Below are 72089 nucleotides of genomic sequence, written 5' to 3'. Positions count from 1 at the left end.
AAGGATGAAGCATGTCACATGTGTGTCCCTGATCTCAGTATTCTCAGGAGTGTTGTGTTAGGAGACCAATCTTATCATATGGGAGCCATTGTAGCTCGCAGGTTGCATCAGAATATACATAGCGGAGATTTCTTTGGAGCAATTTATGCAACCCGCTTAGCTAATTTTCTTGAGATAGACATTCGTGAGAGTGATATGGAGTTACCCCCTTCTTATTTAGATTTTGATTCTATGGTTTCCCACCAGTTTGTTGAGAGGACTGAACCACCTCTCCAGTATCGACTAATCTTTAACAAACGTCATGTAGTCCATATTGCTCTTCATGCTCCTGCCTTCTTTGATTTTCAGACAAAAACAAGACATATTATTACCAGAGAGGAGGCAGATGAGTATGAGAGGAGAGCGGAGGCTGCTCAACGCCATGCTACAGTTCAGGCGGCGATAGCCGCTACGTCACAGTATGACCCCAGCTTCACCTACGGGTATCCGCCAGGCTATCCCAGGCAATAGACCAACTTAGGCCAAAAGCTTAAGCTTGGGGGAGTACGTATTTCTCACCGACATTACATTCATGTTCACACACAGTCATTGCTAGATGTTGGTGCTCATACTCTTTCACTGTAATATCCATGCTAGTTTATTTTCTTTTTCCTGCTTTCTTCTAGTGTGTTTAGTAAGCCTTAAGAAAAAAACCCAAAAATTATTAGTAGTAGTTTATTTCCTTGCTGTAGTAATTAAAAAGAAAACCCAAAAATATTTCCCGTTCTTCTTTTGCTTGTTGGGAGCTTTCCCGTGTAAATAGTTTTTATTTCTTTTCCTTTCTTTGGGGGTCGAGAAGACCATATTGAAAATGCTTAGTGGCTCTTATATGCATGATTGTTTATTTAACTTAGAGCCCATATTACTTGTCTTCTCTCTTGAGTTGAATGCTTGCAGATTCCAGCTTAGTCCAATGCACGTGCACTCTTATTACTATACACACCGTTTGGTCGTGCAAGTGAAAGGCAATAATGATGATATATGATGGACTTATTGGGATGATAAAATCTGGTATGAACTCGACCTCTCTTGTTTTTGTAAATATGATGATTCATCGTTCCTGAGTCAGCTATTATGAAGTGAACATATTTGCAATGACATTTAGAGATTATAGTTGCTTGTGCCATGCTTGATTAGCTATGAGTTATAATGGTTTACCTTGCGTGCCAACATGCTATTAGAATGATTATGATGTGGTATGATGGGATGGTATCCTCCTTTAAATGAATCGAGTGACTCGACTTGGCACATGTTCACGCATGTAGTTGAATCAAATCAACATAGCCTTCATGATATTTATGTTCATGGTGGATTATATCCTACTCATGCTTGTATTCGGTGTAAATTAATTTTAATGCATGTTTACGACTGTTGTCTCTCTCTCTCTCAGTTGGTCGCTTCCCAGTCTTTTGCTATCCTTCACCTATACTAAGCGGGAATATTGCTTGTTCATCCAACTCCTTAAACCCCAAAGTTGTTCTATATGAGTCCACTATACCTACCTATATGCGGTATTTACCTGCCGTTCCAAGTAAATTTGTATGTGCCAAACTCTAAACCTTCAAATAAACATTCTATTTTGCATGCTCGAATAGCTCATATGTCAACTAGAGCTGCCCTTATCTTCCATGTTAGGCGGGTTATTCTCAAGAGGAGTGGACTCCGCTCCTCATTCACGAAAATGGCTGGTAACCGGGATGCCCAGTCCCATGCTTTATGCAAACTAAATCAAAATAACTGTAAACAAAACTCCCCTTGGGACCCGTTGAATGTTGGAGGCACTCGTTGTTTCGAGCAAGCCATGGATTACTGCTTGTGGAGGAAGGGGAGTATAAACTTTACCATTCTGTTTGGGAACCGCCTATAATCTGTTTAGAATGGAAGATATCATCGTCTTTTAGTTGTTATGTTGACAATGAAAGTATGCCGCTCAAAATATAATTTATCTCTATTTCAAAACCGAGCTCTGGCACCTCTACAAATCCCTGCTTCCCTCTGTGAAGGGCCTATCCATTTACTTTTATGTTGAGTCATCGCCCTTCTTATTAAAAGCACCCACTAGAGAGCACACTGTCGTTTGCATTCATTATTATTGGTTTATATTGGGTATGACTTGACTGGATCTCTTTTACCATGAATTACAATGTTTAGTCAGTCCTTGATCTTTAAAGGTGCCCTTCATTTATGTTTTGCGGTCTTAGAAAGGGCTAGCGAGATATCATTTTGTTATATCATGTTATGATTATTTTGAGAAAGTGTTCTCATCCGAGTTTTATTATTATGGCTCGCTAGCTGATTATGCTATTGATATGAGTAATTGTGAGACCTACGTGTTATTGTGAGTATGGTTAGTTCATAATATTTGTTGAAACTTGAATGCTGGCTTTTCATGTTTACAACAACAAGAGCAAATAGAGTTTGTAAAAGTTTTTCTTTTTCTCTTTCAGTTTGTCAACTGAATTGCTTGAGGACAAGCAAGGGTTTAAGCTTGGGGGAGTTGATATGTCTCCATTGTATCTACTTTTCCAAACACTTTTGCCCTTGTTTTGGACTCTAACGTGTATGATTTGAATGGAACTAACCCGGACTGACACTGTTTTCAGCAGAATTGCCATGGTGTTGTTTTATGTGCAGAAAATAAAAGTTCTCGGAATGACCTGAAACTCCACGGAACACCTTAGAAAAAACAATAAAAAATCCTAGCTGAAGATGAAGACCAGGGGGGGCCACACCCTATTCACGAGGGTGGGGGATGCTGGTGGCCCTCCGACGCCAACTCCAACTCCATATATTGGCTTTCGGGGAGAAAAAAAATCAGAGAGAAGAAATCATCACATTTTATGATACGGAGCCGCTGCCAAGCCCTAATCTCTCTCGGGAGGGCTGATCTGGAGTCCGTTCGGGGTTCTGGAGAGGGGGATTCGTCGCCGTCGTCATCATCAACCATCCTCCATCACCAATTTCATGATGTTCACCGCCGTGCGTGAGTAATTCCATCGTAGGCTTGCTGGACGGTGATGGGTTGGATGATATTTATCATGTAATCGAGTTAGTTTTGTTAGGGTTTGATCCCTAGTATCCATTATGTTCTGAGATTGATGTTGCTATAACTTTGCTATGCTTAATGCTTGTCACTAGGGCCCGAGTGCCATGATTTCAGATCTGAACCTATTATGTTTTCATGAATATATGTGTGTTCTTGATCCTATCTTGCAAGTCTATAGTCACCTACTATGTGTTATGATCCGGCAACCCCGAAGTGACAATAATCGGGACCACTCCCGGTGATGACCGTAGTTTGAAGAGTTCATGTATTCACTATGTGCTAATGTTTGTTCCGGTTCTCTATTAAAAGGAGGCCTTAATATCCCTTAGTTTCCAATAGGACCCCGCTGCCACGGGAGGGTAGGACAAAATATGTCATGCAAGTTCTTTTCCATAAGCACGTATGACTATATACGGAATACATGCCTACGTTACATTGATGAACTGGAGCTAGTTCTGTGTCACCCTATGTTATAACTATTACATGACGAACCGCATCCGGCATAATTATCCATCACTAATCCGGTGCCTATGAGTTTTCCATATACTGGTTCTCGCTTATTTACTTTTCCGTTGCTACTGTTACAATCACTACAAAATACCAAAAACATTACTTCTGCTGTCTTTACTTTTGTTACCGTTACCACCACTATCATATTACTTTGCTACTAAACACTTTGCTGCAGATACTAAGTTTCTAGGTGTGGTTGAATTGACAACTCAGCTGCTAATACTTGAGAATATTCTTTGGCTCCCCTTGTGTCGAATCAATAAATTTGGGTTGAATACTCTACCCTCGAAAACTGTTGCGATCCCCTATACTTGTGGGTTATCAGGTTCCTTCTCCGAATACTTCATAGAAGTTTTTGAACACGAGAATTGTGTCCGGCTCTGCAAAACAAATTCCACATACCACCGTAGAGGGTACAATATTCCACAAATCTAATCTGCTGACAGCTTTTCATAGCATGACATCACGCCATGGTCTGGTCATTATTTGAACCGTTTTTCACAACCAGCTACTACATGTAATGCGAGGCAGTTTCCTTGACACGTCTTGTCAAAGTAGAGATCGTGTCCCCTTATCACGGGATTCTCATTAATACGGGTATATGTAACCCAACCACGCCATCAACCGTGGCGCTTGGGAAATAAGTGATTTTAACGGGCAAGTGGGGAGGCGCACAGTTTCTATCGCCTTTATAAAGAGATAGGGATTCTCCTCTTTCACCCACAACTTCTTCCTTCTTCGCTCATCCATTCTCGCACACTCGAGCTCCAGTGCCCCAATTCTCACCTTCTCCATACAGCCAAACATGTCCGGAGCGGGAGGCAAGTGGATGGCCTCCTCCGTCATGGAGGAGGACATTACGAAGCTCCGGGCGGCCGGATACTTGGCCACAGACATCACGCACCGGCTCCCAGACGCAAGGCAGATCATTCCGACTCCGGGCCCCCACGAGAGGGTTGTGTTCCTCACCCACTTCGTTCGCGGACTGGGAATCCCCCTCCACCCATATAACGGACTGGATTTTCATGAACCGGCCCCTAATTTCATCCTCAACATCTCAGTGTTTATCGTCGTGTGCGAGGCTTTTCACCGCATCAGGCCCCACTTCGGCCTGTGGCTAAAGATCTTCAACGTGAAGCCGAAGATAGTGGTCGGCCAGCAGGCGGAGTGTGGAGGCGCCATGGTGGGCAAGATGCCCAGCATCACCTGGCTCAAAGGCTCCTTTGTGGAGACCGTGAAGGGGTGGCAATCGGGGTGGTTCTACACCACTGAGCTGCGTGACGCCAACTGGGTGGCGGCCCCCGAATACCGATCCAGCATCCCCATGCGGCTCACCTCCTGGAAGAAGAAGGGTTTAGCCTGGGGCGCGCCCGCGGAGCTGGCCGGACTCCATAACTGCGTTAAAAATATGATAAGAAGAAGATCAAGCTTGTCAACATGGTCCAGGTCATGATCTTTCATCGGATCCTCCCGTGTCAAAGAGGGGCATTCAACCTGTGGGAGTTCGATGCGGCCCAACACCAGATGCTGCGAGAGCTCTTCGACACGATGCACAAAGACGTCTGGAAGGTGTTGTTCAAGGCCAGTTTCCTCCTCCCACCACCGAGGACCGCGGACTCAGCGCCAAGCGCCATGCCAATTCGGTAAGCATTCTATATTTCGCAAGATGTGCCTTTCCTCAGTATATTCGTGGGAGGAACCTAAGCCATCGTACTGATTTAAGAGGACTATGTGGCGATGGCGGAGCGGATCAACTGTCTGGCTCCATTGCCTAAAGATCCAGCACCTGATATCCTGACGGAGATGCTATTTCCGGCGCCCTATGTGGTGCCGGAGAAGAAGACCAAGAAGAAAGCCATGGGGACCAGGAAAAGTCTCCGGCGCAAAGTGGTGTCGGACTCATCGTTCGAAGACACCCAGGCGCACTCTCCAATGACAACGAGGAGGAGGAAGAGGAAAACCCTCTCCCCCAAACCGAGGGGGAGAAGAAAACCGCCCCTTCCGGGGAGGCTGAAGGGTCCAAGAAAGGAAGGACCCTCCCTCCGGACAACTACACCACAGCCGCCTACAGCGACGAGGAGTGGCTACCCAGGGCCAAGCCCCTGGCGAAGTCATAAGTATCCGGATACCATAATACTTCTGGCATGTTTAGCTTTATGGCTTCTTTATCATGTCAAAATATATTTGTGCAGTCCATCCAAATCCCACATCGACTTATCCTCCTCGGATGGGTCCTTGAGTTCGTCGAAGATGAACAGTTATTCGCTCCCAACGGCTCCACTCCCCGGCCCGCGAATGACATCGAGGTGTTATCTCAGAGGACACCAAGCCAGGGAGAGATAGTTCTGGAGGCACCTCAAGGCGAAACCCCCAATGCCGAGCTCATGGGGGGGGGGGGGAAGATCCCCATGGATTTTGATGAGGGGGGGTTGCAGCAAGCTTGGCCCCCAGACGAATACTGCGCCGAAACCTCCAGTGGTTCCGGATTCGGGCAGGCAGCCCCTCGCCAAGGGGGGCGAGCCTCCTATGCCGATGACCTCTGTCCATCCAGAGGCATCGGATAACTTGGTGGAAGCGCTTTAGAGTGCTTCCCTTGATGAAGGACACCATACTCTTATGAGTACGGTGATTGCGAAGGTTCAGTCTGCCAAAAGCGGATTGACCGAAGCCTGCACCAGTCTCCTGACAGGCTTTGAGGTAAGTAATTCAAATTATGAGAAAGTATCATAGTATAGACAGTAGCCCCTAATGCTCTATTTGGTGTTCGGAAAGAAAGGCCGAACAGAGGATCAAATATTATTCCCAGGAGTCTTATCATATTATGTCTATGTGAATGAGCAGGCGTCGCTGCTGGCCGCCGCTGCCGCCACTGCGGAGGTCTCCGGACTGAGGCAGAACCTGGGGCAGGCCGAGAAGAGCTCGGCCTTGTGAAGAGGCAGCTCGAGGAGAGCAAAGGTAAGTGATACCCCGTCTAAATGTATTATAAAGGAAAAAAATCATTGATGCTAATATAAGCATGATGAATTTTAATAGGGGCCACGGCCAAAGTGGCGGCCCTTAAGAAGGCGTTGTCCGAGGCCGAAGGCAAAGCGGCCAGGGAGCGCACTGAGCGCGAAAAATAAGCAGCTCGAGTTGAGGAGGTCCAGCAAGAGCTCCAGGACTTCGTCAAAAAATTCGAGTCCTTGGAGCGTGACTCCAAGACGCAAGAGTCGGAGCTTGCGAAGGCCCGTCTGGGCGTGCTAGACACCAAGGCCGAAGCCCAGAAGGCCCTCCAGGAAATTGAGGCGGCCAAGAAGATAGCTGCGGGTAAGGCTTTCATTATGCAAAGCAAGCATGTGAAGGAGACTTTCCTTTTACTTACCTGAGTTCGGAGCTCTCCAGGAGCATTCGCAGATCTGTCGTGCAGCATCTCTGATGCCGTAGAGTTCTACCGGGCTGAGGAGGGGAGCTCGACGGATAAGCTGTTTTGGTCCCAGTATATTGGGGCTGAACATCCGATGCCCTTGAGTGACCAGCTGAAGCAACTGGTCAAACTTCACAAGGCGGCCGAACTGGCCATGAAGGACTTCATAGTCCGACTGTGGCCTAGCGAGCCCCTGCCCAGTAGCTACTTCGGCCTTGTCAAGCGGATGGTAAATGCCTGTCCGCGGCTTGAAGTCGTTAAGCGGTCTGTCTGCATTGAGGATGCACGCAGGGCTTTGGCCCGTGCGGAAGTGCACTGGGGGAAGATGGACGCCGAGAAGCTGGTGATAGAGGGGCCGCCGAAGGGCAAGGAGCATCGCCACCCCGAACAGTATTATGGCAATGTCATTAAGGGTGCCTACCTTGTAGCGGATGAATGTACTAAGGATGTAATATTCGAATAAATGTACTCGTGTCATCCTGTAATATGAAAACCAGTTCATGTGCGCTATATGGCGCTTGTTAATTTAAAATATTACCTTCTGTGCGGCCGTTTATAAAATCTTGAGAGTTGGCCAGTCATCGGCTTCTGCCCCCATGCAACTAGTACTGGGGTGTTCGGGATAAATATAAACACTCTTTATCCAAAAAAATTGTCCTTTTAAGGATGTGTTTAGTGCCGCAAACGAGGCAATCGAACTATACGGCTTTATCGCTCTCACTTAGCCATAGAAGTCTACAATTTTAAATTTTGGCGAAGCCCCTAGTATCCGGAAGGCCGGACTCGGGGCGCTATACACGCCTAAATCGGACAAGGCCGATTCCTCGCCTGAAGCGGTAAAAATCTTTAAGGATTTGAGACCTCTCAAACAGCGACCGGCTCTCGCCTTATCATGACAGTCAGTTTTCAGCTTTCTCTACTGAGGTGCTCGTCTGGAAGAACCGGGACACAATCGCAGTAGTTCTCCCTGCGCTACCTTAACCGATATAGCGGAACGTAAGGTACCAAAACATAGGAGCCGGGCAAACCCAACTATTGACCCAAGACATGATTCGGAGCTGATGCATATAGTGTTATAAGTTTGGGGTGCCGCACTATCAAAAGTATTCGGACTTTTTCTTGCCAGGTTATGGGGTACACTGAAGCCCCTGGCAAACTGGTCGTGCCAAAATGCACGGGTATAATAAATAAGCAGTAAAGGGAAGGGGTAAATAAACATAATAGCAAGCTGACGTTGTACACTATTTTCCCTTGTTATTCAAATGATACATCAGAGCGTACATATACAAGTAGTGCGATAAGCAAGATGGGTTTGACATATCATGACCAGGAGTGAGCTATATGTGGGTATGTAAAACAGGTATAACGATCATTATCAGAGACCACCTAAGGATTCCCTTGTACGCCGAAGCTTCTTGTACTCCTGGTGTGTCCGTCCCGCTGTATTTCTGATAGTCTGTCTATCGGAGGAGCCTCCCGAAGATGAGGACCTGAAAGGAAAAAGGAAAGGGGTGCAAAGATGTGTGGGTCCTGGGGCGGTCGAACCGCATTGTGGACCGTGTCATGGCCATGCCTCTTCCTATGCCCAGGGTATTTTAAGTGCGTAGTTGTGTACACGCGGCACAAATTTCACCGCTTGACTGGGACTAGGACGGAGGCCGGATTGCTAGTCGAGCCCTGGACGTGCCGGATAATCCTGTTGTGGAGTACTCCGAACTCGCTTGACGGTGTCCGGGTTCTTTATCGCCGAATTGGTTGTTTGCCTAAGAAGGTTGTTTTGTACTTCTGCCGCGAGGGCCGCAGTGCGCTCCTCCGTGCGGAGCGAGCGCTCTGTGTTTCAGTTAACTATAATAACCCCGCGAGGTCCTGGCATTTTGAGCTTGAGGTATGCATAATGCGGTACCGCATTGAATTTGGCGAATGCGGTTCATCCGAGCAGTGCATGATAGCCACTGCGGAAGGGGACGGTGTCGAAGATTAACTCCTCGCTTCGGAAATTGACTGGAGATCCGAAGACCACTTCCAGTGTGATTGAGCCCGTACAACAAGCCTCCACACCGGGTATGACACCCTTGAACGTGGTTTTTGTGGGCTTGATCCTTGAGGGGTCGATGCCCATTTTGCACACTGTATCCTGATAGAGCAGGTTCAGGCTGCTGCCACCGTCCATGAGGACTCGTGTGAGATGGAATCCGTCGATGATGGGGTCAAGGACCAATGCGGCCGAACCTCCATGATGAAAACTGGTAGGATGGTCCCTGCGATCAAAAGTGATCGGACAAGAGGACCATGGGTTGAACTTTGGGGCGACTGGCTCCATCGCATAGACGTCCCTTAGTGCACGCTTCCGTTCCCTCTTGGGAATATGGGTTGCGTATATCATATTCACTATTTTCACCTAGGGAGGGAATTTCTTCTGTCCTCCTATGTTTGGTGGCCGGGGCTCCTCGTCGTCATCGCTATGCAGCCCCTTTTCCTTGTTTTCGGCATTCAACTTGTCAGCCTGTTTAAACACCCAGCATTCCCTGTTTGTGTGGTTGGCTGGTTTATTGGGGGTGCCGTGAATTTGACATGAGCGATCGAGTATGCGGTTCAAACTGGACAAGCCCGGACTGTTTCTTTTGAATGACTTTTTCTGCTGTCCGGATTTAAAGCCTCTGAATCCGGTGTTGACTGCCGTGTCTTCAGCGTTGTCGCCATTGTTGCGACGCTTGTGTCTATTTCGTCGTGGATTGCCGTTGCTATCCCTGGCGTCTGAATCGCCTGAGTTTTTGGGTGTGATGCCGCTACGATCCAGCTAGCTGTCCTCGCCTGCGCAGAAGCGAGTCATGAGTGTCGTGAGGGCTGCCATGGACTTTGGCTTCTCTTGGCCAAGGTGTCGGGCAAGCCATTCGTCGCAGATGTTATGCTTGAAGGCTGCTAAGGCTTTGGCATCCGGACAGTCGACAATTTGGTTCTTCTTAGTTAGGAACCGAGTCTAGAATTTCCTGGCTGATTCTATGGGCTGTTGGGTTATGTGACTTAAGTCATCAGCGTTCGGTGGTCGCACATAAGTGCCCTGGAAGTTGTCAAGGAATGCGTCTTCCAGGTCCTCCCAACTGCCAATGGAGCTTGCTGGGAAACTATTCAGCCAATGACGGGCTGTTCCTTTGAACTTAAGTGGTAGGTACTTGATGGCATGTAGGTCGAAGCCGCGGGCCATGTGAATGTGTAGGAGAAAATCCTCAATACATACCGCGGGGTCTGTTGTGCCATCATATGATTCAATGTTTACGGGTTTAAACCCTTCTGGGAATTCATGATTCATAACTTCATCAGTGAAGCATAGGAGGTGTGCGGCGCCTCTATGCCGGGCTACACCCCGACGTAGTTCAAATGAATCTAGTCTGTTATATTTGGCCCGGTTGGACTTTGGTTTATTGTATCCGGCATGACAATCATCGTCACGTCTTGTGGCGCGCCCCCATGATCCGTAGATCGATCTTGACTGTCCTGCTTTGTTTTCCAATACATCTCGGAGGTCCTTCGTGTTGCCCCGGGCTTTAGTATTATCGTTTGATTGGCGACGGGGTGCGGTCTGGACTTCGGGATGGTACACCGCTTTGTCACGGCCACGGGGTGGCCGGTGAACCGCATCATGCGCTGGTAGCGTGGGCTTTAAAGCCTCCTCCTCGAGTTGAGGTAGCAACCTGCGCTTTGGGTAACTTTTGCTAGGGCGCTCGAGTCCGTATTCCTCGACAGCCAGGACCTCGGTCCATCTATCAGTTAGCAGATCTTGATCAGCTTGACGCTGTTGCTGCTTTTTCTTCAGGCTTTTTGCAGTGGCTACAAGCCGGCTCTTGAAGCTCCCCTGCTCAACGGGATCCTCAGGCACGATGAATTCTTCATCGCCAAGGCTCACTTCATCTTCGGAGAGAGGCATGTAATTATCGTCCTCTGATTCTCCATCTGTCACCTGTTCCTTAGGGCTAGCTTGCCCATCCTCTTGCTCGGCTTGCTCGAAGCCTGGCTGGGCAGGATTGTTTTCGTCTTCGGCACCATCCGGATTGTTATCTCTTGTGCCGGTATCGCTATTTTTGCTATGGCGGGGCTTGGAGCGGCGCCTATGACGCCGGTGTTTAGATTGCTTCTCCAAGGGGTTATCGTCTGTTCCCTCATTGCCATTGCTTTCTTTGGGGGTGTCCACCATATATATATATATATATATATATATATATATATATATATATATATATATATATATATATATATATATATATATATATATATATATATATCATATGATGAAGTGGTTGTCCAGCGCCCTATAGGCGGTGGTTCCTGTTCTTCTTCTGCATCGTCGTCCATACCGTCGATGTCTTCGGAGTTGAAGTCAAGCACATCGGTTAAGTCATCGACAGTGGCTATTAAGTGGGTGGTGGTTAGGGAACGAATTTCTTCGCCATCCGCTTCCCACTCGAGCTGGACATGCTTCAGCCAAGAATATCTCGACAAGGAAAGAGACCTTAATGAGTTTAGCACATCACCCAAGGGCGAGTGCTGAAAAATATCAGCGGCGGTGAACTCCATGTACGGTGCCCAATCAGATTCGATAGGCATGGACGTACGCGGTTTGGATCCTGTAGCCGGAGACGAGTCCGAGGCTCCGATGACACCACCTTCATAGGAGGTCGGATCAATGTTCGGCTCCAACGCTGATGAATGTGCGGCCTCCGTGGCGGGGTCCACCCACCCGTCCTCGGAAGGCATGATCTGCTCTGGATTGATTCCCGGCGTCGCCGCAGGTGCGATCTCCCGAACACTGTCCAATGGCATATCTAAGTCATGCTCGTCGTGACCGTTCGGCGCGCCTGACATGGGCTTGAATCCATCGAAGATCAAGTCTCCACGGATGTCGGCAGTATAGTTCAAGCTTCCAAACCTGACCTGATGGCCAGGGGCATAGCTATTGATTTGCTCCAGATGGCCAAGCGAGTTGGCCCGCAGTACGAAGCCGCCAAATACGAAGACCTGTCCGGGAAGGAAAACCTCCCCCTGGACCGTGTCGCTGAAGATGATTGAAGGAGCCATCAAGCCTTATCGCGACGGCACAATGGAACTCTCAATGAGAGCACCAATGTCAGTGTCAAAACCGGCGGATCTCGGGTAGGGGGTCCCGAACTGTGCATCTAAGGCTATTGGTAACAGGAGGCAGGGGACACGATGTTTTACCCAGGTTCGGGCCCTCTCGATGGAGGTAATATCCTACTTCCTGCTTGATTGATCTTGATGATATGATTATTACAAGAGTTGATCTACCACGAGATCGTAGAGGCTAAACCCTAGAAGCTAGCCTATGATTATGATTGTTGTTGTCCTACAGACTAAACCCTCCGTTTATATAGACACCGGAGGGGGCTAGGGTTACACAGAGTCGGTTACAGAGAAGGAGATCTACATATCCGAATTGCCAAGCTTGCCTTCCACGCAAAGGAGAGTCCCATCCGGACACAGGACGAAGTCTTCAATCTTGTATCTTCATAGTCCAACAGTCCGGCTAAAGTATATAGTCCGGCTGTCCGAGGATCCCTTAATCCAGGACTCCCTCAATACCCATAGGATTTTTATATGTCGTTTTGTAAGCCCAAAGTGCATCATCTAGTTTCTTAGACCAATTCTTTCGGGACATATTGACAATTTTTTGTAAGATTATTTTTATTTCCCTATTGCTAAGTCCAACTTGACCACTAGACTGTGGATGATAAGGTGACGCAATACTATGGTTAACATCATCCTTAGCAAGCATTTTACGAAAAGCACCATGAATAAAGTGTGAACCACCATCAGTCATTAAATATATAAGGACTCCAAACCTTGGGAAAATAACTTCCTTAAGCATTTTAATAGAGGTGTTGTGATCAGCACTACTGGTTGGAATAGATTCTACCCACTTAGTAACATAATCAACAACAACCAAAATATGTGTATACCCATTAGAGGAAGGAAAAGATCCCATAAAATCAAATCCCCAAACATCAAATGGTTCAACGGCAAGTGAATAATTCATAGTCATTTCTTGATGCTTACTGATATTACCTATTCTTTGACATTCATCACAAGATAAGACAAACTTACGGGCATTCTTGAAGAGAGTAGGCCAATAAAAACCAGATTGCAATACCTTATGAGTGGTTCTGTCTCCCGCGTGATGTCCTCCATAAGACTCGGAGTGAAATTTCCGTAGGATTTATTCCTGTTTATGCACAGGTACACAACGTCTACTAATACCATCTACTCCTTTATAAAGATGTGGGTCATCCCAAAAGAAATGTCTTAAATCATAGAATTTTTTTTCTTTTGTTGGTATGTGAAGCTAGGTGCTATGTATTTAGCAACAATAAAATTAGCATAGTTAGCATACCAAGGTGTACTATTAGAAACATTTATTGCGGCTAACTGTTCACCAGGAAAGCTATCATTAATAGGTTGTGGGTCATCAAGAATAATTCTCAAGCCTAGACAAGTTATCAGCTATGGGGTTATGTGCTCCTTTCCTATTAGTGATATGCAAATCAAATTCTTGTAGAAGAAGAACCCACCTAATGAGTCTAGGTTTAGCATGTTTCTTTTCCATAAGATATTTTATAGCAGCATGATCGGTGTGAACAATCACTTTAGAATCAACAATGTAAGATCTAAATTTATCACAAGCAAACACTACTGCTAAGAATTCTTTTTCAGTAGTAGCATAATTTTGTTGATCACTGTCTAGAGTTTTACTAGCATAATGAATAACATTTAATTTCTTATCAACTCTTTGTCTTTGAACAACACCAACAACATAATCACTAGCATCACACATAATCTCAAAAGGCAAGTTCCAATCAGGTGGTTGAACAACAGGTGCAGTGATTAAGGCTTTCTTTAGTGTTTCGAAGGCTTCCAAACAATCATCATCAAACACAAAGGGAATATCCTTTTGCAAAAGATTTGTAAGAGGCCTAGAATTTTTTAGAAAAGTCTTTGATAAACCTCCTATAGAAACCAGCATGACCAAGGAAACTACGAATACCTTTGACATCTTTAGGACATGGCATTTTCTCAATTGCATCAACCTTGGCTTTGTCCACCTCAATGCCTCTTTCAGAAATTTTATGGCCCAAAACAATACCTTCGTTAACCATAAAGTTGCACTTCTCCAATTCAAGACAAGATTTGTTTGTTCACATCTTTGCAAAACTCGATCAAGATGGCTTAAACAATCATCAAAAGACTTCCCATAAACAGAAAAGTCATCTATGAAAACCCCAACAATCTTTTCACAAAAAACAGAAAATATAGCAGTCATATATCTTTGAAAGGTAGCAGGTGCATTACATAAACCATAAGGCATATGTATATAAGCATAAGTTCCAAAAGGATAAGTAAAAGTGGTCTTTTCTTGATCAGGTTGTGAAATATGTATTTGTGAAAAACCATAATATCCATCAAGGAAGCAAAAATGTGTGTGCTTAGATAATCTTTCTAACATTTGATCAATAAAAGGCAAAGGGTAATGATCTTTTATGGTGGCTTTGTTTAATTTTTTATAATCAATTACCATCCTATAGGTTGTGACAATTCTTTTTGGAATAAGCTCATTCTTATCATTAGGAGCAATAGTAATACCTCCCTTCTTAGGGACACAATGAACATGACTTACCCATCTACTATCAGCTATAGGATAGATTATACCTACTTCTAGAAGTTTAAATATTTCCGTTCTTACCACTTCTTTCATCTTCAGATTTAACCGGCGTTGATGATCAACAACGGGTTTAGCATCAGGTCCCATATTAATCTTGTGCTGACATAGAGTGGGAGTAATTCCCTTAAGATCATCAAGAGTATATCCAGTAGCAGCTCTATGCTTCATTAGAGCTTTCAATAATCTTTCTTCTTCATGATCTGAAAGGTTAGCACTAATAATAACAGGATATATCTTTTTCTCATCAAGGTAAGCATATTGCAAAGTGTCATGTAATTATTTTAATTCAAACACAGGATCACCTTTAGGTGGAGGAGCACCTCCTAGAGTTTCAATAGGCAAATTGTGTTTAAGCAGAGGTTGTTGTTCTAAAAAGATTCTATCTATTTCATTTCTTTCGTTCATATGCAAATCATTTTCATGGTCTAGAAAATATTGTTCTAAAGGATCAGTAGGAGGTACGGCAATATAAGCAAGACCAATAATTTCATCCTTACTAGGCAAATATTCTTTATGAGGTTGTCTACTAAACTTGGAAAAATTAAATTCATGAGATTCATCACCAAAGCCAACACGGACATTTTGTTTCTTACAATCTATTCTGGCATTGACGGTGTTCAGGAAATGTCTACCAAAGATAATGGGACCATATTGTGGGGAGCCAAGAACAAGAAAATTAGTAGGGTATTTTATTTTCCCACACAAGACTTCAACATCTCTAAGAATCCCAATTGGTGATATAGTATCTTTATTGGCAAGTTTAATAGTAACATCTATGTCTTCTATTTCAGCAGGTGCTATTTCATTCTTAATTTCTTCATATAAGGAAAAAGGAATAGCACTCACACTAGCACCTATATCACATAAACCATGATAACAGTGATCTCCTATTTTGACTGAGACAACAAGCATGCCAACAACTGGTCTATGTTTATCCTTTTTATCGGGTTTGGCGATTCTAGAAGCTTCATCACAGAAGTAAATAACATGTCCATCAATATTATCGACCAAGAGATCTTTAATCATAGCAACACTAGGTTCAACTCTAATTTGTTCAGCTGGTTTGGGTGTTCTAATATAAATTTTGTTAACCACAGTTGAAACTTTAGCATGTTCCTTTATCCTAACAGGGAAAGGTGGTTTTTCAATATAAGCAGTGGGAACAACTGGATCAACATTGTAAATGATAGTTTCTTCTTTAGCTTTTACCGGTTCTTTAAATTCTTCTTTAATAGGTGGGAGATATTTAAACCACTTCTCCTTAGGGAGATCAACATGAGTAGCAGAAACTACTAGATACTTGCATCAACACTACACCACGACACTCAAAGCGGCATCAAAAAATGTGTCGGCATAGGTCACCTAAGGCGACAGATTTAGTGTCGGTAAAGAGCTTTCCTGACAGAAAGGAGCTGTCGCCTATAGTCCTGCCGGGGAATGTCTTTTCCGACAGATAAATATATCTCGACAAACATTATGACAACGTTTGTGAGATCTACGCCGACAGACATTTCTATACCGACAGACACCGCAACACCGACAGATCATCTGACAACATGCTATCCCGACAGATATAGCGATGGCCATTGTTAGGCCGACAGTTTCTTTGTCAGTGTGATATGCCAACAGAAAATGCGATGCCCAATACTTCTGCCGACACATTTGCTGCCAGGGTTCTACATTTCAACACAATTGTGAATACACCATATTTTAATATTAGATCACGTTCATAATATTTAATTCATGTTCAGTACACAATGCATATACAAACAATGGCAGTCTTCTATTCATCACAACATGTCATTCAACATATATAAAGATTCATTTGTTTTCTTCACTCATGTTAGCTAACAACCATGAAGGAAATACATAAGTTGACATACAAGACAAGTTGTTGCAAAATTTGATGGCTAAGAACCTAAGAGACCAATTGTTTGATCACTTGACTACTACAAAATATTATGGAAGAGACCAAGTCTTCAATCACCAAGCCAACATCAACTTTCGTATGATCAAAAGGTGTCAACCATGTTATGAACAAAAGCGATCGCGGAACATCTTAGATCAACTTGTGGACTTGTTATTTTCTGCCATTTGTCCCTGCAAAAGAACATACTGCCTTGTTGGGTAAAAGCACCAAATAGTCATAAAAGGAAAAAAAAACTTTACGCACTCACTCTACAGAGTAATAAATGAATCAGGCATGTCGCCTAAAGAAACCAATGGAGCTCTATCGCCAGGTATAATAACACTAGGAAGATAACTAATGTCTAAAGCAATACTGGACATACTTGGTCAAGCTTGATGCAAGTATCCAGTAGTTTCTGCATAAGGCAAAACAAATCTGGGTGTAAGCAGGCACATATACCGGCATAAAACATTAACATGACAAATTAGTTTATAATCTAAATAAGTAGCGTAGGATCCTAAATATATACCAGGATATGTTAGCAATGCAAATTCAACTGTCAGAATTACCATCGGCCAGCAGTTCAACACTGGAGACGAACATTTCCTAGCAAGCAGCAAAATGTCCATACCAACGGATACAAACAGATGTTGCATCCTAATCCACCCACTATGGCCACAATGTTGTAGAGGCCTAAACAAACTCGTACTGGTGTACTTATGTTCTTAGTGTAACTGGAGAATATAGGACTGACACAAACAGGGTGTGGTCTAGCTGAAACAAATACTTTTAAACTGTCAGAATATTTTATTTAGTTAACTAGAAAAATTTCAAGTTGCTAACCCTGAGCATTATCCTGTCAGCAAGTTTAGTAGCTCAACTGAACAATTTTGTTGCAGTTGAGAATATTTGCATATATAGAAGTTCCCTTTGTACCACTGAACATATAAGGTGTAGTAGATTAGAAACAAATTACCTTATCTTTGCGGCTAGATCTTTATCTGTACTAGCTCAAAAAAGCATGGCATATAAAAAGGAGATTCCAAAATGTTAGGCAGGAAAATAAAGTTCCATCCTCTTCCTCAGGCGGCTACATTGCTAGCATTAGTTCCATACATATGTGATAGTTGTTCCAGAATTGCACAATGATGCTTTACTAGCCTGAAAAGAAACAACACTTTCTTTCTTCACTCACATGTACTGAATGCAGAATCAAATTGGCAGCAGAGCATGCAGCATCAACATCAAAGTAACATGTAGACTATTAGCATAAGCAGAACTTAGCTGCTATTGGTTTTGCATACTAACAATTAATAAAGTTATATATATTTCACATTTGGCTCTGTTGGTTAATACACTTTGCTACAAAAGGTGTGGTTGCTTTGAGAAGTAACAGGGGAGCCTTAACAATACCAACTATCGTTTAAACATTTTGTCTGAAAACTATGAATGAACACTTATTGTTTTTTTTCTATTACTGATCGAGCTGTTGAAAATTTAGGTATGGAACGTGCAGGTTTGGTGAAAATTGCGTAACACAGTTTTTGAATATTTTCACTGAGTATTGGATTGCATTTGCAGAGTAGAACCCTTTTTTTTAGCAAAATACAGAGTATGGTTTTCTTTTTAAGCAATATACAGAGTACACTACATGATACAGCCTGAACATGGATGAGTACCGAACTAGCAAATGTAACGTTCACACTGGTGGTTTATTCAAAACCATACAAGTGGTGGGATCACATGCAAAACAGAGATAAAAATATGGGGTTTTGTGTAGAACGGACAGACTTTCAACCTTAACACATCAGATGGTCCAGGTGGCTGGATAGCATGATCTCATGTGAAGCACAAATATCACGCTGGTCTCCCCCAGGAAGTTTGAGACTAAAAAAAAGGCTTCTAGCCACTATGAACCAATTGCCGACACACTTCATGATTGCAATTTGTTTCTTTAGCTGAGCAAATCCATCCAGTACATACCTCAAGCATTAGCACCCAGCATGGTTGGGGATCCTTCCAGCCTGCAAAGGGAAATAGGAAGATTGAGATCTAATCATTACAAAGGTAGTAGTAATTAGTAAATACTGAAACCTGAGAATTAATGCTGGATATAAATGTGATAAGAGAAGGGAGTGGCCTGGCAGGTTGAGCGCAGCTACAAGCATACAGTCCACGAGCTTCAGAACATCCCCAACAATAGTCAAACCTCATTAAAGTTGATATCAAGCAAAGTTCTACTTATGAGAAGGAAGCTAGCCTGAACTAAAATCAGTAGCATGTTTCTAGATAGGCATGACACCCATGGAAGAGCAAGAGAAATATAATGCATCTCACTGAATTCACGAAACACCCAGGCCAAGGCATGGCGCACAAATCTAGTAATCGTCATGCACAATCTTATAGAAACCATTCTCTGAAACAACACGTGTCGCAGAACACATCCCAAATCAACAACAACAAAAACAACATTACAATAACATGATGGTGCTAATCAAGAACGAAAATTTGCACTCTGAAATGAGAGATGGATGGTTAGCACTCTGAAATCTTCAATCTCCAACGAACTGATATGATCTTGTTTAGTTCGTCGTTGAGCCAACAAGATTACATGGGAAATCACATTCATGGACAAGAGCCAACAAGATTACATGGGAAATCACATTCATGGACAAACGAGAAATAACATATGAAGCAGAAAAGATAGAAGGAATCTATTTTCAAGCTTACCTGCACGGGCTGAATTTGGGGGCGAGGCAAGACGAGCAGGGGAGGGGAGAGCCGTCGCCGGTGGTGGAAGAGGGATGGCGGGGCAGAACCTCTGGATGCAGAGGGCAAGGTGGCTCCTCGGTTGCGGACAGCATCACCCTGTGTTGGATCGAAGCTTTAGGTGGCACTGTTGGTAGTCAGATAAGCAGAGGCGTGAGCACATCAGCCTGAATCGTACCTACAGCGGCCTGGATCTTGAGGAAGTACAGCGGTATTGCTCGGCGGCGATCGACTCCACACTGGCGGTTGGCGGCGCGGCTCCTCGGCCGCGGTCGACTCGACCCCTTGGCTGCATGCGGCGGACGGGCTCCTCTTTTGTGGACGATGAGGCGGCACCTTGGGCTTCGACCGTGGGGAAGGACCACATTGTAGCAGGAAGCTGCGGGAGGTGCCGCCGTTGATGGGAGAGGAGGCAACGCGACCAAATCGGCACGCAGGTCAAGCAACGGCGGCGGCGGTGGCGGCGGCGGCAGGTGACCTAGGTTTAGGTGGGAGTGTGGCGTGGGAGAAAGAGATAAGATTTTTCATTTAGGGGCTGGGAGAAAGGGATAAGATGGGGTGGAGGATTGAGGGGCCGGGAGGCAAGCCAAAGTTTTGCAGTTTGGATCTCGCGCGTAACTTGTCCCGCGTAGCCCGAAATAAGTGGGCCAGGCCCAAACCTACGCCGACACTCTTTCTATCGGAAAGCAACAGCGATAGATAATCGAACACCAAAAAAACTTATGCTGACACATAGTATGTCCACAAACCGGTCATACATTGCCAACAGACAGATCATCAAAAGACCAGAGCAACCTCGACCATTAGTGTGTCGGTAATGTACACTTATACCAACAGATGCATGTCGTCATTGTGGTGTCGTGGTGTAGTGATAGGATAAATTTTTTGATGAAATTCCAATTTCAACCGATTCCAGTTCCAAGATCCAATATCATCGCATAGCATATACCATGTCAATGCTTTCACCTTCAAAGATAAAGGTAAAACCTTCTTCTTAGCTTCATCTCCTGGAAAACCTGCAATATTAAACAATCCACAAATTTCATTCACATATATCAAGTGCATATCAGGATGTTCGGTTCCATCTCCTGCATAAGGATTAGCTAGCAGTTGCTCTACCATACCCGAAGGAATTTCATATTCAATATTTTCCGTGCGTGCAGTAGGTTGAGGGGCAACTAATTGTGGTTCCGGTCGAGGTGAAGAAACCCCGAACAAACCCCTCAAAGGATTGTTTTCCATAGTAGCAAGTGACAATAAATTTCAGCATGTAGTAATAATGTTTTCTTACCAATTTCCACTTACCAAAAGTGCTTCAGAACGGCGCCAGCAAATAGCCTTGATGACCCACAAGTAGGGGGTCAGTTGTAGCCTTTTCAATAAGTAAGAGTGTCGAACCCAACGAGGAGCAGAAGGAAATGACAAGTGGTTTTCAGCAAGGTAATGTCTGCAATTGCTAAAATTGTAAGTGGTAGAGTAGTTTGATAGCAAGATAATTTGTAACGAGAAAGTAACAATAGTAGTAACAAAATGGAAGCAAGGTAGCCCAACCCGTTTTAGGCAAGGGACAGGCCAAAACAGTCTCTTATGATAAGCAAAGCGTTCTTGAGGGTGCACGGGAATTTTATCTAGTCACTTTCATCATGTTGGCTTACTTTGTGTTCCCTACTTTGATTTGACTGGTGCTTAGGTGTTGTTTTTAATTGAACAAACTTCCTACTTATGATTAACCCCCTCGCAAGCATCCAAAACTATGAGAAAATTATTAAGAATAAATTCTAACCATAGCATTAAACTTTTGGATCCAATCGGTCCCTAATGGAATAGCGCATAAACTAGGGTTTAAGCTTCTATCACTCTCGCAACCCATCATCTAATAACTACTCCACAATGCATTCCCTTAGGCCCAAATGTGGTGAAGTGTCATGTTGTTGACGTTCACATGACACCACTAAGGAAATCACATCATACATATCATCAAAATATCGAACACATATCAAGTCACATGATTACTTGCAACATCATTTCTCCCATGACCTCAAGATCAAAAGTAACTACTCACAAATGATAATCATGCTCAAGATCAGAGGGGTATTAAATAGCATAATGGATCTGAACATATAATCTTCCACCAAATAAACCATATAATAATCAACTACAAGATGTAATCAACACTTCTAGTCACCCACAAGCACCAATCTATAGTTCCGGTACAAAGATTGAACACAAGAGATGAAGTAGGGTTTGAGAGGAGTTGGTGCTATTGAAGATGTTGATGAAGATAGCCCTCCCCAAGATGGGATAGTTGTTGGTGATGATGATGGCAATGATTTCCCCCTCTGGGAGGGAAGTTCCCCCAGGGGAATCGCTTTACCGCAGTGCAAAAGTGCTCCTGCCCAGGTTCCGCCTCGATACGGCGGCGCTTCGTCCCGAAAGTCCACTCCTATTTTTTCTAGGTCAAAATGACTTATATACCAGAAGAGGGCACCAGAGGTGGGTCTGGGTGAGCACAACCCACCAGGGCGCGCGTGGGCTCCCTGGCGCGCCCAGGTGGGTTGTGCCCACCTGGTGGGCCCCCTATGGTACTTATTTGCTCCAATATTCCTCAAATATTTCATAAATATTCCTCGTGAAGTTTCAGCTCATTTGGAGTTGTGCAGAATAGGTAGCCTAACGTAGCTTTTTTAGGTCCAAATTTTCAGCTGCTAGACTTCTCCCCCTTTGTGTATACCTTGCATATTATGAGAGAAAAGGCATTAGAATTACTCTAAGAAGCTTTATTATGCAATAAAACGACATAAATAACAATAGGTAAACATGATGCAAAATTGACGTATCAGCATCGAGGATCGTCTCTAGACGGTGTTGGTGACCCGCTGGTTCATGGCCATCGTCGACGCCAGCTACGACTCTCAGTTGGACCAAATGATCGTTGCCACCATCAACAAGTTCACCATCGACAAGTAGCTCACGGACGACATCGCCGTACTCCTCCAACCTGCGCGCCCGGATCCTCATTGCCTACCACTCTAATTGGCCTCCATGGCGAGAACCTCTTTCAAGCACTGGTGTCCCATGCGACTACCCTCTGACGCAACGAAGAATGTCCACCTGGAGGTCGCGCTCACCGCGAGGCGCCTCGCCCTGCAAGAATTCGTCGAGCTACACATCCACGTGTACGAGGAAGTCATGTACATAGGTATCGATAAAGCCAGTGAGGATGCTGTGACGTTGGCCTTCGTCAACCAACTGGAAGCATTGGACGCCTTTGTTGAGAAGTGTGACAGCCTGGTTTTTGCCTTCTCTCTTTTTCTGGATTTCTTTGCCATTGGTTTTCAAGTTGGAGTTTTTGAATCAACTCACTTGGACTTAAACACTTGGACATGTCCTTGAGTTTCACCCAAGTGACCCATCCGTCTCATAATCATTATTTTCTCTCTGAAAAATCCCAAAATGGCTGAAGGAATATTTTTCATAAATGAAAAGTATTCTTTTTCTTCTCTGAAAATCATTTCACCAACATATGCTCCAAAGCAACCCTCATTTTTCTTGCTCCTAAAAATCTGAGAAAATTCCCAAATATTGTTTGAACCTTGGCACACATCCCTGTGATAAAATATTTCATACTTATTTGGAATATTTTTGCTACAGAAAATCATTTCTGTTCTGGCCTCAAAATGCAGTTTCTATAGAAAGTATATTATTCCTTGATCTAATGAGGCTGATTTTTCTTGAGCTTCGTTAACTTCCTAAGAAAACCTTAACCCAAGGAGATTAACCCTAAACCTCTTCTAGAACCTATCCAAACACAGTGTCAAAGTTTCTGACCAGAAACTTGCTCCATAGCTCTTGTTAAATCCGGTCGGCCTGACAGTGTGTCATCTCGTCACTTAGACCAAACACTGCACAGACAATATGTTGGACATGGTTTGGCATCTCCTGGGCGTCATTTTTGACGAAGCTAGCATGGTGACCGCGTGAGAACATGGGCCCTGGCACGCGTTCAACGCGCTCTGTACTGCGCCCATGCTTTTGTGCATCGCATGCCCAACACTCGCCGCCGACTGCCGCACCACGCCACCAGCCTCAACTCTTCAAGCTTGACCCCTCCCTAGCGCTCGCCGATGCCGGACCAGCCGTAGCGGGCACGGGCACGATGCGGCCAAAGCCACAGTGCGCCCCGTGCCACTGTCTTTGTCTGTGCCTGCGTTCCTGTGCTCGTCCGCAAGCTCCACAGTCCCCGCGTGATCGCCGAGCCCTCTCCACCCCTCCCTGACACTTCTCGTCATCGTGCGCCATCTTCTAGAGAGCTCCGGCAGAGCCAAGACCCCCCCCCCCCCCCCCCCCCCCCCCCCCCCTCTGCCTATAAATACCGAGCCCCTGGACTCTCCGAGCTCACTCACCCACTCTGCCATCCACCACAAGTAGTAGAGGAGCCACAGCCAGGTTGGGCGGGCCTCTGGCCGTCGTTCACAGCCGGAGCTCACCGGAGATACCCTTTGCTGCTCCCCACCCATCCAGCCCCACTACAACAAAAAACCCCGTGTAGCAACGCATGTTTAGCAATGAAGATAGCATTGATGTGTTGTTTGGTTGAATATCCCACATTCCCCACTTAGCGCTAACCTCCCCGTACCCTCTTCTGTCTCGTCGCTCGCGCACGAAGTCTATTATCCCTTCGTTTTGGCCTTTATCTTTAAAAAAAATCCTAAACGAGAGACACACTGCATCGGCCTCCACCCCCTTCCCTCACCGCCGCCGTCCCCTTGCCCCGCCTCCCCCTGTTCCTTCGCCGAGCCCCCCTCCCTTGCCACTTTCTCCACGCGTTGGGGCTGCACACTGCGTCTTCGCCATCATCCTCGCGTCGGGGACGCGCATGGCGTCGTTGCCATCCTCCTCGCGTTGGGGAAGGTGCCGCCGCCGCCGTTCCTCCGCGCGACCTGAGATGCCGAGGCCGCCGTTCTTCCTCTGCACAGCCAGGGACGACGCAAGCACCGACGCCCCCGTCCTCAACTGCATCAGTTCAGTAGTACGCCCCCTGCCCTCGCTCATCCTTGTTTGTTCCTCGCCGACGGTGCCAACCGGCACATAGCAGCCGACTGGTCGCAGCCCGAGGCACCGACCGACGCAGCCCGCAGCGGCCAACCAGCGCCTCAGCCCCAAAGGAAACGAGCAACTTCTCTCAACCTCTCCAAAATCGCGAGTCCCTGCCAGTGTTTGATTTGCGAGTTGCGCTGCTGATTTGTCTCGAGTGCTCATATGTCTTGATAAAATTGTCCTTTTTCATGGACATTATTTTCAATTGATGCGAGTCTTGCTTTTTTACAGGAGAGATTTCCAGGTGTAGTGATATGAGTACTGCTACATGAGGGGAAAAGACCCTGCAAGACAATGCAGGTAATTTCCTTTGATTCTTTCATCTCCCTAAATTTCACTTACAACATCGTTGATTCATCTAATTACTGATTTCTACAGCTTAATTTGTATCCAGTGAATAATTATTGTTAGCACTGGTTAGCATGACATCAATCTGAGTGTAAACTGCATCGAGTGAAGCATTGTTAACATGAGAACAATCTGACTGCGTCAAATTTCCAATTTATATCCATAGTGCCTCAAAAGAAATTGTATCTAGTGAAACATTGTTGTTAGGATGAGTGCATAACAGCTTTCCTTCAGCCTCGCCTGCTCAGCTATTTGTTTGTAGCTCTGCCACAGAAACACTCTAAAGTATTTAAAACTATACTATTTTTAGAAACCACGGTATTTTCCAAATACTAAGAAAAAACTTAGCTGCCAAACAGGCCCTTAGATTTCCTGTTTCACGCGCATCATTGAAGGGGAGAGTTTAATTGACACACAATTTTCTCAGTGAAATAAATGCAGGATTCTTCTACTCAAACACTGAACAAGGAGAAAATTAAAGATGGTTTCTTCCGAGAGACGTCAAGTTGATGAACATGTCAGTAAGATCATTGAAATGAAAAATAATGTATTTTGCTTAGTGTGTCCCTTGCTCTCTCTCTCTCTCTCTCTCTCTCTCTCTCTCTCTCTCTCTGAAAAGATTGTGCTTGCGCGTTTCAATGACATGCAGTTTCTCTCAGGAAGTTACAATATTTTTGTGGTGATCAACCAGAAAACCATTGGTCCTCCATCCATCGATCTCCTAGCTAAACTAGGGGTAACAAAATCTGACTTGTTACTACATGAATGTTCTATTTCACTTACATTTAACCCTGTGAGCTGTTTGGGGTTCCAGTTTAGTTCAGAATGTGGGTCATGATGTCACCAGCTGAACTTGGAACATGAAAGTTGTTTGACCTTATACATAATGCTACTCTATAAGTCATGAAACAGCCAGAGTTTAAGACAAAACCCATGTAGAAACCAGACTTCCTATGGTGGTTCAGTCTGGCAGGCTCATCTTTCCCAGCTGCCAATGAATTATTATTTTTATATATAATTAGGGTACACTTGTCTATACTACTTAGATCCTGCATCCCTTCAAGGTCAAGTCGGGGCTCCGGGTTGGCGTCATGATGAGCAGAAGTGGATTAGATAGTTCGTAGTTTTCTTGCACTCCCCCCTCCCCCTGTTTCTTAGTTCATTATGCATGTATTCTTCATCCAGCTGTCCCAAATCTGGTGATGGTTTTTTTTTTCTCGTGTTGTTGCTTCTGCAGGTTCTGAGAACTTTATTCATGGATCAAGAAATTCTAATCTGGACTTGGTAAATCTCAGTAATTACGATCTCTTGTGTGACGTAGAATATTTGAAGATTTTCAAGTTGTTGCACTGAGATTTCTCCTAATACAACAAAACACGCATGACTAATAGATCATCCCAAGCAAGAGTAGTACGGGAGCAATCTAACGCAAAGCTAGCTAGTGTAGAGACCTCTCGAAAATGGAAATGTTCAATTCAGTATATTCAGAATTATTAGTTAGCTACTTGTCATTTAGTTGCTAAATTCATCTCATTTTTCATATAATATAATTTTTAGTAGTATATGCAAGCTGATGGTTGTTCACAACGAACAGCCACATCTGATTGGTCAAAGGTGCTCTGTGTATTAATATGCAGCTTCTAATGAGACATCGATATTCAGAACATGTGCAAGGCAATTAAGATAAATAGAATGCCCTCAGTTTACAAAGAATGGCTGAAGACTTGAAGTCTATGTATTTGTACTCCATATAACATAGTGATGCCCCTTTTGCTAGCGTGTATTATTATTATTATTATTTTACAGAGGATGATACTGACATTGCAAGTATATGCAGTTTCCACATCTGAATTTTGGTATTCTTTTCCAGAAAATAGACTGGAACACTAAAAACACTAGTAGACTGCCCGTGCGTTGCCACGGGCTCTTGAAATAGTTTGCAAAAGTTACATGTTAACTTTCTAAGGCCTCGCCCCGCCGTAGATCCAGACCCCCGCCACTGATTCCACCCCTCCTAGGCCGCCGCGCTGCCCCATGGCGTTCGCCTCTGCTCCGGCCACCCCGACCCCGCCCGCCTCCTCTCCGGCCGCCTCCGCCTCCGGTCCATCCTCCGCCCGGCCCCGCTCCGTCTGCTTCCTCTCCGGCCCTGCTCCGTCCGCCTGTCTCTCCGGTCCGCCCGCCGTCCCGCTCCGTCCGCTTCCGCCCCGCGCCGCACGCCACCACCCCGCTCCGTCCGCCTCCACCCCGCGCCGCACGTCGCCGCCCCGCTCCCCGCTCGGCCGCCGCCCGCTCCCCGATGGCGCCGAAGAAGACGCTGAAGGGAAAGTCCGGTTTCTTCGGCATGAGGGCGAAGCCCTCCGGGAACTTCGGACTGGAGTTCTCCGACGCCGGGCAGCGTTGGTGGCTCGGCACGTATCCCACCGCCGATGAGGCTGCTCGTTCCTATGTTGGCGGTGTGGCGTGCCGGACGGCCGAAGACGGACCTAAACTTCCCGGAGGTCGAGTCCCAGCCGGTGGTGGAGTGGCTCGTGCCGCAGGGCATCCGGATGGAGGAGGTGCCGGCTAAGAATGCGAAGAAGAGACAGGCGGTGTCGCTTCCGACGAGGCGGCGATGGCTTGGTTTGCGCGATTTGCAATTTGCTGCAAAGCCATCTCTAATGAAATGCTATTTGCTACATTTTTAAATAGGAAAATTATTCCGATCAGCCAGCCGTAACTCAACAGACCAATCTATAATGAAATGCTATTTGCTATATTTTTTAAATAGAAAAATTATTCCGATCAGCCAGCCATAACTCAACAGACCAATCCGAACCCACATTTTCTAAAGTAAAGAAATTATTTCTCTTGATAGATCAAGATGCCAAAGTGTCATTTGCCCGACTGCTATGTTCCTACACACGCAGAGCAAATTATTTTTCAAATCAAGGAATTAAGAAAAGGAAGAATATCATGATGTTCGTGGCACTTGCCAGGTCTGCCATGCTACCATGGCATCGTCTTTTTAGTCTCTACCCACATGCCGAGTTGAGAAATAATCTTCAGATATACCCACTGCTAACACACTCACGTACATAATGGCCCTTGACTGATTGATTTGGCTGGCTGTTAACCCAAGCACACAACATACAAAATCAGTTTATGGCCACAGGTATGCATTGTTTACTTTATTTCAATTGTGATGCAATCGTGACACCTACTCGCCCCGTCCGCTCGCCGATCACGGTAATTGCCTACTCGCCGCTGGTGCCAACCGCTCGACCTCGCCACCGCCGCTCGCCACTCAGTCTCCACCGGCTGCCCATTGCCTCTTGCGCCACCCACGCGCTCGCTCGGCCCAATGTTGTTGATTGAAATGTGGGACTGAAGGTAATCAATGGACAGGTTTTAGTTCTGCTTGCATCAAACTTTGGTACTTGTCAATCCATCTAACGCACAAAAAAATCGACTCTCAGACAGAAAAGTGATCTAACTTTATTGATGAGCACAACAGTACATACCATCCCATCATGATGTTGCCATCTCTCACACTTGATGATTACATCTTATTATTTCTAACATGTACACCATCGGGCGATTGCTTTATTAGAAATATATTTACACAATATGATCAGAGCAACATCAAGGAGTCGGACGCTGGTGCACATATTCTCCTCAGATTCCACATGGAACCCTTGTAGAGAAGAACGACATATTTTTCTTAGGTGATTTTTGACCGAGCTCCTACAGAAAAATTCAAAGAAATCATGAGGAGCATGGAGCCAAGCAAACTAATCAGAGTAAATCATGAGAGGAGAAGCCTCTCAACCTACTACAGGGAATCAAGTCAACAATAATTCGTGTAAGAATTAAACCGTAATGTAGATCAACAACCCAGTAGTTGATAAAATAACCCTGACACAACCCATTAATACAATATATGGTCACAGGAAGTAGATTGAGATTGTGCAGATATCATGATCTACGAATATTGATTGCAAAGTCACAAACAGAACCTCCTCACATCACAAAACAAATGTTTCATCAACAGAAACTCTAGCGAATGCCAATTGGATTATATAAGTAAGATAGAGACGTCGAAAAAAAAGATAATTCAAAGAGTATATATTCTATTTTCTTACTTGACATCACAGAGAATGCAAGTCAAAGATATTGTGATACATCTTACCCTTCTATAAATTGACTGCAAGGCACAATCCCCTGCACAATATACAGAATGAATTGCTCCTATGGTCCAAGTATTGCATAAATAGTTATATACAGACTATTCAACAGTGAGCATAAACATGCATGTACTACCAAAATCCCTTTGCTACATTCCAGGCAGTGTATTTAGAGCTACATTCCAGGCAGTGTATTATACATAAAAGATTTATTGATAGTTAGCCTACTGCATTTAGGAATCAAGATTTTCCTCCGCTAATATGACAATAACCTAAGTTTAACTATATCTCGCCAATTTGAAATCAACAGCAGAAACCACATCGTACATTTGAGAAATGGTAGGTATGCAGCAATCAGTAAGCTAACATATTGAATTGAATTGAACACTGAAGTCTGGAAATGAGAACATATATATCTCACTGAATTACATTCGATGGATTGAGGTTGCAGTATGGTATCCTGGACTGCAATCATGTTCCTGGTGTCCTGACGGAGTCACCTGCACGTTAAGTTGAGGCGCAGCTAAATAAAAATTCATTCTTTACCGAAGAGAACGGGGCAGTGATTTTTGATTATGTGATTTCTCAATACATTATACAATGCCATGAAGCAAGTTTTTACCGAAGAGGGTAGTCCATCAGGTTCCCTACTGGATTTTTCTGGTGTCCTATTTTATTCTGTTGTTCTTTTCTGGAAATAACCATACATCTAGTTAGCTACTCTATGTGTCCCGGTGTCTTGGTATATCTTAATTTTGGTTTCAGTTCAAAGGTCTTGATCTTCCAAGCTCTCATTTTGACACCTCAAACTGAAAACAACTTAACAAATCAATTATTTGAATTGAAGAGAAGAATTGCTTATTTCTTCTCCATTAGAAGCTTGCTTGATATATGCCTCAGAGAACAAGCATCTGGATTATTTGTACATGAAAGTATAGTGTGTGCACAATAAAAGACCAGATTACCTGTAGTAGATGAAGCAAATCATGCCAAATATTGTCTTCTTTCTCCAGGCAGAGTGGTTCTGGGTGGCTGGTTTTAAGCTTTCCAATACTTAATTTATCTCCTCTTTGTCCTATACACACACGAATCAAGAAATGAAAATCAATTGAAATTGGAGGAAGCAATGATATTGGTATGTAAAATAACGACAGTGAAGTTTCACGTGCCTTAGATTGATAAACAACATAAAGCCTCGAGTAGCCCATATGTTCGCATATTGTGAAAAGAGGCACCCTCATGCTTGCATTACCTCATAGCATTGTTTTTATATTCATTCAGACAGATGGTTGCAATAACTGTCCAAAAAGATCCAAATTTCTCCTAAAACATAATAGAAACGTTGTCGGCTTTCTGATCTTTACTTGGAAAACAAATCTGAAACATCATTTTAAATAGGGTCACCTCCATCATTTTCTAATGAACATATGGGCGGCTCGTCCGCTTAAAATTTAAAGAAATCGTAGAGAAAAAACCAAGCATCTGTACCTGAAGGTGTGTACGAATCTTAGAAAGTTTTCAAGTTTGTGTACTTGGAGATGGTTGTTGGTATGGTAGACTGTCAGGCCATCCAAGTTCATCAGCTTCAGAACCCCCTTTTGAGTCACATCTGCAAGTGTTGGATGCCATGATAAAAGCAATGACATTCAATGGGACATGCCAGCGGAAAATTGCGTCGGAAGGTTCTTCGACGACGAAGCTGCCACGCCGCCAAAATACTACATTACTATGCCATTTCAGTGCAAACACTCCAGAACAAAACACCACACAGACTGTTTTAGAAACAAAATTCCATAATACCCCAGGCAGTAAAATAATTTGGCTAAGTAAAAAGAGAGCAATTTGCGACATACCTGACATTGACAACGCTATGAAATATCACGTCATTGTCAGTATTGTCAATTCTCTTACTGGAAACGTTATCTTCACTCAGGGATAGTACTAATTTAGTGCAAAGCTGGAGGAAAACAAACAAACGCCTAAACATAGTTTATGAACAAGCAACTGCATGTAGTCTGCAGATGTAAATGAACCTGGGATATAACTACAATTACTAAATTGACATGAGAATCAACACACTTGCAGGGGCATGTAGTCAGTACACATATATGTTTGACACGTGAAATTCCATTACAAGTGACGTGGTATTTTCCTCTACTGAACTACTCCCTCCATCCATATGTAGTCCGTATTGAAATATCTAAAAAGACTTATATTTAAAAACGGAGGGACTATGATTTGAAGACCTTAGTAAGGTAAATAAACCTATTCTCATTCGGATCTCTAGCTATTGGTTGATCCAGGGTGAGATCTCAGAGGGAAACAAAACATACTTGGCTTCGGGATCGAGATATTTATTGTATTTTTTATGATTGTTCAGTTTTTGTGCCTGTAACTGGGCTTTGTACACCACCTGGATTTGGCACGAGTTATTTATTGTATTTTTTATGATTGTTCAGTTTTTGTGCCTGTAATAGATATACAACGCACCACATGTAAAAGATTTGTGGCCAGAAAAGAGAAAATACCAAGAAAATAGAAATAAGCTAGCAAGCCAAACGACAAAGTACCTGTTACAGCGAGCGAGCAAAGGGAAGTGTTTCTCCATGATTATTAACTGAAGATGAAGACACACATGGTTACCTGCAATTGCAACTCCGACGACTGGTGCTGTAAATACAAGAGAAAGTATTCCCTTTTCCAATAAATTTGTAGCAAGCCCACAGCGCACAAAAAGTGATAAAATGTACCAAACCTGCAACTATCTCGAACGGACCATTGAGCAAGCACCTTTGGCCAATAAACTAAGAAACATGGATTATATGTGGGATATATTCCAATTAATCGGAATGCATAATTTATAAATCCTTGCCACCGCTTGTGAGAATGTCTAGTGGAAGAATCCTCACAAGCAATAAGTACCAATGTAGATGGTACGTGAATGCAAACTAATGCTAGAAAGGGTAGCGGCCGCGTGCTCCATAATGTAAGACTTGCTGTTGCTTCGGGGTGAGATCTCAGAGGAAAAGAAAACATACTTGGCTTCGGGATCGAGATGTCACTACACGAATCCATCAAAACTCGTCGTGTATGAGGCGCTCACCCATGGCGACGGCTGCATCTGGAGCTGGCAGCGAGGGAGACTTTGAGCCGCCCCCTCCTTCCTTGGTGGAACATGGCGGCGGAAGTGATTCTGGACAAGGTGGGGGCTTGGTCTTCGGCGGCGGTGGCGGCCACCTCGATCCCCTCCGTCACGGCCGCGCGAGCGCAAGATCCGGGGGCCGCTTCCTTGATGAGCACGCGTGCGCCACGGACATGGAGCTCCGTCGCCTAACCTTGACGATTTGTAATCGGATCCGGCGATGGAGAGGAAGGGTGGGTAGGGGGAGGAGGTGGCTGAGCGGGAGATAGGGGAAGCCACGGGGAGGGGGGCGGCGGCGGCGGAGCGGCTGATGGGGGCGGCGACGCATCACGATAAGAGGGAGAGAGAGGTCGCATCGCGAGGGGTGGATCGAAAGAGGAGCGGGTGCTGCGATGCGAGGTGAAACGAAAAAAACCCTACGACGGTTAACCTATGAAAAAAAACGGGACGAAAGTGGTGGGACGAAAATTGATCGAGGGAGACTACCAACTGCTCCATTAGGAGTAGAGATTATTTTGTTTCCTAATTAATGTGATTGAGCAATTTAAGGTAAGGTTAATTAATTTAGATTTGATATTTAGAGATTGAACGTGATTGATTCTTTCACATAAAGACATTACTAAAAATAACTTGCACCAGCATGGAAAGTTATGATCCGTTAAGATTTTTTTCGTTGTGTGAGAGGGTGACGCGAAACTAAACCGGTGGGGTGGGGGAGGGACGAAAAAAACCAGCGAAATAAAACGGGTGGGAGGTGGGAGGAAGTACCAAAGAAGTACCAAAAAAGACCGGGTGAGGTGGGACGAAAATAAAACCCGGAACGCGACGAAAAAACCCGGACGAAAGTGGTGGGACGAAAATTGATCGACGGAGACTATCAACTGCTCCATTAGAAGTAGAGATTATTTTGTTTCCTAATTAATGTGATTGAGCAATTTAAGGTAAGGTTAATTAATTTAGATTTGCTATTTAGAGATTGATCGTGATTGATTCTTTCACATAAAGACATTACTAAAAATAACTTGCACCAACATGGAAAGTTATGATCCGTTAAGATTTTTTTCGTTGTGTGAGAGGGTGACGCGAAACTAAACCGGTGGGGTGGGGGAGGGACGAAAAAAAACCAGCGAAATAAAACGGGTGGGAGGTGGGAGGAAGTACCAAAGAAGTACCAAAAAAGACCGGGTGAGATGAGACGAAAATAAACCCGGAACGCGACCTACCAACTGAGACATTAGGAGTAGAGATATATTAATAGTTCATATAGTTTTGAGTTGATGCAAGATGCAAAAATATTTAGTACACGGATATAAATAGCATAATCTGAGATGTTATCTATAAATTCATGTTGGATTTTCCTTTTGTATTCAGATTATTATTTATCCCCTTATCTATATATAAATCTATGTCTTAACATTTATAGGGTGATTTAAATTGTATTTCTATAATAACCTGATTTCCCTAATGTAAGTTGCTCGTCTCATGTAGATCACGAAGATAAATTGAGGATGAATGGCTCAGATGTTGATTGCAAGGTTAAGAATGGGGCTACTACAAGATAATTGGAATGCCATTTCAGGATCAAAAAAAATTGAATGTCATTTTTATGATCAATGTTTCAAACATTATAGTTGATTGAAAGGTCAAGAATTGGGCTACTGATAGATAGTTTCACCTCTTGTAATTTTTGAATCATGTTCTTTGTAATACAACATAGTCAATTTAATAAATGATAACATTCTGTTTAGTATATTGTGCCTCCAACCGTCGACATTGCAAGGTCTGGAATTGGGCTACCTATCTGTTATGTCCATTTAAAAATCTGTTTGTCCATGGTGGCCACCAATGCATATGAAGCAGTGATCTTCCATGATCGCCACCAACGCATATGAAACGTTGTTGAGCACTAACTCTATATGTTGCTGTATACCAACGCTTCTACACGCAGTTTCCCAACGAATGCATATATGTTGTTGTAGACCCTTCCAACGCCACCAACGGCAACGCATACTAATCCGTTGATGTAGACCGTAGCAACACATATATGGACATACAACAACACATTGATGCATTGCTGAAGGGGGGTTCTTGTTGTATTCCACTTCCCTGGTGACTCCCTGTAGGTCTGTTGGTGCCTGCTGACCCTATTGGAGCCCCTGGAACCGCCTCCCTCCGCCATCTTCTTCATCTTCGGCGAGACCCGACCACAACCGCCGCTTGGGAGGTTGATTCCAAGGTGCTTCGGTCACTTGTACAGGCAGGTGCGCCGTGACCCCCTCTAGCTTTCTATCCCTCTCAGATCAGCCGACGAACCCCCCTCACCGGCATGAGCTCCGGTGGAGCACCGCCACCCCTTTGTTTCTCTCTCTCTCTCTCTCTCTCTCTCCCCCCACACCCGAAAGGCGGGGCCCACTGTCATCATCTCCACTCACGCCCGAAGCGGTACGAGTGGAGACGTATTCGCAGAATACGTCTTCGACGTCACCCCCCTGGATTTCTTTTATTTCAAATTAATTCAAATACTTTGACCAGGAGCTTTGACCAGCCATAACTTTTAAACCATAAGTCCAAATGAATTGATTCTTTCTGTGTTGTGTTTGTATTGAAAAGTTCTAGCAACACACCAAATTTGAGATTTTTCTCTGCTGTCTAGAATTTCTGGTGAATTTCAGAATGATTCTTGATATTTTCTTTTGTTGTTTTTAAATGTTTTCAGAGGGAGAAGCTTTTCTTGAAGATAACCAGGAGGAGTATGAACCTCCTCTGCACCAACACAACTGCAGGATGCTGCTAACGCGACACTACGATCAGAGACCGTTCGGTGAAACTATGTGCGATGCAATAATCACAAACGGTGGTGTAAAAAAACATCGAAAAAGGTGTAAAACATTTGCGATGGCGGACACATCAAACACGGTTCAGATTTTACTTGCGTGTGTGATGCTGGGCATACGTTTGATCCATCAGAACTGTTTGTGATAAGGAAGAACAACAGAAACGGGCAGCCATATCAATGCGTGTGCGATATACGGCATACAGTTTGCTCCGATGAACTGTGTGCTATTAGGGAATGCAACAGAAATGGTCAGCTAGATGAAGGTGTGTGTGATATGAAGCATACGGTTCACTCGAACAAACTGTTTTCGATTAGGCAAGAGAACGGAAGTAGTTATCTTAACAAGATGTGTGTGATATGCGGCATTTGCAATCAGCCAAAAGAACACAAATGATTCATCCAAACCAGATGTGTGTGATACGCAACAAACATCCCACTCTGATGAACTGTTTGCGATGAGAAATTATAACACAGACGGTTACTATAGTAAGTTCGTGTGCGATTCTGTTCGTACAAAAAAATTTGAAAATGCAAACTAGTAGCTTGCGTATAAACAATTATAAAAAATTAGCGAGATAGACCTTCTTCAAGACAATCAACATGTGTTCAAAAAAATGTCAAAAACTACAAAACAAAGACCTCGATACACCTTGCTATTGTAGATCCCTCTTTGCAGCCTTTAATGCTCAACACAATGGAAACGGTTCAACTGAACAATATGTGTGTGATACGCGGCAAACAGGTCCATTATCATAAATGTGTGCTATGACCAAAATAACACTGACGATTGCTGCTAATAAGCCGTGTGATTTGCTCTTTCTACAGAAGAATAACATGTATATATATAACTGAAATAAACATCCAATTACATAAGTGACTATATAGATCATTCGCACACACCTCAATAAACAATTGCATGCATTCTAAAGTAGGAGAAATGATCGTCTAGTCATCTACTTCTTGTGACGCTTCCGCCACTGCTATGTGGCTTGATCCCTCGGCTGGGGCATGAACAAGACACTTCCTCATGTCAACGATCTACATGTACATCTCGTAGCTTGTGTACGCGTCATTGGTCGCGTACTTGACGTGTTCTTCATCCAGTCTCTCATGCCAAACACTGTGCCAGGTGTCCTTGTCCTTCCTGCTCTCGTCCTTCATCTTCACATAGTAGGGGTTGATGATGGCCGAGGCGAGGTCAACCATAGAGTTCAGTTTGTTCTTGGCGATGCCCCAGACCTTGTAGTGGTTCTAGATGTTGACAAGATTCCGGCATTTAAAGCCTGAAACCTTGAGCGCTTTTAGATCATTGGTGGTGTCCACCGCAGCGAAATTGTAGCGGAGTTGTGGATAAACCTGGAGAAACACTCGCAAGGCCTTGTGGCCGGGTGGTAGTGGTAGACGAGGACGTCATATCGCACGCAGAACTGGGTGATGGCAACCTTCTGATCATGCCCGGCATGATCGATGGTGTACTCAAGGTCGAAGCCGACCACTTGGTAATTGTCCTCGGCAAGGAACTGCTCCATAGTTTGGATGGAGCTCTCCACCAACACCGGATCGTTCATGTACACCACCGAGAGGACCTTCCCCCTAACATGGGTGTCCATTACATGATGCGTGGTGAACTGCCCGACGTTGTCATTGTAGGCCGCTGGGAGCGCCATTGGAGCCACGGGGATCGCCATTGGAACCGTTGGATGTCCTCTCTATATGTGTCGTCATGGAGGTGCTTATTGTGTTGTGTGACGCGAGAGATGAAGGTAAATGGTCGCAGGAATAAATGGGGGGCGGCTAGCCTGGATTCTCGGCACGTGCGCATGGCAGTTTTTGCATCGGGTAACTGCATTGTCGAGCCACGCCCGGCGCAACCGCATGCACACAAACATGCGTGATCATGCGCCGGCCCCAAACACTGGCAGCGCACGTGGAGGGACGAGGGCAGAGCACCTGGACGTACGCGAGAGCAGAGTGCGCGCGGCACAACGCAAGCAAAGCGCACCGCAGCCGCCTCAACTGCAAGCAACCACACGCATAGAGCAGTTGAACACGCAGGAAATGGTCGCTTGCAAGCCGGCCGACACTTGCGACGCTGCGTAGAGAGCGGCCATGTGCTACTACCTCCGTCTTAGTCTATAGTCCCCTTTATATTATGTGCCATACTTTGCCCTCAAATTTAACCAACAAAATGTTAATGCATGTTATAAAAATTATATAATTGGAAACTATGTTCAAATACGAATCCAACTATATAATCTTTGGTGACATGCATTCGTATTTTATTAGTTAAATCCTACTTATAAACCAGGACGGGCATATAGTAGGTAATTCAATTGTACGGGGACCGGCTGTTGGGGAACGTAGCAGAAATTCAAAATTTTCCTACGTAACACCAAGATCTATCTATGGAGAGACCAGCAACGAGTAGAAAGGGGAGTGCATCTACATACCCTTGTAGATCGCTAAGCGGAAGCGTTCAAGTGAACGGGGTTGATGGAGTCGTACTCGTCGTGATTCAGATCACCGATGATCCTAGTGCCGAACGGACGGCACCTCCGCGTTCAACACACGTACAGCTCGATGATGTCTCCCACGCCTTGATCCAGCAAGGAGAGAGGGAGAGGTTGAGGAAGACTCCATCCAGCAGCAGCACAACGGCGTGGTGGTGATGGAGGAGCGTGGCAATCCTGCAAGGCTTCGCCAAGCACCTACGGGATAGGAGGAGGTGTCACGGGAGGGAGGGAGGCGCCAGGGGCTCAGGTTTGGATGCCCTCCCTCCCCTCCACTATATATAGGGGCAGGGGAGAGGGGGGAGGCGCAGCCTTGCCCCCTCCTCCAAGGAAGGGTGCGGCTAAGGAGGGGGGAGGAGTCCATCCTCCCCAAGGCACCTCGGAGGTGCCTTCCCCCTTTAGGACTCTCCCTTTTTTCCTTTATCTTGGCGCATGGGCCTCTAGGGGCTGGTGCCCTTGGCCCATGTAGGCCAAGGCGCACCCCCTACAGCCCATGTGGCCCCCCGGGGCAGGTGGCCCCACCCGGTGGGCCCCCGGGACCCTTCCGGTGGTCCCGGTACAATACCGATGACCCCGAAACTTGTCCCGATGGCCGAAACAGGACTTCCTATATATAAATCTTTACCTCCGGACCATTCCGGAACTCCTCGTGACGTCCGGGATCTCATCCGGGACTCCGAACAACATTCGGTAACCACATACAAGCTTCCTTTATAACCCTAGCGTCATCGAACCTTAAGTGTGTAGACCCTACGGGTTCGGGAGACATGCAGACATGACCGAGACGTTCTTCGGTCAATAACCAACAGCGGGATCTGGATACCCATGTTGGCTCCCACATGTTCCACGATGATCTCATCGGATGAACCACGATGTCAAGGACTCAATCAATCCCGTATACAATTCCCTTTGTCTAGCGGTATGGTACTTGCCCGAGATTCGATCGTCGGTATACCGATACCTTGTTCAATCTCGTTACCGGCAAGTCTCTTTACTCGTTCTGTAACACATCATCCCGTGATCAACCCCTTGGTCACATTGTGCACATTATGATGACGTCCTACCGAGTGGGCCCAGAGATACCTCTCCGTTTACACGGAGTGACAAATCCCAATCTCGATTCGTGCCAACCCAACAGACACTTTCAGAGATACCCGTAGTGTACCTTTATAGCCACCCAGTTACGTTGTGACGTTTGGCACACCCAAAGCACTCCTACGGTATCCGGGAGTTGCACAATCTCATGGTCTAAGGAAATGATACTTGACATTAGAAAAGCTTTAGCATACGAACTACATGATCTTGTGCTAGGCTTAGGATTGGGTCTTGTCCATCACATCATTCTCCTAATGATGTGATCCCGTTATCAACGACATCCAATGTCCATGGTCAGGAAACCGTAACCATCTATTGATTAACGAGCTAGTCAACTAGAGGCTTACTAGGGACATGGTGTTGTCTATGTATCCACACATGTATCTGAGTTTCCTATCAATACAATTCTAGCATGGATAATAAACAATTATCATGAACAAGGAAATATAATAATAATCAATTTATTATTGCCTCTAGGGCATATTTCCAACAGTCCCCCACTTGCACTAGAGTCAATAATCTAGTTCACATCGATATGTGATTAACACTCAAGGTCACATCCCCATGTGACTAACACCCAAGAGTTTACTAGAGTCAATAATCTAGTTCACATTTACCATGTGATTAACACTCGATGAGTTCTGGGTTTGATCATGTTATGCTTGTGAGAGAGGTTATAGTCAACGGGTCTGAACCTTTCAGATCCGTGTGTGCTTTACAAATCTCTATGTCATCTCCTAGATGCAGCTACCACGTTCTATTTGGAGCTATTCCAAATAACTGTTCTACTTGGAGCTATTCTAAATTGTTGCTCCATTATACGTATCCGGTATCTCTACTCAGAGCTATCCGGATAGGTGTTAAGCTTGCATCGACGTAACCCTTTACGACGAACTCTTTTACCACCTCCATAATTGAGAAAATTCCTTAGTCCACTAGTTACTAAGGATAACTTTGACCGCTGTCCTATGATCCATTCTTGGATCACTCTTGTACCCCTTGACTGACTCATGGTAAAGCACACTTCAGGTGCGGTACACAGCATAGCATACTGTAGAGCCTATGTCTTAAGCATAGGGGACGACCTTCGTTCCTTTCTCTCTATTCTGCCATGGTCGAGCTTAAAGTCTTAACTTCATACCTTACAACTCAGGCAAGAACTCCTTCTTTGACTGATCCATCTTGAACACCTTCAAGATCACGTCAAGGCATGTGCTCATTTGAAAGTACCATTAAGCGTTTTGATCTATCCTTATAGATCTTGATGCTCAATGTTCAAGTAGCTTAATCCAGGTTTTCCATTGAAAACACTTTCCAAATAACCCTATATGCTTTCCAGAAATTCTACGTCATTTCTGATCATTAATATGTCAACAACATATACTCATCAGAAATTCTATAGTGCTCCCACTCACTTCTTTGGAAATACAAGTTTCTCATAAACTTTGTATACACCCAAAATATTTGATCATCATCAAAGCATACATTCCAACTCCGAGATGCTCACTCCAGTCCTCAGAAGGATTGCTGGAGCTTTGCATACTTATTAGCATATTTTAGGATAGACAAAACCTTCCGGTTGTATCACATACAACCTTTCCTCAAGAATCGTCGAGGAAACAATGTTTTGACATCCTATCTGCAAGATTTCATAAATAATGCAGTAATTGCTAATATAATTCCAACAGACTCTTAGCATCGCTACGAGTGAGAAAGTCTCATCGTAGTCAACTCCTTGAACTTGTCGAAAAACATCTTAACGACAAGTTGAGCTTTCTCAATGGTGACACTTACCATCATTGTCTGTCTTCCTTTCAAAATCCATCTGCACTCAACAGCCTTACGACCATCGAGTTGTTCTGCCAAAGTCTACACTTTGTTTTCATACATGGATCCTCTCTCGGGTTTTATGGCCTTGAGCCATTTATCGGAATCCGGGCCCACCGTCGCTTCTCCATAGCTCGTAGGTTCATTGTTGTCTAGGAACATGACTTCCAAGACAGGATTACGTACCACTCTGAAGTAGTATGCATCCTTGTCATCCCACGAGGTTTGGTAGTGACTCGATCCGAAGTTTCATGATCACTATCATAAGCTTCCACTTCAGTTGGTGTACGTGCCACAGGAACAACTTCCTGTGCCCTGCTACACACTTGTTGAAGTGACGGTTCAATAACCTCATCAAGTCTCCACCATCCTCCCACTCAACTTTTCGAGAGAAACCTTTCCTCGAAAAGGGACCCGATTCAAGAAACAATCCCTATTGCTTTCGGATCTGAATTAGGAGGTATACCCAACTGTTTTTGGGTGTCCTATGAAGATGTACTTTATCCGCTTTGGGTTCGAGCTTAATCCTGAAACTTTTTCACATAAGCGTCGCAGCCCCAAACCTTTAAGAAACGACAACTTAGGTTCCTCTAAACCATAATTCATACGGTGTCATCTCATCGGAATTACGTGGTGCCCTATTTAAAGTGAATGTGGTTGTCTTTAATGCCTAACCCATAAACTATCGTGGCAGTTCGATAAGAGACATCATGGTATGCACCATATCCAATAGGGTGCAACTATGACGTTCGGACACACCATCTCACTATGGTGTTCCAGGCGGTATTAATTGCGAAACAATTTCCACAATGTCTTAATTCTGTGCCAAACTCGTGATTCAGATATTCATCTCTATGATCATATCATAGATCTTTTATCCTCTTGTCATGATGATCTTTCAACTTCACACTGAAATTACTTGAACCTTTCAATAATTCAGACTCGTGATTCATCAAGTAAATATACTCAACATCTACTCGAATCATCTGTGAAGTAAGAACATAACGATATCCACTGCATGCCTCAGCACTCATTCGACTGCACACATCAAAATGTGTTACTTTCAACAAGTTGCTATCTTGTTCCATCTTACTGAAAACGAGGCTTTTCAGTCATCTTGCCCATGTGGTATGATTTGCATGTCCCAAGTGATTTCAAAATCAAGTGAGTCAAAACGGTCCATCTGCATGGAGTTTCTTCATGCATATACACCAATAGACATGGTTCGCATGTCTCAAACTTTTCAAAAACGAGTGAGCCCAAAGATCCATCAATATGGAGCTTCTTCATGCGTTTTATACCGATATGACTTACATGGCAGTGCCACAAGTAGGTGGTACTATCATTACTATCTTTTGGCATGAACATGTGTATCACTACGATCGAGATTTAATAAACCATTCATTTTAGGTGTAAGACCATTGAAGGTATTATTCAAATAAACAGAGTAACCATTATTCTCCTTAAATGAATAACCGTATTGCGATAGACGTAATCCAATCATGTCTATGCTCAACGCAAACACCAAATAACAATTATTTAGGTTTAACACCAATCTCTTTGGTAGAGGGAGCGTGCGATGCTTGATCATATCAAGCTTGGAAAAACTTCCAACACATATCGTCAGCTCACCTTTAGCTAGTCTCCGTTTTATTCCGTAGCTTTTATTTCGAGTTACCAACACTTAGCAACCGAACCGGTATCTAATACCCTGGTGCTACTAGGAGTACTAGCAAAGTACACATTAACACAATGTATATCCAATATACTTCTATCGACCTTGCCAGCCTTCTTATCTACCAAGTATCTAGGGTAATTCTGCTCTAGTGGTTGTTCCCCTTATTACAGAAGCACTTAGTCTCGGGTTTGGGTTTTACCTTGGGTTTCTTCACTAGAGCAGCAGCTGATTTGCCGTTTCATGAAGTGTCCCTTCTTGCCCTTGCCCTTCTTGAAACTAGTGGTTTCACCAACCATCAACAATTGATGCTCCTTCTTGATTTCTACTTTCGCGGTGTTAAACATCGCGAATACCTCAAGGATCATCATATCTATCCCTGATATGTTATAGTTCATCACGAAGCTCTAACAGCTTGGTGGCAATGACTTTGGAGAACCATCACTGTCTTATCTGGAAGATCAACTCCCACTCGATTCAAATGATTGTTGTACTCAGACAATCTGAGCACAAGCTCAACAATTGAGCTTTTCTCCTTAGTTTGTAGGTTAAGAAAGTCATCGGAGGTCTTATACCTCTTGACATGGGCACGAGCCTGAAATCCCAATTTCAGCCCTCAAAACATCTCATATGTTTCGCAATGTTTCAAAAACGTCTTTGGTGCCTCAACTCTAAACCGTTTAATTGAACTATCACGTAGTTATCAAAACGTGTATGTCAGATGTTCGCAACAACCACAGACCACGTTCGAGGTTCAGCATACTGAGCGGTGCATTAAGGACATAAGCCTTCTATGAAGCAATGAGGACAATCCTTAGTTTACGGACCTAGTCCGCATAATTGCTACTATCAACTTTCAACTAATTTTTCTCTAGGAACATATCTAAACAGTAGAACTATAGCGTGAGCTACGACATAATTTGCAAAAACCTTTTGACTATGTTCAGGATAATTAAGTTCATCTTATGAACTCCCACTCAGATAGACATCCCTCTAGTCATCTAAGTGATTACATGATCCGAGTCAAACTAGGCCGTGTCCGATCATCACGTGAGACGGACTAGTCATCACCGGTGAACATCTTCATGTTGATCGTATCTTCTATACGACTCATGTTCGACCTTTCGGTCTCCGTGTTCCGAGGCCATGTCTGTACATGCTAGGCTCGTCAAGTTAACCCTAAGTGTTTCACGTGTGTAAATCTGTCTTACACCCGTTGTATGTGAACGTTAGAATCTAACACCCGATCATCACGTGGTGCTTCGAAACACGAACTGTCGCAACGGTGCACAGTTAGGGGAGAACACTTCTTGAAATTGTTGTAAGGGATCATCTTATTTACTACCGTCGTTCTAAGCAAATAAGATGTATAAACATGATAAACATCACATGCAATCAAATAGTGACATGATATGGCCATCATCACTTTGCTCCTTTTGATCTCCATCTTCGGGGCTCCATGATCATCATCGTCACCGGCATGACACCATGATCTCCATCATCATGATCTCCATCATCGTGTCTTCATGAAGTTGCCTCGCCAACTATTACTTCTACTACTATGGCTAACGGTTAGCAATAAAGTAAAGTAATTACATGACGTTTAAGTTGACACGCAGGTCACAAATAAATTAAGACAACTCCTATGGCTCCTGCCGGTTGTCATACTCATCGACATGCAAGTCGTGATTCCTATTACAAGAACATGATCAATCTCATACATCACATATATCATTCATCACATCCTTTTTGGCCATATCACATCACACAGCATACCCTGCAAAAACAAGTTAGACGTCCTCTAATTGTTGTTTGCATGTTTTACGTGGCTGCTATGGGTTTCTAGCAAGAACGTTTCTTACCTACGCATGAACCACAACGTGATATGCCAATTGCTATTTACCCTTCATAAGGACCCTTTTCATCGAATCCGATCCGAATAAAGTGGGAGAGACAGACACCCGCCAGCCACCTTATGCAACTAGTGCATGTTTGTCGGTGGAACCGGTCTCACGTAAGCGTACGTGTAAGGTTGGTCCGGGCCGCTTCATCCCACGATGCCGCCGAATCAAGATAAGACAAGTAACGGCAAGCATATTGAACAATATCGACGCCCACAACTACTTTGTGTTCTACTCGTGCAAAGAATCTACGCAATAGACCTAGCTCATGATGCCACTGTTGGGGAACGTAGCAGAAATTCAAAATTTTCCTACGTGACACCAAGATCTATCTATGGAGAGACCAGCAACAAGTAGAAAGGGGAGTGCATCTACATACCCTTGTAGATCGCTAAGCGGAAGCGTTCAAGTGAACGGGGTTGATGGAGTCGTACTCGTCGTGATTCAGATCACCGATGATCCTAGTGCCGAACGGACGGCACCTCCGCGTTCAACACACGTACAGCTCGATGATGTCTCCCACGCCTTGATCCAGCAAGGAGAGAGGGAGAGGTTGAGGAAGACTCCATCCAGCAGCAGCACAACGGCGTGGTGGTGATGGAGGAGCGTGGCAATCCTGCAAGGCTTCGCCAAGCACCTACGGGATAGGAGGAGGTGTCACGGGAGGGAGGGAGGCGCCAGGGGCTCAGGTTTGGATGCCCTCCCTCCCCTCCACTATATATAGGGGCAGGGGAGAGGGGGGAGGCGCAGCCTTGCCCCCTCCTCCAAGGAAGGGTGCGGCTAAGGAGGGGGGAGGAGTCCATCCTCCCCAAGGCACCTCGGAGGTGCCTTCCCCCTTTAGGACTCTCCCTTTTTTCCTTTATCTTGGCGCATGGGCCTCTAGGGGCTGGTGCCCTTGGCCCATGTAGGCCAAGGCGCACCCCCTACAGCCCATGTGGCCCCCCGGGGCAGGTGGCCCCACCCGGTGGGCCCCCGGGACCCTTCCGGTGGTCCCGGTACAATACCGATGACCCCGAAACTTGTCCCGATGGCCGAAACAGGACTTCCTATATATAAATCTTTACCTCCGGACCATTCCGGAACTCCTCGTGACGTCCGGGATCTCATCCGGGACTCCGAACAACATTCGGTAACCACATACAAGCTTCCTTTATAACCCTAGCGTCATCGAACCTTAAGTGTGTAGACCCTACGGGTTCGGGAGACATGTAGTCATGACCGAGACGTTCTCCGGTCAATAACCAACAGCGGGATCTGGATACCCATGTTGGCTCCCACATGTTCCACGATGATCTCATCGGATGAACCACGATGTCAAGGACTCAATCGATCCCGTATACAATTCCCTTTGTCTAGCGGTATGGTACTTGCCCGAGATTCGATCGTCGGTATACCGATACCTTGTTCAATCTCGTTACCGGCAAGTCTCTTTACTCGTTCCGTAACACATCATCCCGTGATCAACCCCTTGGTCACATTGTGCACATTATGATGATGTCCTACCGAGTGGGCCCAGAGATACCTCTCCGTTTACACGGAGTGACAAAATCCCACTCTCGATTCGTGCCAACCCAACAGACACTTTCAGAGATACCCGTAGTGTACCTTTATAGCCACCCAGTTACGTTGTGACGTTTGGCACACCCAAAGCACTCCTACGGTATCCGGGAGTTGCACAATCTCATGGTCTAAGGAAATGATACTTGACATTAGAAAAGCTTTAGCATACGAACTACATGATCTTGTGCTAGGCTTAGGATTGGGTCTTGTCCATCACATCATTCTCCTAATGATGTGATCCCGTTATCAACGACATCCAATGTCCATGGTCAGGAAACCGTAACCATCTATTGATCAACGAGCTAGTCAACTAGAGGCTTACTAGGGACATGGTGTTGTCTATGTATCCACACATGTATCTGAGTTTCCTATCAATACAATTCTAGCATGGATAATAAACAATTATCATGAACAAGGAAATATAATAATAATCAATTTATTATTGCCTCTAGGGCATATTTCCAACACCGGCACCACGATGGGTGGAGGGGCGCGCACGGGCACGGGCACGGGCGCTAGAGCTGGCGCTGGCTTGTACACGAGCTCGCGCGGGTCCGCGGAGACCTCGGTGACGCCCGCGGCTTCCAGCTCTGCGATAGTCCTCGGTGACCAGCCCTTCAATGCTACAGGGATGGTCGCTGGCGCGGGCGCGAGATGGGATATGGGGCAGCAACAGTCACGGCCATCTCATTCTAGGCCATGTCCATGAGGCCCCATTCCTCCTTATTTTCTATCTCCTCTGGCTCAGAGTCGACTTCACCAAACTTGAAGACTAGTGGAAGATGATCCTTCTGCACCATGGTGTTGGTGGAGATCTGCGGGAGGGAGGGGAATGGGAGGCTAACAGTAAGGCCGCCCGTATTAAGTAGTGGCTCGGGCGCCATTAATGGAGAGGAAGGCGAGCGTCCATGGAAGTCAAAGGGCTCGATTCCCAATGAGCCTGCACAGCGTACAACTCGCACGCTTCCCGGTGAGCATTGGAGGACAGCTTGCATGCCTCTCGGATAGCCGGCACACCAGACTGCGCTCGCACGCCTCCCGTTCAGTCAAGCAGCTATCCGCACCGCACCTCCTATAGCTATTAAAACCAAGACATGTGGTGTCACATGAATGGTTAACATAACGCACACGATTTGAATTATACAAACGTTTGCGATGTTAGAGTGGCAGCTATTTGTTTGAAAATGCCTTTGTTGGCTGTTCAAGTGCTTCTTCTCTCAAAATGGACACGAAAAATACCATAGCATGTCGGGTGCCATTCCATGATGGCATGCCAAGTTTCATGAATTTCAGACGAGTTTTGGATTTGCTAGAATTTAAAAACAAAGTATCTCAACATTTTGCCGGCAATCAATAGTGCCCTGGTGCTTGAAATTCATTCCCATTTCTTTAATGGGACCTAAGCATGCACCCAAGGATAAAGATTTGATTTTTCAACCAATTTATATGCACTGGAGCATGTGCATGTAGTTCAAATTTAAATTATGCACATAAAATGCCTAGAAAACCCAGTTAATGTATAAAAATGTCCAAACGAACCCCGAAAAATTGCAAAATTTAACACAACACTCCTGTTGTTCTACGTTGACACTAGAAAAAAATTGAAAGCAATAAGAGGCAGCGGATATCATTTCGTCCCCGAAGTGGGACATTCCCTACCGAAACCATCAGGCTTGTTGTGAGAAGCTCTGGTTTGTGAGAAGCTTATACCCAAACCTGCCCCAAATGGGACAAAAATATTACCACGGCATGTTGATGCCACTCATGATAGCATGCCATGTTTCATGAATTTCAGACGAGTTTTGGATTTAGTAGAATTTAAAAACCAGGAATCTCAATGTTCGCGGCCGAGTGACGGTGGCAGGGTGTTTGACATTCATTCCCATATCTTGCATGGGACCTAAGCATGAAATCAAGGACACATATTTGAATTTTCAACCAATTTATATGCATTAGAGCATGTGCATGTAGTTCAAATTTGAATTATGCACATAAATGCATTTAATACTCAATTAATGCATAAAATGTCCAAACGAACCCCGAAAAATCCCAAAAATTGACACAACACTCTTGTTGTTCTACGTAGACACTAGAAAATTTTTGAAAGCAATAAGAGGCAGCTGATATCATTTCGTCCCCAACGGTGGGACGTTCCCTACCGAAACCATCAGGATTGTTGTGAGAAGCTCTGGTTTGTGGGAAGCTTATACCCAAACCTGCCCCGGCCCAAATGGGACAAAACATATACCACGGCATGTTGATGCTGCTCCATGATAGCATGCCAAGTTTCATGAATTTCATACGAGTTTTGGATTTACTAGAATTTAGAAACCAGGAATCTCAATGTTTGCAGCCGAGTGACGGTGGCAGGGTGTTTGACATTCATTCCCATTTCTTGCATGGGACCTCAGCATGAAACCAAGGACACAGATTTGAATTTTCAACCAATTTATATGCATTAGAGCATGTGCATGTAGTTCAAATTTGAATTATGCACATAAATGCGTTGAAAACTCAATTAGTGCATAAAAATGTCCAAACAAACCCTGAAAAATCACAAAAATTGACACAACACTCCTGTTATTCTATGTTGACACTAGAATTTTTTTGAAAACAATAGGAGGCAGCGGATATCGTTTCTTCCCCGAAGGTGGGACGTTCCCTACTGAAACCATCAGGCTTGTTGTGAGAACCTTTGGTTTGTGAGAAGCATATCCCAAAACCTGCCCCAAATGGGACAAAATTTTTACCATGGCATGTTGATGCTGCTCCATGATATCATGCCAAGTTTCATGAATTTCAGACGAGTTTTGGATTTACTAGAATTTAAAAACCAGGAATCTCAATGTTTGCGGCCGGGTGACGGTGGCAGGGTGTTTGACATTCATTCCCATTTCTTGCATGGCACCTAAGCATGCAACCAAGGACACATATTTGAATTTTCAACCAATTTATATGCATTAGAGCATGTGCATGTAGTTCAAATTTGAATTATGCTCATAAATGCATTGAAAACGCAATTAATGCCTAAAAAATGTCAAAAGGAACCCCAAAAAATCCCAAAAATTGATACAACACTCCTGTTGTTCTATATTGACACGAGAAATTTTTTGAAAGCAATAAGAGGCAATGGATATTGTTTCGTCCCCAAAGGTGGGACGTTCCCTACCGAAACTATCAGGCTTGTTGTGAGAACCTCTAGTTTGTGAGAAGCATATCCCCAAACCTGCCCCAAATGGGATAAAAAATTTACCACGACATGTTGCTGCCGCTCCATCATAGCATGCCAAGTTTCATGAATTTCGGATAAGTTTTGGATTTACTAGAATTTAAAAACCAGATATCTCAATGTTTGCGGTCGAGTGACAGTGGCAGGGTGTTTGACATTCATTCACATTTCTTGCATGAGACCTAAGCATGCAACCAAGGACACATATTTGAATTTTTAACTAATTTATATGCATTAGAGCATGTGCATGTAGTTCAAATTTGAATTATGCACATGAATGCATAGAAAACTCAGTTAATGTATAAAAATGTCCAAGCGAACCCCGAGAAATCCAAAAAATTGACACACCACTCGTGTTTATCTTTGTTGACACAAGAAACATTTTGAAAGTAAGAAGAGGCGACATATATCGTTTCGTCCCCCAAGGTGGCACGTGCCCTACTGAAACCGTCAGGCTTGTTGTGAGAGAAGCTCTAGTTTGCGAGAAGCTTATACCCACACCTGCCCCAAATGGGATAATATTTTTACCATGGCATGTCGCTGCCGTTCTATGATATCATGTCATGTTTCATGAATTTTAGATGAGTTTTCGATTTACTAGAATATTAAAACATGTATCTCAATGTTAGCGGTTGAGCGACAGTGTCCAGGTGTTTCACATTCATTCTCATTTCTTGCATGTGGCCTAAGCTTGTGAAAGTGCAGCTATCCCTAGGTGGTTTTGGTAATTCATAACAACATATAGCTCACTGAGCTAATGCTATTCCAAGACTATTATTTCAGGAAAGCTCAATGAATGGCATGGCATGGATGATGAAAGTGGGTCCCTCAAAATACTAAGGACAAAGGATTGGCTCAAGCTCAAAAGCTCAAGACTCTTCATTTCATATTTTAGTGATCCAAGATCACATTGAGTCTATAGGAAAAGCCAATACTATCAAAAAGGGATGAGGTGTTGCTTAATGAGCCTCTTGCTTCATGTGCTTAGTGATATGCTCCAAAACCCTCAGCTACCTACTCACATCCACAAATGACCTAAACCTAAAGCCAAAATCGGTCACACCGATTCCTCCTATCCGGCGCCACCGATTCCAAAAGTCATAGCCACTGCCACAAACCCTAAGCAAATTGGTCTTAACGATAGGAATCTCGGTCTCACTGAGATGGGATTGTAATCTCTGTGTTTCCCTTCGTAACATTTCGGTCTAACCGAAGTGAGCGATCGGTCCCACCGAGATTGCAATGTAAACTCTCTGTTTCCCTTTTGTAACATTTCGGTCTCACCGAAAAGAGCAAATCGGTCCCACCGAGTTTACCTGACCAACTATCTGGAAAGCTTATTACCAAAATCGGTCACACCGAGTTTGTGTAATCGGTCTTACCAAGATTACGTTATGCCCTAACCCTAACTGAATCGGTCTCACCGAGTTGCATGTCAGTCCCACCGAAAATTCTAACGGTCACTAGGTTTGCTAAATCGGTCCGACCGAGTCTGTTGAATCGGTCTGACCGAGTCTGTTGAATCGGTCCCACCGAGTTTGGTAAATTGTGTGTAACGGTTAGATTTTGTGTGGAGGCTATATATACCCCTCCACCTCCTCTTCATTCGTGGAGAGAGCCATCAGAACAAACCTACACTTCCAACTTACCATTTCTGAGAGAGAACCACCTACTTATGTGTTGAGGCCAAGATATTCCATTCCTACCATATGAATCTTGATCTCTAGCCTTCCCCAAGTTGCTTTCCACTCAAATCTTCTTTCCACCAGATCCAAAACCTATGAGAGAGAGTTGAGTGTTGGGGAGACTATCATTTGAAGCACAACAGCAAGGAGTTCATCATCAACGCACCATTTGTTACTTCTTGGAGAGTGGTGTCTCCTAGATTGGCTAGGTGTCACTTGGGAGCCTCCGACAAGATTGTGGAGTTGAACCAAGGAGTTTGTAAGGGCAAGGAGATCGCCTACTTCGTGAAGATCTACCGCTAGTGAGGCTAGTCCTTCGTGGGAAACGGCCATGGTGGGATAGATAAGGTTGCTTCTTCATGGACCCTTCGTGGGTGGAGCCCTCCGTGGACTCGCGCAACCGTTACCCTTCGTGGGTTGAAGTCTCCATCAACGTGGATGTACGATAGCACCACCTATCGGAACCATGCCAAAAATAGCTGTGTCTCCAATTGCGTTTGAATCCTCCAAACCCTTCCCTTTACTTTCTTGCAAGTTGCATCCTTTAATTCCGCTGCCTATATACTCTTTGCATGCTTGCTTGAATAGTGTGATGATTGCTTGACTTGTCCTAAGATAGCTAAAATCTGCCAAACTCTAAAATTGGGAAAAGGTTAAGTTTTTAATTGGTCAAGTAGTCTAATCACCCCCTCTAGACATACTTCAAGGTCCTACAAGTGGTATCAGAGCTTTGGTCTCCATTTGCTTTGATTTCCATAGCTTTTGGTGGTCATAGCCTTGGTTTCACAACCTAGGAGAGTATGTCGTCTAGCGAGGGAAACTATCACCGTAGAGGTCCTTACTTTGATGGTACTAATTTTGCTAGTTGGAAGCATAAGATGAAAATGCATATTCTCGGAAATAACCCCGCCGTTTGGGCAATTATTTGTATTGGCTTGCAAGGTTAATTCTTTAATGGGAGAGAACCGAACCTTGAAGCTAATGCGGAAGAATTGAAGAAGCTACAATACAACGCACAAGCTTGTGATATCATCTTCAACGGATTGTGCCCCGAAGAATTCAACAAAATCAGCCGTCTTGAGAATGCAAAGGAAATTTGGGATACTTTGATTGATATGCATGAAGGTACCGAATCCGTCAAGGAATCCAAGTTGGATGTGCTCCAAAGTCAGCTTGACAAGTTCAAAATGAAGGATGGTGAAGGTGTCGCTGAAATGTACTCTAGGCTTGCACTTATCACAAATGAGATTGCTGGCTTAGGGAGTGAAGAGATGACCGACAAATTCATTATCAAGAAGATCCTAAGAGCATTGGATGGAAAGTATGATACCATGTGCATATTGATTCAAATGATGCCAAACTACAAAGATCTCAAGCCAACGGAAGTCATTGGTGTTGGAAATATGCCCTAGAGGCAATAATAAAAGCATTATTATTATATTTCCTTGTTCATGATAATTGTCTTTATTCATGCTATAATTGTGTTATCCGGAAATCGTAATGCATGTGTGAATAACAGACACCAACATGTCCCTAGTGAGCCTCTAGTTGACTAGCTCGTTGATCAACAGATAGTCATGGTTTCCTGACTATGGACACTGGATGTCATTGACAACGAGATCACATCATTGGGAGAATGATGTGATGGACGAGACCCAATCCTAAACATAGCACAAGATCGTATAGTTCGTTTGCTAGAGTTTTGCAATGTCAAAGTATCTTTTCCTTAGACCATGAGATCGTGTAACTCCCGGATACCGTAGGAGTGCTTTGGGTATGCCAAACGTCACAACGTAACTGGGTGACTATAAAGGTAGACTACGGGTATCTCCGAAAGTGTCTGTTGGGTGACATGGATCAAGACTGGGATTTGTCACTCCGTATGACGGAGAGGTATCACTGGGCCCACTCGGTAATGCATCATCATAATGAGCTCAGAGTGACCAAGTGTCTGGTCACAGGATCATGCATTACGGTACGAGTAAAGTGACTTGCCGGTAACGAGATTGAACGAGGTATTGGGATACCGACGATCGAATCTCGGGCAAGTAACATATCGATAGACAAAGGGAATAGCGTACGGGGTTTGATTGAATCCTCGACATCGTGGTTCATCCGATGAGATCATCGTGGAGCATGTGGGAGCCAACATGGGTATCCAGATCCCGCTGTTGGTTATTGACCGGAGAGTCGTCTCGGTCATGTCTGCTTGTCTCTCGAACCCGTAGGGTCTACACACTTAAGGTTCAGTTACGCTAGGGTTGTAGGGATATGTATATGCAGTAACCCGAATGTTGTTCGGAGTCCCGGATGAGATCCCGGACGTCACGAGGAGTTCCGGAATGGTCCGGAGGTAAAGATTTATATATGGGAAGTCCTATTTCGGGCATCGGGACAAGTTTCGGGGTTATCGGTATTGTACCGGGACCACCGGAAGGGTCCCGGGGGTCCACCGGGTGGGTCCACCTGTCCCGGGGGGCCACATGGGCTGTAGGGGGTGCGCCTTGGCCTAATGGGCCAAGGGCACCAGCCCCACATAGGCCCATGCGCCTAGGGTTTGGAAGGGGAAGAGTCCTAGGAGGGGAAGGCACCTCCTAGGTGCCTTGGGGGGGAGGGAAACCCCCCTTGGCCGCCGCACCCCCTAGGAGATTGGATCTCCTAGGGCCGGCCACCCCCCTTTGGCCCTCCTATATATAGTGGGGGAGAGGAGGGACTTCATACCTGAACGCCTCGGCCTTTGGTTGCCTCCTTCTCCCTCCCCAACACCTCCTCAACCTCCATAGTGCTTAGCGAAGCTCTGCCGGAGTACTGCAGCTCCATCAACACCACACCGTCGTGCTGCTGCTGGTGCCATCTCCCTCAACCTCTCCTCCCTCCCTTGCTGGATCAAGAAGGAGGAGATGTGGCTGTTCCGTACGTGTGTTGAACGCGGAGGTGCCGTCCGTTCGGCGCTGGTCATCGGTGATTTGGATCACGTCGAGTACGACTACATCATCACCATTCTTTTGAACGCTTCCGCTCGCGATCTACAAAGGTATGTAGATGCATCTAATCACTCGTTGCTAGATGAACTCCTAGATGATCTTGGTGAAACGAGTAGGAAAATTTTTGTTTTCTGCAACGTTCCCCAACAGTGGCATCATGAGCTAGGTCTATGCGTAGTTCTTCTTGCGCGAGTAGAACACAATTTGTTGTGGGCGTAGATTTGTCAACTTTCTTGCCGTTACTAGTCCTTTCTTGCTTCAGCGGTATTGTGGGATGAAGCGGCCTGGACCAACCTTACACGTACGCTTACGTGAGACCGGTTCCACCGACTAACATGCACTAGTTGCATAAGGTGGCTGGCGGGTGTCTGTCTCTCTCACTTTAGTTGGAGCGGAATCGATGAACAGGGTCCTTATGAAGGGTAAATAGAAGTTGACAAATCACGTTGTGGCTTTAACGTAGGTAAGAAAACGTTCTTGCTAGAACCCTAATTCAGCCACGTAAAACTTGCAACAACAATTAGAGGACGTCTAACTTGTTTTTGCAGCAAGTGGTTTGTGATATGATATGGCCAAAGTTGTGATGAATGATGAATGATCTATATGTGATGTATGAGATGTTCATGCTATTGTAATAGGATTCACGACTTGCATGTCGATGAGTATGACAACCGGCAGGAGCCATAGGAGTTGTCTTTATTCTTTTATATGACCTGCGTGTCATCAAGAAACGCCATGTAAATTACTTTACTTTATTGCTAAACGCGTTAGCCATAGTAGTAGAAGTAATAGTTGGTGAGCAACTTCATGGAGACACGATGATGGAGATCATGGTGTCAAGCCGGTGACAAGATGATCATGGAGCCCCAAGATGGAGATCAAAGGAGCTATGTGATATTGGCCATATCATGTCACGTTTATTATTTGATTGCATGTGATGTTTATCATGTTTTGCATCTTGTTTACTTAGAACGACGGTAGTAAATAAGATGATCCCTCACAATAATTTCAAGAAGTGTTCCCCCTAACTGTGCACCGTTGCGACAGTTCGCTGTTTCAAAACACCACGTGATGATCGGGTGTTTTATTCAGACGTTCACATACAACGGGTGTAAGACAGATTTACACATGCAAACACTTAGGTTGACTTGACGAGCCTAGCATGTATAGACATGGCCTCGGAACACAGAAGACCGAAAGGTCGAGCATGAGTCGTATAGAAGATACGATCAACATGAAGATGTTCACCGATGTTGACTAGTCCGTCTCACGTGATGATCGGACACGGTCTAGTTTAACTCGGATCATGTAATACTTAGATGACCAGAGGGATGTCTAATCTAAGTGGGAGTTCACTAATAATTTGATTAGTTGAACTTAATTATCATGAACTTAGTCTAAAATCTTTGCAATATGTCTTGTAGATCAAATGGCCAACGTAGTCCTCAACTTCAACGCGTTCCTAGAGAAAACTAAGCTGAAAGACAATGGCAGCAACTATACGGACTGGGTCCGGAACCTGAGGATCATCCTCATAGCTGCCAAGAAAGATTATGTCCTACAAGCACCGCTTGGTGACGCACCCGTTCTCCCTGCAGAACAAGATGTTATGAATGCTTGGCAGGCACGTTTCGATGACTACTCCCTCGTTCAGTGCGGCATGCTTTACAGCCTAGAGCCGGGACTCCAAAAGCGTTTTGAGAGACATGGAGCATATGAGATGTTCGAAGAGCTGAAAATGGTTTTCAAAGCTCATGCCCGGGTCGAGAGATATGAAGTCTCCGACAAATTCTTTAGCTGTAAGATGGAGGAAAACAGTTCTGTCAGTGAGCACATACTCACTATGTCTGGGTTGCATAACCGCTTGACTCAGCTGGGAGTTAATCTCCCGGATGATGCTGTCATTGACAGAATCCTCCAGTCGCTTCCACCAAGCTACAAGAGCTTTGTGATGAACTTCAATATGCAGGGGATGGAAAAGACCATTCCTGAAGTATTTGCTATGCTGAAATCAGCAGAGGTAGAAGTCAGAAAGGAACATCAAGTGTTGATGGTCAATAAAACCACTAAGTTCAAGAAAGGCAAGGGTAAAAAGAACTTCAAGAAGGACGGCAAGGAGGTTGCCGCGCCCGGCAAGCAAGCTGCTGGGAAGAAGCCAAAGAATGGACCCAAGCCCGAGACTGAGTGCTTTTATTGCAAGGGAAGCGGTCACTGGAAGCGGAACTGCCCTAAGTACTTAGCGGATAAGAAGGCCGGCAAAACAAAAGGTATATGTGATATACATGTAATTGATGTGTACCTTACTAGTGCCCATAGTAGCTCCTGGGTATTTGATACCGGTGCAGTTGCTCACATTTGTAACTCAAAGCAGGGGCTGCGGAATAAGCGGAAACTGGCAAAGGACGAGGTGACGATGCGCGTCGGGAATGGTTCCAAGGTCAATGTGATCGCCGTCGGCACGCTACCTCTGCATCTCCCTTCGGGATTAGTTTTAAACCTTAATAATTGTTATTTAGTGCCAGCTTTGAGCATGAACATTGTATCGGGATCTCGTTTAATTCGAGATGGCTACTCTTTTAAATCTGAGAATAATGGTTGTTCCATTTTTATGAGAGATATGTTTTATGTTCATGCTCCTATGGTGAATGGTTTATTCCTTATGAATCTCGAACGTGATGCTACACATATTCATAATGTGAGTACCAAAAGAAGTAAGGTTGATAATGATAGTCCCACATACTTGTGGCACTGCCGCCTTGGTCACATAGGTGTTAAACGCATGAAGAAGCTCCATGCTGATGGACTTTTAGAGTCTCTTGATTATGAATCATTTGACACGTGCGAACCATGCCTTATGGGTAAAATGACCAAGACTCCGTTCTCAGGAACAATGGAGCGAGCAACCGACTTATTGGAAATCATACATACTGATGTGTGCGGTCCGATGAGTGTTGAGGCTCGCGGTGGCTATCGTTATGTTCTCACCCTCACTGATGATTTAAGTAGGTATGGGTATATCTACTTAATGAAACACAAGTCTGAAACCTTTGAAAAGTTCAAGGAATTTCAGAGTGAGGTTGAAAATCAACGTGACAGGAAAATCAAGTTCCTACGATCAGATCGTGGAGGAGAATACTTGAGTCACGAGTTTGGGGCACACTTAAGAAAATGTGGAATAGTTTCACAACTCACGCCGCCTGGAACACCTCAGCGTAATGGTGTGTCCGAACGTCGTAATCGCACTCTGTTAGATATGGTGAGATCTATGATGTCTCTTACCGATTTACCGCTTTCTTTTTGGGGCTATGCTTTAGAGACTGCCGCATTCACTTTAAATAGGGCTCCGTCGAAATCCGTTGAGACGACACCGTATGAATTATGGTTTGGGAAGAAACCTAAGCTGTCGTTTCTAAAAGTTTGGGGATGCGATGCTTATGTCAAGAAACTTCAACCTGAAAAGCTCGAACCCAAATCGGAAAAATGCGTCTTCATAGGGTACCCAAAAGAAACTATTGGGTACACCTTCTACCTCAGATCCGAAGGCAAGATCTTTGTTGCCAAGAATGGGTCCTTTCTGGAGAAAGAGTTTCTCTCGAAAGAAGTAAGTGGGAGGAAAGTAGAGCTTGATGAAGTATTGCCTCTTGAACCGGAAAATGGCGCAACTCAAGAAAATGTTCCTGAGGTGCCTGCACCGACTAGAGAGGAAGTTAATGAAAATGATCAAGATACTTCTGATCAAGCCCCTACTGAAATCCGAAGGTCCACAAGGACACGTTCCGCACCAGAGTGGTACGGCAACCCTGTCTTGGGAATCATGTTGTTAGACAACGGTGAACCTTCGAACTATGAAGAAGCGATGGCGGGACCAGATTCCGACAAATGGCTGGAAGCCATGAAATCCGAGATAGGATCCATGTATGAAAACAAAGTATGGACTTTGACTGACTTGCCCGTTGAGCGGCGAGCCATAGAAAATAAATGGATCTTTAAGAAGAAGACAGACGCGGATGGTAATGTGACCATCTATAAAGCTCGGCTTGTCGCTAAGGGTTATCGACAAGTTCAAGGGGTTGACTACGATGAGACTTTCTCACCGGTAGCGAAGCTGAAGTCCGTCCGAATCATGTTAGCAATTGCCGCATTCTATGATTACGAAATATGGCAAATGGACGTCAAAACGGCATTCCTTAATGGTTTCCTTAAGGAAGAATTGTATATGATGCAGCCGGAAGGTTTTGTCGATCCTAAGAATGCTGACAAAGTGTGCAAGCTCCAACGCTCGATTTATGGGCTGGTGCAAGCATCTCGGAGTTGGAACATTCGCTTTGATGAGATGATCAAAGCGTTTGGGTTTACACAGACTTATGGAGAAGCCTGCGTTTACAAGAAAGTGAGTGGGAGCTCTGTAGCATTTCTTATATTATATGTAGATGACATACTGTTGATGGGAAATGATATAGAACTCTTGGACAGCATCAAGGCCTACTTGAATAAAAGTTTTTCAATGAAGGACCTTGGAGAAGCTGCTTATATATTAGGCATCAAAATCTATAGAGATAGATCGAGACGCCTCATAGGTCTTTCACAAAGCACATACCTTGATAAGATATTGAAGAAGTTCAATATGGATCAATCCAAGAAAGGGTTCTTGCCTGTGTTACAAGGTATGAAATTGAGCTCAGCTCAATGTCCGACCACGGCAGAAGATATAGAAGAGATGAGCGTCATCCCCTATGCCTCAGCCATAGGTTCTATTATGTATGCCATGCTGTGTACCAGACCTGATGTTAACCTTGCCGTCAGTTTGGTAGGAAGGTACCAAAGTAATCCCGGCAAGGAACACTGGACAGCGGTCAAGAATATCCTGAAGTACCTGAAAAGGACTAAGGAAATGTTTCTCGTTTATGGAGGTGACGAAGAGCTCGTCGTAAAGGGTTACGTCGACGCTAGCTTCGACACAGATCTGGATGACTCTAAGTCACAAACCGGATACGTGTATATTTTGAATGGTGGGGCAGTAAGCTGGTGCAGTTGCAAGCAGAGCGTCGTGGCGGGATCTACATGTGAAGCGGAGTACATGGCAGCCTCGGAGGCAGCACAAGAAGACAAGGCACATCAAGCGTCGCTTCAACTCCATTCGTGAAAATGTTCAAGATGGAGACATAGAGATTTGTAAAGTACATACGGACCTGAATGTAGCAGATCCGTTGACTAAACCTCTCCCTAGAGCAAAACATGATCAACACCAGAATTCCATGGGTGTTCGATTCATCACAATGTAACTAGATTATTGACTCTAGTGCAAGTGGGAGACTGTTGGAAATATGCCCTAGAGGCAATAATAAAAGCATTATTATTATATTTCCTTGTTCATGATAATTGTCTTTATTCATGCTATAATTGTGTTATCCGGAAATCGTAATGCATGTGTGAATAACAGACACCAACATGTCCCTAGTGAGCCTCTAGTTGACTAGCTCGTTGATCAACAGATAGTCATGGTTTCCTGACTATGGACACTGGATGTCATTGATAACGAGATCACATCATTGGGAGAATGATGTGATGGACGAGACCCAATCCTAAACATAGCACAAGATCGTATAGTTCGTTTGCTAGAGTTTTGCAATGTCAAAGTATCTTTTCCTTAGACCATGAGATCGTGTAACTCCCAGATACCGTAGGAGTGCTTTGGGTATGCCAAACGTCACAACGTAACTGGGTGACTATAAAGGTAGACTACGGGTATCTCCGAAAGTGTCTGTTGGGTGACATGGATCAAGACTGGGATTTGTCACTCCGTATGACGGAGAGGTATCACTGGGCCCACTCGGTAATGCATCATCATAATGAGCTCAGAGTGACCAAGTGTCTGGTCACGGGATCATGCATTACGGTACGAGTAAAGTGACTTGCCGGTAACGAGATTGAACGAGGTATTGGGATACCGACGATCGAATCTCGGGCAAGTAACATATCGATAGACAAAGGGAATAGCGTACGGGGTTTGATTGAATCCTCGACATCGTGGTTCATCCGATGAGATCATCGTGGAGCATGTGGGAGCCAACATGGGTATCCAGATCCCGCTGTTGGTTATTGACCGGAGAGTCGTCTCGGTCATGTCTGCTTGTCTCTCGAACCCGTAGGGTCTACACACTTAAGGTTCAGTTACGCTAGGGTTGTAGGGATATGTATATGCAGTAACCCGAATGTTGTTCGGAGTCCCGGATGAGATCCCGGACGTCACGAGGAGTTCCGGAATGGTCCGGAGGTAAAGATTTATATATGGGAAGTCCTGTTTCGGGCATCGGGACAAGTTTCGGGGTTATCGGTATTGTACCGGGACCACCGGAAGGGTCCCGGGGGTCCACCGGGTGAGTCCACCTGTCGCGGGGGGCCACATGGGCTGTAGGGGGTGCGCCTTGGCCTAATGGGCTAAGGGCACCAGCCCCACATAGGCCCATGCGCCTAGGGTTTGAAAGGGGAAGAGTCCTAGGAGGGGAAGGCACCTCCTAGGTGCCTTGGGGGGGAGGGAAACCCCCCTTGGCCGCCGCACCCCCTAGGAGATTGGATCTCCTAGGGCCGGCCACCCCCCTTTGGCCCTCCTATATATAGTGGGGGAGAGGAGGGACTTCATACCTGAACGCCTCGGCCTTTGGTTGCCTCCTTCTCCCTCCCCAACACCTCCTCAACCTCCATAGTGCTTAGCGAAGCTCTGCCGGAGTACTGCAGCTCCATCAACACCACGCCGTCGTGCTGCTGCTGGTGCCATCTCCCTCAACCTCTCCTCCCTCCCTTGCTGGATCAAGAAGGAGGAGACGTGGCTGTTCCGTACGTGTGTTGAACGCGGAGGTGCCGTCCGTTCGGCGCTGGTCATCGGTGATTTGGATCACGTCGAGTACGACTACATCATCACCGTTCTTTTGAACGCTTCCGCTCGCGATCTACAAAGGTATGTAGATGCATCTAATCACTCGTTGCTAGATGAACTCCTAGATGATCTTGGTGAAACGAGTAGGAAATTTTTTGTTTTCTGCAACGTTCCCCAACAATTGGAAGAATTGTTGCTCATGAGATGTCACTCAAGGATAAGGAGGAACTTCACAACAAGTCAAGTGGTGCTTACAAAGCCTCAAGTGAAGCCCCCACATCATCAAGTGAGAAACAAACCTCCAATGAAGAATTGAGCTTAATGGTGAAGAACTTCAACCAATTCTACAAGAGTAGAAGCAAAGAAAGAAGCTCCAAGTCATGGTCTTACAATGACAAAAGATCTTCTAGTCAAGAGCGCAATTGCTACAATTGTGGGAGACCAAGACACTATTCCAATGAGTGTATGGCACCCTGCAAAAGAAGAGAAGATTCTCCAAGAAGAAGAAGCAAAAGAGAAGAATCACCACCAAGAGAGAGGAGGAGTAGAGATGATCGTTATGAACGAAGACCCTCACAGAGAAGCAAGGATTCGGAAAGGAAGGACAAGTCATCAAGGAGCTACACAAAACAAAGACATCAAGCTCATGTTGGTGAATGGGTATCTGGCTCCGACTCCGACAATCACTCCGAGAGAAGCTATCACTCTGACTCTGAATATATTCAAGATGAAGGTGTTGCCGGTCTACCACTTGTGTCAACCAACTCCTACGACATATTTGATTCACCAAATGAAGGAATTGGAAGATGCTTCATGGCCAAAGGTCCAAAGGTAACACATCCTGAGTATGTTGATTTCAATAGTGATGAAGATGACTTGCTTGTGGATGATGATTTACTTGTTGACAACTCTAGTGATGAATACTATGAGGAAACGTCAATTAATCATGCTAATCAAGATAAAACGAATGACAATGATAAGGAGAAGATTGAGCTTCTAACTAAAGAACTAAACACTCTTAAGTTAGCTCATGAAACTATCTTCGAAGATCATCGAGAACTTTTAAGGGCTCATGAGAAGTTACGCTTTGAAAAGCTCAATCTTGAGCAAGAGCATGAGTTCTATAAAGCAATCAATGATGATCTCCGTAAGAAAAGTTCTTCTTACATTGCCAAGCGTTTACTCTTATCTACTTACCTGCCTCAAGTCAAGTCTAGTAACAAGTACAAGAAAGATACTTCCTCTAGTAGTAACAATAACAATGTCAAATCCAATATTGTTGCTTCTAGTAGTTCTCTTGATTCCACTAATGATTCTCTTAGCCAAGTTACACTTGAGCAAGAAAATAGCTTATTGAAGGGAATTATAGATAAAGGTGTTTACAAGAGCCTTGCCGGGAGTAAGCAATTCGAGGAAATTGTACGCAAGCAAGGAAGGCACCGGAAGAATCAAGGTGTTGGCTTTGAACGAAAGTTCAATGCCAATGGAGTTGAGTGGGAAGAAGATCAATACCCCAAGACGAAGTTTGTTCCTCAACAAGAGAAGTATGATCCTACTTCCTTCAAGGGAACACAAGCACAAGATGATCTTCCACCACAAGACCATAAGAACAAAGGCATGGACAAGCTTCAAGAAGAGATTGATGCATTTGAAGAAGCACCTAAGGCCTCGTTCAAGTGGGTTCCCAAGACTACGTCAAGTTCTACTTCATCAAGTACAACACCAACTCCAAGGATTCCCATCAAGATGATGTGGATCCCTAAGAAGAAGAACTAGAGAGTTCTTGAGGGTGACTCCGCCAACATTCTCCACTCATATCATTATGGCAAGAACAAGTGCAATCAACTTCCATATCTTGCACTAGTTCAAGGAGTCACAAACCCTCATGTTGGTAAGGCAAGGGACAACGTAACCTAATGATTTCATGTACATCATCTTGTGTGTGCATCAATCTATGTCTATGGATATTCTTGTTTGCTCCTTGTGGGACTAACCCATGTAGGTAAAGTTGAAAGTGCAACTCACTCCAAAGGATTGCTCCAAATGACCTACATCAACATTTAGCATCCACATCTTCAACACCTACACGAAGTCATCATCGACAAAACCCATGGTTAGTTCATCCCTCTAAGGGGGGATCTCACATCTAGGGGGAGCTTAACTCTAAGAATTGAGTCAAAGCAACTCTAATGGTGTGAACACATTAATGCATTATGTAAAAGTGGTAACCCCACTTGAGCTTAAACGATGAGTATGACCTATGATCAAATGTCTTTCATTTGACTCCTACGTCAATATACTCATATATAGATGACCTAGTCATCGCCAATTGTTTGATAGATGCTAGAATTGGTTGTGCATGCTTTGCCACATATTTCATTTGCCATCTTATTGTGTGAGCATGTTGGTGCATATTTTACTCATTCAAGGACATCCGCTAGTTGTTTTGATTGTTTGGCTTCTTTTCTTTTTGCCAAGTGGATGGACAAGAATGCCTAAGAACCTTCTCTAGCTATCTATGCTTTTCTCGTATCAAACTCTATTCATGCTACATCACAAAATTTGATCAAGTTAGATTCGAACCACTCTGCGTGAGGAGCACTCGGAGTCCCCGATTCGTCATAGACTTAAACTTCCAAAACTTCTTTGTGATTCTTGGTCTGACCGATTCCTCCATTTCGGTCCTACTAAGATCATTAAGTCGATCTAAGTTTTCAATCTCGGTGCAACCGATTTGAACTTTTCGGTCACATCGAGTTGCTGTAACTGCACACAGTTATGCATCTTGGTGCCACCAAGTTGTTCCACTCGGTCACACCGACAGGGTCAGGCTATATATAGTTACGGGCAAAATTTTGGAAATTTCTCCGAACCCTTTTCGCCCGTGCAATAGCTCACTCTGCCTCGAAGGTCTCAGGATCGTCTCCTCGTCGCCAGCCGCCTCATGTCGCTGGTCTCCGCCGCCGTCAACGGAATTCGACCCTGTCGTTGCTGTCGTAGCGAGTTCATTGCCAAGCTAGGGTATGGACTCGATCTCTGTGCTATCCTCGTCCGATTCCTAGCACATTGAGTTCTTATTGATTCTTGCCGCGATTGAAACACTCCTATCCAGTCAATGCAGTCCGTAGAGTAGATGAGATTCAAAATTTTAGGGTTAGGTTTCTGCCGAAACCATCTCGGACCCACCGAGTTGAAAAATTCGGTCCCACCAATTTGGCTAATGCCATTGCACTAGTAACTCTCGGTCTGACCGAGAATTACTAATCGGTGAGACCGATTTTAGAACTTTGTGAAACCCTAGCAGTCTCGGTGCCACCAAAATGTGACTCGATCCAACCGAGATCATCAGTTTAGGTTCCAAAACTGCTTCGGTATCACCGAGTTTGAAAATCGGTTGATCCGAATGCTTTCTGTGGAAAACTAAAACTGAATTTTTGAATCATTCTTTTGCAAAAATCTCTGCATTTTTTGATGCTTATCCATTCTATCTCATCTATAACTCTTCACAGGGTCAGCAGTCAGTTTTTGCAGCATGTCAGACCAGAGTGACAACAGCAGATCAGAAGAGGAGCTGTGGATATGCCCCTCAGATTCAGGAGTTGATTAACTCAAAGATGGGCACAGGGAAATATCAATTGGATAAGGAACATTTTACACTTTATCCAGACTTTGAGGAAAATGAGGTTGTCATTAATGAGAATGATCCATCATCAGTTCAAGCTCAAGAGAAGAAGGAGAAGGCAAGGAAGGAGAAGGCTGCCAGGATGCCAACTCAAGAGGAGGCATTTGAGTATTTCTTGAAGAACAAGCAGGAGCAGCTTGGTTACTTGATAGCATCAACACTGAGGATTGAGAAGGGATTGGCCACCCTCACTCAGAATCAGGAGAGCCTGGAGAGAATCATGGAACTCAAATTCCATGACCTTGATGTCAAAGTAACTGAGATTCAGTCAGTTGTAGAGCAGCTACAGGATGACATGCAGGAGAGGCAGGGCAAGACTACAACTAATGTGTTTGCGAGAGTGCCCAGAGCCCAGAGGTCAGTTGCAGTGCCTGTGACAGACACTAGAGCAACATCATCTGCACCAGCTACATCACCTACAGCTCTAGTGCAACCAGCTTCAGCATCAACTCCAGCACCCTCTACTTCAACTGAAGCCTTCGTTCTTGGAGTTATCTGGACACCACCACCTGAAGATCAAGCCTGAGAGTCGATATAGCACTATGCATTTTCTATGAACTTTTTGGTAACTTGTTTCCAAAGGGGGAGAAAAATGTATAGATCATAGGCTTCGAGAGAGAGAGTGTTGTTTTTGTTCTCTCTTGTTTTGATTTGGTGGTTAAAACTTGTTTGCTTTTGATTGCTTGAGATACTATGCTTGTGAGACATTGATGATCATGTGTTCGATCATAAGCTACACTTATGCATGTTTGATGATATTATCTTATCTATCCTATGTGATCATTCACTTTGCTTGGTGATGAGCGCATGTATTCAATCCTTATTATTTTGAGCGCTCCACCAAGATGTATGTGACATGGAAGAGTAACCCATTTGCCTAATTCAATTGTGCATTTGAAGTCCAAAGCAAATCTTAAACCATGCACAAATTTAGGGGGAGCTCTTGCTTATCACATACTTCTCAAAGCGATGATGTTATTAAATCTTATTATCATTTGTCGAAGCTTTGATCTATATGTTGTCATCAATTACCAAAAAGGGGGAGATTGAAAGTGCAACTATCCCTAGGTGGTTTTGGTAATTCATAATAACATATAGCTCATTGAGCTAATGCTATTCCAAGACTATTATTTCAGGAAATCTCAATGAATGGCATGGCATGGATGATAAAAGTGGGTCCCTCAAAATACTAATGACAAAGGATTGGCTCAAGCTCAAAAGCTCAAGACTCTTCATTTCATATTTTAGTGATCCAAGATCACATTGAGTCTATAGGAAAAGCTAATACTACCAAGAAGGGATGAGGTGTTGCTTAATGAGCCTCTTGCTTCATGTGCTTAGTGATATGCTCCAAAACCCTCAGCTACCTACTCACATCCACAAATGACCTAAACCTAAAGCCAAAATCGGTCACACCGATTCCTGCTATCCGGCGCCACCGATTCCAAAAGTCATAGCCACTGCCACAAACCCTAAGCAAATCGGTCTTACCGATAGGGATCTCGGTCTCACCGAGATGGGATTGTAATCTCTGTGTTTCCCTTCGTAACGTTTTGGTCTAACCGAAGTGAGTGATCGGTCCCACCGAGATTGCAATGTAAACTCTCTGTTTCCCTTTTGTAACATTTCGGTCTCATCAAAAAGAGCAAATCGGTCCCACCGAGTTTACCTGACCAACTCTCTGGAAAGCTTATTACAAAAATCGGTCACACCGAGTTTACCTGACCAACTCTCTGGAAACCTTATTACCAAAATCGGTCACACCGAGTTTGTGTAATCGGTCTTACCGAGATTACGTTATGCCCTAACCTTAACCGAATCGGTCTCACCGAGTTGCATGTCAGTCCCACCGAAAATACTAATGGTCACTAGGTTTGCTAAATCGGTCTGACCGAGTCTATTGAATCGGTCCCACCGAGTTTGGTAAATTGTGTGTAACGGTTAGATTTTGTGTGGATTCTATATATACCCCTCCACCTCCTCTTCATTCGTGGAGAGAGCCATCAGAACAAACCTACACTTCCAACTTACCATTTCTGAGAGAGAACCACCTACTCATGTGTTGAGGCTAAGATATTCCATTCCTACCATATGAATCTTGATCTCTAGCCTTCCCCAAGTTGCTTTCCACTCAAATCTTCTTTCCACTAGATCCAAAACCTATGAGAGAGAGTTGAGTGTTGGGGAAACTATCATTTGAACCACAAGAGCAAGGAGTTCATCATGAACGCACCATTTGTTACTTCTTGGAGAGTGGTGTCTCCTAGATTGTCTAGGTGTCACTTGGGAGCCTCCGACAAGATTGTGGAGTTGAACCAAGGAGTTTGTAAGGGCAAGGAGATCGCCTACTTCGTGAAGATCTACCGCTAGTGAGGCAAGTCCTTCGTGGGCGACGGCCATGGTCGGATAGACAAGGTTGCTTCTTCGTGGACCCTTCGTGGGTGGAGCCCTCCGTGGACTCGCGCAACCGTTACCCTTCGTGGGTTGAAGTCTCCATCAATGTGGATGTACGATAGCACCACCTATCGGAACCACGCCAAAAACATCCGTGTCTCCAATTGTGTTTGAATCCTCCAAACCCTTCCCTTTACTTTCTTGCAAGTTGCATGCTTTAATTTCTGCTGCCTATATACTCTTTGCATGCTTGCTTGAATAGTGTGATGATTGCTTGACTTGTCCTAAGATAGCTAAAATTTGCCAAACTCTAAAATTGGGAAAAGGTTAAGTTTTTAATTGGTCAAGTAGTCTAATCACCCCCCCCTCTAGACATACTTCAAGGTCCTACAAGTGGTATCAAAGCTTTGGTCTCCATTTGCTTTGATTTCCATAGCTTTTGGTGGTCATAGCCTTGGTTTCACAACCTAGGAGAGTATGGCGTCTAGCGAGGGAAACTATCACCATAGAGGTCCTTACTTTGATGGTACTAATTTTGCTAGTTGGAAGCATAAGATGAAAATGCATATTCTCGGACATAACCCCGCCGTTTGGGCAATTATTTGTATTGGCTTGCAAGGTGAATTCTTTGATGGGAGAGAACTGAACCGTGAAGCTAATGCAGAAGAATTGAAGATGCTGCAATACAATGCTCAAGCTTGTGATATCATCTTCAACGGATTGTGCCCCGAAGAATTCAACAAAATCAGCCGTCTTGAGAATGCAAAGGAAATTTGGGATACTTTGATTGATATGCATGAAGGTACCGAATCCGTCAAGGAATCCAAGTTGGATGTGCTCCAAAGTCAGCTTGACAAGTTCAAAATGAAGGATGGTGAAGGTGTCGCTGAAATGTACTCTAGGCTTGCACTTATCACAAATGAGATTGCCGGTTTAGGGAGTGAAGAGATGACTGACAAATTCATCATCAAGAAGATCCTAAGAGCATTGGATGGAAAGTATGATACCGTGTGCACATTGATTCAAATGATGCCAAACTACAAAGATCTCAAGCCAACGGAAGTCATTGGAAGAATTGTTGCTCATGAGATGTCACTCAAGGATAAGGAGGAACTTCACAACAAGTCAAGTGGTGCTTACAAAGCCTCAAGTGAAGCCCCCACATCATCAAGTGAGAAACAAACCTCCAATGAAGAATTGAGCTTAATGGTGAAGAACTTCAACAAATTCTACAAGAGTAGAAGCAAAGAAAGAAGCTCCAAGTCAAGGTCTTACAATAACAAAAGATCTTATAGTCGAGAGCGCAATTTCTACAATTGTGGGAGACTCGGACACTATTCCAATGAGTGTACGGCACCCTACAAAAGAAGAGAAGATTCTCCAAGAAGAAGAAGCAAAAGAGAAGAATCACCACCAAGAGAGAGGAGGAGTAGAGATTATCGTTATGAACGAAGACCCTCACGGAGAAGCAAGGATTCGGAAAGGAAGGACAAGTCATCAAGGAGCTACACAAAATGAAGACATCAAGCTCATGTTGGTGAATGGGTATCTGGCTCCGACTCCGACAAGCACTCCGAGAGAAGCTATCACTCCGACTCTGAATATACTCCAGATGAAGGTGTTGCCGGTCTAGCACTTGTGTCAACCAACTCCTACGACATATTTGATTCACCAAATGAAGGAATTGGAAGATGCTTCATGGCCAAAGGTCCAAAGGTAACACATCCTGAGTATGTTGATTTCAATAGTGATGAAGATGACTTGCTTGTGGATGATGATTTACTTGTTGACAACTCTAGTGATGAATACTATGATGAAATGTCAATTAATCATGCTAATCAAGATAAAACGAATGACAATGATAAGGAGAAGATTGAGCTTCTAACTAAAGAACTAAACACTCTTAAGTTAGCTCATGAAACTATCTTCAAAGATCATCGAGAAATTTTAAGGGCTCATGAGAAGTTACGCTTTGAAAAGCTCAATCTTGAGCAAGAGCATGGGTTCTTAAAAGCAATCAATGATGATCTCCGTAAGAAAAGTTCTTATTACATTGCCAAGCGTTTACTCTTATCTACTTACATGCCTCAAGTCAAGTCTAGTAACAAGTACAAGAAAGATACTTCCTCTAGTAGTAACAATAACAATATCAAATCCAATATTGTTGCTTCTAGTAGTTCTCTTGATTCCACTAATGATTCTCTTAGCCAAGTTACACTTGAGCAAGAAAATAGCTTATTGAAGGGAATTATAGAGAAATGTGTTTACAAGAGCCTTGCCGGGAGTAAGCAATTCGAGGAAATTGTACGCAAGCAAGGAAGGCACCGGAAGAATCAAGGTGTTGGTTTTGAACGAAAGTTCAATGCCAATAGAGTTGAGTGGGAAGAAGATCAATACCCTAAGACGAAGTTTGTTCCTCAACAAGAGAAGTATGATCCTACTTCCTTCAAGGGAACACAAGCACAAGATGATCTTCCACCACAAGACCCTAAGAACAAAGGCAAGGACAAGCTTCAAGAAGAGATTGATGCATTTGAAGAAGCACCTAAGGCCTCGTTCAAGTGGGTACCCAAGACTACGTCAAGTTCTACTTCATCAAGTACAACTACAACTCCAAGGATTCCTATCAAGATGATGTGGATCCCGAAGAAGAAGAACTAGAGAGTTCTTGAGGGTGACTCCGCCAACATTCTTCACTCATATCATTATGGCAAGAACAAGTGCAATCAACTTCCATATCTTGCACTAGTTCAAGGAGTCACAAACCCTCATGTTGGTAAGGCAAGGGACAACGTAACCTAATGATTTCATGGACATCATCTTGTGTGTGCATCACTCTATGTCTATGGATATTATTGTTTGTTCCTTGTGGGACTAACACATGTAGGTAAAGTTGAAAGTGCAACTCACTCCAAAGGATTGCTCCAAATGACCTACATCAACATTGAGCATCCACATCTTCAACACCTACATGAAGTCATCATCGACAAAACCCAAGGTTAGTTCATCCCTCTAAGGGGGGATCTCACATCTAGGGGGAGCTTAACTCTAAGAATTGAGTCAAATCAACTCTAATGGTGTGAACACATCAATGCATTATGTAAAAGTGGTAACTCCACTTGAGCTTAAACGATGAGTATGACCTATGATCAAATGTCTTTCATTTGACTCCTAAGTCAATATACTCATATATAGATGACCTAGTCATCGCCAATTGTTTGATAGATGCTAGAATTGGTTGTGCATGCTTTGCAACATATTTTATTTTCCATCTTATTGTGTGAGCATGTTGGTGCATATTTTACTCATTCAAGGATATCCACTTGTTGTTTTGATTGTTTGGCTTCTTTTCTTTTTGCCAAGTGGATGGACAAGAATGCCTAAGAACCTTCTCTAGCTATCTATGCTTTTCTCGTCTCAAACTCTATTCATGCTACATCACAAAATTTGATCAAGTCAGATTTGAACCACTCTGTGTGAGGAGCACTAGGAGTCCCCGATTCGTCATAGACTTAAACTTCCAAAACTTCTTTGTGATTCTCGGTCTGACCGATTCCTCCATTTCGGTCCTACCGAGATCATTAAGTCGATCTAAGTTTTCAATCTCGGTGCAACCGATTTGAACTTTTTGGTCACACCGAGTTGCTGTAAATGTACACTGTTATGCATCTCGGTGCCACCGAGTTGTTCCACTCGGTCACACCGACAGGGTCGGGCTATATATAGTCACGGGCAAAATTTTGGAAATTTCTCTGAACCCTTTTCTCCTGCGCAATAGCTCGCTCTGCCTCGAAGGTCTCCGGATCTACTCCTCATCGCCAGCCGCCTCCTATCGCTGGTCTCCGTCGCCGTCAACGGAATTCGACCCCGCCGTTGCCGCCGTAGCGAGTTCATCGCCAAGCTAGGGTATGGACTCGATCTCTGTGCTTTCCTCGTCCGATTCCTAGCACATTGAGTTCTTATTGATTCTTGCCACGATTGAAACACTCCTATCCAGTCAATGCAGTACGTAGAGTAGATGAAATTCAAAATTTTAGGGTTAGGTTTCCGCCGAAACCATCTCGGACCCACCGATTGAAAAACTCGGTCCCGCCGATTTGGCTAATGCCATTGCACTAGTAACTCTCGGTCTGACCGAGAATTACTAATTGGTGAGACCGATTTTAGGACTTTGTGAAACCCTAGCCGTCTCGGTGCCACCGAACTGTGACTCGGTCCAACCGAGATCATCAGTTTAGGTTCCAAAACTGCTTCGGTATCACCGAGTTTGAAAATCAGTTGATCCGAAATGCTTTCTGTGGAAAACTAAAACTGAATTTTTGAATCATTCTTTTGCAAAAATCTCTGCATTTTGTGGTGCTCATCCATTCTATCTCATCTATAGCTCTTCACAGGGTCAGCAGTCAGTTTTTGCAGCTTGTCAGACCAGAGTGACAGCAGCAGATCAAAAGAGGAGCTGTGGATATGCCCCTCAGATTCAGGAGTTGATTAACTCAAAGATGGGCACAGGGAAATATCAATTGGATAAGGAACATTTTCCACTTTATCCAGACTTTGCGGACAATGAGGTTGTCATGAATGAGAATGATCCATCATCAGTTCAAGCTCCAGAGAAGAAGGAGAAGGCAAGGAAGGAGAAGGCTGCCAGGATGCCAACTCAAGAGGAGGCATCTGAGTATTTCTTGAAGAACAAGCAGGAGCAGCTTGGTTACTTGATAGCATCAACACTGAGGATTGAGAAGGGATTGGCCACCCTCATTCAGAATCTGGAGAGCCTGGAGAGAATCATGGAACTCAAATTCCATGACCTTGATGTCAAAGTAACTGAGATTCAGTCAGTTGTAGAGCAGCTGCAGGATGACATGCAGGAGAGGCAGGGCAAGACTACAACTAATGTGTTTGCCAGAGTGCCCAGAGCCCAGAGGTCAGTTGCAGTGCCTGTGACAGACACTAGAGCAACATCATCTGCACCAGCTACATCACCTACAGCTCCAGTGCAACCAGCTTCAGCATCAACTCCAGCACCCTCTACTTCAACTAAAGCCTTCGTTCTTAGAGTTATCCAGACACCACCACCTGAAGATCAAGCCTGAGAGTCGATATAGCACTATGCATTTTCTATGAACTTTTTGGTAACTTGTTGCCAAAGGGGGAGAAAAATGTATAGATCATAGGCTTCGAGAGAGAGAGAGAGAGAGTGTGTGTGTGTTGTTTTTGTTTTCTCTTGTTTTGATTTGGTGGTTAAAACTTGTTTGCTTTTGATTGCTTGAGATACTATGCTTGTGAGACACTGATGATCATGTGTTTGATCATAAGCTTACTTATGCATGTTTGATGATATTATCTTATCTATCCTATGTGATCATTCACTTTGCTTGCTGATGAGTGCATGTATTCAATCCTTATTATTTTGAGCGCTCCACCAAGATGTATGTGACATGGAAGAGTAACCCATGTGCCTAATTCAATTGTGCATTTGAAGTCCAAAGCAAATCTTAAACCATGCACAAATTTAGGGGGAGCTCTTGCTTATCACATACTTCTCAAAGCGACGATGTTATTAAATCTTATTATCATTTGTCGAAGCATTGATCTATATGTTGTCATCAATTACCAAAAAGGGGGAGATTGAAAGTGCAACTATCCCTAGGTGGTTTTGGTAATTCATAACAACATATAGCTCAT

General features: G+C 44.4%; 1 protein-coding gene and 2 long non-coding RNA genes across 17 annotated transcripts; 1 reads left to right on the top strand and 2 right to left on the bottom strand.

Annotated features, from left to right (window-relative positions):
• Positions 1-16488: 16488 nt before the first annotated feature.
• LOC123136969 (uncharacterized) lies at positions 16489-19978 on the bottom strand. Of its 13 annotated transcripts, XR_006467546.1 has the most exons (6): positions 19581-19973; positions 19364-19501; positions 18432-18657; positions 17610-17794; positions 17016-17048; positions 16489-16824 (listed from the first exon to the last, which is right to left on the bottom strand). XR_006467546.1 is itself a non-coding variant. In XM_044556495.1 (3 exons), the coding sequence occupies exons 1-3, from the start codon at positions 19767-19769 to the stop codon at positions 18618-18620; spliced, it is 363 nt and encodes a 120-aa protein (XP_044412430.1). In that variant the 5' UTR covers positions 19770-19978; the 3' UTR covers positions 16489-18617. The 13 variants fall into 13 exon arrangements, 1 of the variants encoding a protein (XP_044412430.1); XR_006467543.1 differs by having other exon boundaries at positions 16902-17048; positions 17610-18657; XR_006467545.1 differs by having other exon boundaries at positions 16489-17048.
• Positions 19979-23840: 3862 nt separating this feature from the next.
• Positions 23841-26560, top strand: LOC123136967 (uncharacterized). Of its 2 annotated transcripts, XR_006467533.1 has the most exons (4): positions 23841-24431; positions 24731-24799; positions 25275-25583; positions 26085-26560. It is a non-coding gene; the product is annotated as an uncharacterized lncRNA (long non-coding RNA). The 2 variants fall into 2 exon arrangements; XR_006467532.1 differs by having other exon boundaries at positions 23856-24431; positions 25275-26560.
• Positions 26561-28529: 1969 nt separating this feature from the next.
• LOC123136968 (uncharacterized) lies at positions 28530-32431 on the bottom strand. 2 transcript variants are annotated; one of them, XR_006467535.1, is made up of 5 exons: positions 30864-32431; positions 30499-30709; positions 29976-30085; positions 29440-29510; positions 28530-28570 (listed from the first exon to the last, which is right to left on the bottom strand). It is a non-coding gene; the product is annotated as an uncharacterized lncRNA (long non-coding RNA). The 2 variants fall into 2 exon arrangements; XR_006467534.1 differs by lacking the exons at positions 28530-28570; positions 29440-29510; positions 29976-30085 and adding an exon at positions 30180-30387.
• Positions 32432-72089: the final 39658 nt, after the last annotated feature.

The sequence above is a fragment of the Triticum aestivum genome, chromosome 6B (assembly GCF_018294505.1).
Source record: "Triticum aestivum cultivar Chinese Spring chromosome 6B, IWGSC CS RefSeq v2.1, whole genome shotgun sequence".
In the NCBI taxonomy this organism is placed as follows: Eukaryota; Viridiplantae; Streptophyta; class Magnoliopsida; order Poales; family Poaceae; genus Triticum; species Triticum aestivum.
Note: the sequence above shows the minus strand (reverse complement) of the source record. Positions and strands in the feature narration are given on the sequence as shown.

Excerpts from the sequence above, each read along its gene's own strand:
- LOC123136969 (XM_044556495.1), bottom strand. The coding sequence starts at position 19,769 with ATGTGGTCCTTCCCCACGGTCGAAGCCCAAGGTGCCGCCTCATCGTCC. Across the intron at positions 19,502-19,584 it reads TCCTCAAGATCCAGGCCGCT|GGTGATGCTGTCCGCAACCG; the intron begins GTAGGTACGATT and ends GATCCAACACAG. Across the intron at positions 18,658-19,363 it reads CCCAAATTCAGCCCGTGCAG|GCTGGAAGGATCCCCAACCA; the intron begins GTAAGCTTGAAA and ends TTCCCTTTGCAG.